We start from the raw sequence: 72,089 nt of genomic DNA, 5'->3' as shown, positions 1-72,089 counted from the left end.
TCACTTGGTGCAACGGCTTTCATGCCTGTGGTAAGGCAGGAACATCAGTACGAAGAGCATCGTGCTAATCTCATGACGAGATACCACTACTAACTTTGAGCTATTTTCTCTTAATTTTAACCAATAATGAACCTGTCAATGAATTAAGCCATTAGTGTATTAGCTTCATCATGCATTAACTGTTAAGTCCATCAGATGCAACCAAGCAGTTAAAACCTGAGACTTTGTTGGGACGGACACATGATACCCAATCTACAGCATTTTCTTTCTAAATAATAACAAGGGCAACCTAGATTGAACAGGAAACCATGAAATCAAGCTCCAAATTTCTGGTTTGCCCTGTTCAGAAAGTCTGTGAACATTGCAGAGGAAGATAGCTGGGATGCGGCCGATCGACCCCAGTAATTAGATCGTTCCACATCTGAAACCACTCTCACGGACTCATTTCCACATCTGGACAGTTGTCCAGGGATAGCACGTCCTCATAATCGCCCACAGGCACGTGAATTTTAAAAGCAGAGAAAACCGTGCCGAAGTTCTTCATCTTACAAATGAGATCCATGACACTCCAGAGGGGACTACCCCTTAATGAAATTAGAATCCCTGCTCCAGGACACTGTCTGGTGATTTTCCTATAGTACATTATTTCATCAAGGTACAAGATTGTTGAAAAAAAGACATCAAACTTGGCATTAAAACTTGGATTTGAGTCCTGGTTACTGTATTTTTCAATCCCTACCCTTTTATCACGTGTGAAATAATGCATGGAATATTTGTATGGAAGTACAAGTAAGTAAAACTTGCACATAGTGAACCCAATGATAAATGCGTTCAAATTTCACCCCTCAGGAGAGTGAATTCAATTTGTTTAAAATGACTCATGTGAATATACTATATAAATTGAGTGTTATGGAAATAGAATTCTTTTGTCTTTCCATATCAAAATAAAGACCTTTTCAGATAAGCTTGCAATGGATGAGAGACATTATCACTTTCCATCTTGTGGACAATTTGTGGCAATATTTATGTTCTTAAACTCCAAGTCACCTCCGCATCCAGAACGAAAGTCCTGGATATACACATTCATCGGGGCTTGAAAACAAATCTATTCTACCTAGACGATCAGCAAGTGCACTGTGTATATAGTAAATATACCAAAATGAATAGCCTACATGACAGCTATTACCTGGGAGTGTATTCAACTGAGCCAGCCTGGCTCCAGAAAATGTCCTAGAAATACGAAGGCTTCCTAAAATACTTCTAAATGTTTCACAGAAATCAAACTAAACTACATTGATTCTATGGTAAAGTCATACTCCCGTGATGTTTCTGAAAAACAATTATGAAAATATTTACTAACCTATCATGGGATATTGAATGAGGTAGAAAGAGTAAATAAACACTCTTGATGGCTGGCCCTGGTAGATATCTGATAGGCTTGACTTTGCTTAAATTTTTATTGAACCCTATTATTATTCCCATTTCAGAGAAGACATAAAATAGCCTCTCAGTCACTGCTTAAAGACTTTAGAGTCAAGTTCAAGTTTATCTTACTATTGCATATAGTCACCCCATTAGAAAACACACAATTTGGCAGACACTATAGGAAGATTCTTACTAATGAGTCCAGTCTTACACCCAATGTGCAGATACAAACCCTCAGAAGAGCTTCTAGGAATTCAGGAGTCAATTTGGGGTAATTAAATTGTTTTTCTTCTTCTACACTAAAAAGTTAATCACACCTGTATGTTTAAAGAACAGTTTTTAAAAATAAATTTACAAATACCATTTTAAAATACAATTTTTATGAGCCCTTTTGTATCACAACAAATTCTGTCCAAGACAATATAAACCAGAATTCAAATAACTAGAGAGTAACAATTGAGAATTTTTAGTATGTTATAACAAAACATCATAGACTGGATAGCTTACATATAACAAAAACATTTGTCAGATTGGGGGACAGAGAAGCCCAATACCAAGACACTGACAATATCCAATGAGAGTTGTCTTCTCTTTCCCGGATAGTATTACCCTCTCATCCCATGTGGTAGAAGAAGCTAGCTTGCCCTCTGGGGTTTCTTTCATGAGGATGCTGTATTACCTGTCTGTTGCTTTGACAGAATACCCTGACAAAAAGCAACTTTAAAAAAAAGTTATGTTTTATCTTCCAGTTCCAGAGGGGATACAGTCCATCATGGAGCAGAAGGTATGAGGACAGGTCACGAAGGACAGGAATCTGCTAGTCATACTTTTCTTCATCCATGTACACGACGCAGAGATAGAGCAAGAACAAGAAGAATAACCAGGCTATAAACTCTCAAAAGCTGAACCCAGTGACATACGTCCTCTATCAGGCTCCACCTTCTAAAGGTTCTATAACCTTCTGAGACAGCACCATCCACTGAGGACCAAGAGTACAACTACACGAGTTTATGTGAAACGTATTTCATTCAAATCAGCATAGACACTAATTAAATTCATGAGAGCTTTTCATGCACAGTCTAATTACCTCCCAAAAGTCCCAAAGCCTGATGCCAGCACCTTGGAATTAGGATTTCAATATATGAAATATATAAAAGTCTTACTTATTGAGCAAAACTAAAACATTTCAAATGCATCAAACCCATAATGGAACCCTCACAGAAGCCAATATCATGATGAGATAAGAAGAAAGAAACAGCTGGTCAGTGGTGGTGCACATTTTTAATCCCACCACTTGGGAGGCAGAGGCAGGCAGATCTCTGTAAGTTTAAGGCCAGCATGATCTACAAAGCTAGTTACAGGTCAGGACAGTTATGGCTACACAGAGAAACCCTGTCTCAAAATAAAGTGAAAATAGAATCAAAAAAGAAAACTAAGCAAATTTTGGAAATGAAAAATTTAGGAAATTGAACTGGAACCTTAGACACAAGCCTTACCTCCAGAATACAACAGATGGAAAAAAGAATCTCAGGCAAGGATGACAAGGTAGAAGAAATGGATACCTTGGTCAAACAAAATGTTAATTCTTAAAAAAAGAAAGGAAGGAAAGAAAAGAAAAGAAAAGAAGAAAAAAGAAAATCCAGGAAGTCAGGGACAATAATGAAAACAAAAATGTACAAACAATTAGAAGAGAAGAAGGAGAAGACACCCAGGTCAAAGGCATAGAAAATACTTTCAACAAAATCATAGAAGAAAAATTCCCTAACCTAAAAAAGGAGATGCCTATTGTCTTAATTAGGGTGTCTATTGCTGCAATAAAACACCATGACTAAAACAGAAGTCGGGGAAAATAGGGATTTGTTTGGCTCATATTTCCACATCACGGTTTAGCATCAAAGGTAATCTAGATAGGAACTCAAACATGGCAGGAACCCTCAGAACCACCAGCCCAGGGATGGCACCGCACACAATAGGCTACGCCCTCCCCATTCAGTCACTAATTTAAAAAAAAAAAATGCCTTATAGCCAGATCTTAAGGATGCATTTTCTCACATTTCTCATTCTCTCCTTTTCAGTGACTTTAGTTTAATTCAAGTTGACATTTAAAAAAAAAAATACCCAGAATACGTGCCAAGCCACAAGGAGTATACAGTATGCCAAACAGGCTAGAGAAGAAAAGAAAATGCCCTCGACATCTAATAACCCAAACACTAAAAAAGGAAAATAGAAAGAATATTTAAAGCTGCAAGGGAAAAAGGCAAGCAATGTATAAAAGTAGACCTATTAACACCTGACCCAGTGGAGACCCTAAAAGGTCTCCAGAAGGGCCAGGACATGTGTCCTGTAGACCACAGATGCCAACACAGAATACTACATCCAAAAAAACTTCAATCACAATAAATGGAGGCAATGAGACATTCCATTGTAAAACCAAATTTAAGCAGTATCTATCTACAAACCCAGCCCTACCAAAGATGCTAGAAGGAAAACTTCAACCTGAAGAAAGTAACCACACCCAGAAGACACAAGGAATAAATAATATCAGGCCAGCAAATAAAAATAAGGGGCGAAACACACCACAACCACAAAATAACATGAACCAGCAAACACTGCTCATTGAGACCTCAGCACCAGTGGTCTCAGTTCAGGACTATGCTTCTCCTGCAGCCAAGAAACACATCTCAACGTCCAGGATAGACGTCGCCTCAGAGAAAAAGGGTTGGAAAACATATTCCAAGCAAGCTGACCTAAGAAGCAAGCAGGTGTAACCATTTTAATATCTGACAATATAGAATTCAAACCAGGACTAATCAGAAGAGATAGGGAAGGAAACTGCATACCCATCAAAGGAAAATACACCAAGAGGACACTGAAATTTTTAAATCCTATGCACCAAACACAAGGGCACTCAAGTCCATAAAAGAAACATTGCTATGGCTTAAATCACATATTGCACCTTACAGAATCAATGATAACAGGAAACTTCAATGCCCCATCTCACCAAGAGACATCTCATCCAGACAAAAACTAAACAGAGAAATGTTGGAGCTAACAGATGCTTTAAACCCAATGACCCTAATAGACATTTATAGAACATTTCACCCAAACATAAAAGCATATCCCTTCTTCTCAGAACCCCATGGAACTTTTCTCCAAAATTATCTACATACTCAGACACAAACCAACTCTCCCAAGATACAAGAAAACTGAACTAAATGTCTGCATCCTATCAGCTCACCATGGAGTACAGCTGGACTTCAACAACAAAAACCATGGAAACTGAACAACTCTCTACCTACCCTGTGAAACATGCATCAAGAAAGAAGTTAAAGACTTTCTAGAATTCAATGAAAATGAAGACACAGTATACTCAAACTGATGGGCCACACTGATGGTGGTTCTAAGGAGGAAGTTCATTGCACTAAGTTCCTACATTTAAAAAATGGGAATATCTCATACTAGGAACTTAACAGCACACCTGAAATCTCTAGAACAAACAGAAGAAATCACACTCAAACGGAGTAGACAACAAGAAATACTAAGACTTGGGTCTAAAATCAATAAAATAGAAATAAAAATTACAAAGAATCAATGAAACAGAGTTGGTTCTTTGAGAAAAATCTGTAAAATTGACAAATTCGTGTCTAAATTAAATAAAAAGTAGAGAAAAATGATTCAAATTGGCAAAATTAGAAATGTAAAAGGGAGACATGGCAACAGACATGAAGGAAATCCAGAGTATCCTAAGGACATGCTCTAAAAACATGTACTCCAGAAAATTGGAAAATCTAGAAGAAATGGAGAGTATTCTCCAGACATACCATCTACCAAGGTTAAATTAAGATTAGATACGCGTTTCAACAGCCCTTTAACTCCTAGTGAAACAGAGCAGTAACTAAAACTCTTCCAGTTAAATAAAGCCTGAGGCTTCCATCTTTGCATGTTCTTTGTCTCAGACACAGCTTGTTATTCTTTAATTTTATCTTTGTTTATTTTTACACTACAGATTTATGTTATGGTTTTTGGTTTTATGTTTTTATGGGATTTCTGAGTGAGCAAACCAGTAATCTCTGTGTCCATATCTGTCTCTTGTGCCTTTTCTTGGATTCTTTTCCTTCTCTTTGTTCTGTGTTATGTGTTTGTTTTGTCTTACATTATTTTATTTGATTTTATCTTAATATTATCCCTTAGGTACCTGTTTTATTTTCCAATGAGAAACAGATAGGGGTTGGTTTAGATGGGAGGTGACATGAGGGGACCTGGGAGGAGTAGGGAGAAGGGGAACCATAATCAGGATACAGTGTATGCAAAAAATTCTTTTTCAATAAGAGAAAAAAATATATAAAAAGAAAAGAGCATTGAATTGCTCTAAACCGTATTTTTTTTTAATCCAAACAACAGAAAAGAAATTTACAATCTCCTTGGAGTACACATGATTCTTTTTAATCCACTGTGTGGAAGTTCTTACACTTGATCTTTGTCATTCAATTCAACATCCCCGCACTGACAGATCTGCTTTCCTCCATTGTAATGTAGATAAACGAGGCGAGAGTTAAACCATTGACACTATCTTGACACCCGTGCACATCAGCACTCTGGTGATTTGATTAACATGTGAGCTGGGTTTGAGAAAACTCAGAGCATGCTATTAAAAAAAAAAGTGATTGCCTCTTCTTTGTGATTTCTACAGAAATACAGAACACGGGGCTCAGAATTGAAAGGTCAAGAGTCTGTTCACCCCAAGTTCTATATCACACTAGCTATATGAATCATTTAGTCCCTGTGAACTTGGTTGCTCTCCACGGATGAAGTGGAAAGGTCAGACTCACATGCCTCATACAGCGAGGGCATGGAGTTTCTGAGAAGCAAGGATGTGCCTTGCAGTTTAGGCTGGGTACCGGAGCCGGGAATAGCTTATCAGGTTTTTAAAAATAATTTTAAAAAACTCTTACTTACTCAACATTGCCTATATACCAAGCACTGTACTTATATTTTACATGTATCAGTCAACTCCCTAAAAACTACATCTAGGGCACACACTGTTACAAATGCTGGGGCATGCTCAGTCTAGAGAATGCATAAGAGGCAAAATCATTATCTGACCTTGGGGGGGGGGGGTAATATTACTGAGGACCAAGAGAGACAAGAATCATAAATCATAAAATTTGCTGTTACATATTTTAATATGAAATAGAGATATTCTTTCCAGGCTCATGTTTTGACTATGTGTGGTATTATTTTGAGAGACTGTGAGACATTTAGTAGGTAAGGCCTCCGTGATGGATGGTCATAGGTTCCAGCCTCTGATTAAGGCCGAGAGAAGCATTTGTCCACGGGCATAAACAAAAATATTTGGAAGATAGTTTGTGTGTGTGTCAATTTAGCTGAACAAGAGCACTTGGCTCCCCTCACAGCTGATGATATCCCTCAGGGTAGATTTTTGACCAGGTTTATAATACCAGGCATAGATTTTTTCCTGTGGATTAGGCCGCAGATCTGATCCAGCCTGATACCAACGGCTAGCCTTCCACCAGAGCCATAATGGTCTTTGTCCTCTGTACTGCCACTAGGGTCATAGTGACATCCAGGTCTAAGCTGCTGCGGAGGGCCATTTCTGGGTCCATGATCCTACTGCAACTCAAGTCTGTGATGGTGTCTGTGGCCCGTGTTAGCACAGGGGTCATTGGGACCATGCTGTGCTAAGCCAGTCCTGCCCTTTGCCAATCCTGGGATAGCTGGCCCTGCCCCTGGCTCAACATTACAATGACGGGAGAGCTGGCCCCACCCCTCAAGGAAGACCTGACCCCTTTCACTAGGGAAAGATGGCCGACCCCTCCCCACAGGCACGTACCTCACCTGAGCAGCACACTTCTGCAGGCAAGCCCCAGGAATCTGGGAGTGTGAATACAGGAGAGCCAACACTGCCCCTCCTCATCTGCCATGTGCTGGCAAGGGTGAGAGAAAGATGCCCTCCCCCTCACCCACTGCTACCTGTAGCAAGTGAAAGAGCCGGCCCCCGGGGTCATGAGAGTTCGAGAACTAGCCCTGCCCCTCACCAGCTGCAGCACACAGGACAGCAGGCCCTGCGTCCCACCTGGACAGCACACTAGAGCCGACCCTGTTGTCGAGGGCACAGATGAGCCAGTCCAGAGAGCAGGAGAACAGGAGAACTGACCCCCTCCGCAGATCCCCCCATAGCAATCAGGAAAGAGGGCCTACCCCTCACCTGGGCAAAACAGTAGAGCTGGCCCTGGTGGTGTGAGTGTGGGTGAACCGGAATCAGAGCTTGAGAACAGGAGAGTTGGCCCCACTCCTTGCTGTAGGCGGCATTGTGAGCTAGCCTAGTCAGAGCTGGAGAGCTCGCCCAGGTAGTGAGGATCAGAGAGAGCGGACAAGCTGACCAACCCAGAACCAGGGCTATGAGTTGGCCCCCCACAACATCCACCTCACCTACAAACTGTTTGAGCTCGTGAAGAGGGAACCTACGATCCAAAACAGCGGGATCCCCATGACACGGGACAACAGGCTAACCAAGAGAAGTCCCAGTGAAAGCCTGTTATTAATAGCGTTGCAGAAGCCAGAAACCTGGACTCATAGCAATGAAACTTGCAACGAAAGATGAATGTACTAAGGGGTAAACTGTTACTCAACGGGCCACACTACAGCTTCCACGCCAAGATTCTTCTTGTTTACTTTTTTGTTTGCTTTGTTTCTCTGTTTTGCTTGGGGTTTGATTTTTCTTTTAAATTTGGTTTTGTTTTGGGGAGATGTTGTAAGATCAGAGATCGGATATGAGGCAATAGAGAGATAAGTGAGATCAGAATGCATGATGTGAAATCCACAAAGAATCAATAAAGTTCAAAAAGAGAGTGGTTTGGTGGTCTGTAATACATGGAACTGAAATATATTTGTGCTAATTGAAACGAGCTAGACAAAGACAAATATGGCATGTTCTGTCTCATACATAGAGTTATAAAATGTCAATTTGGGTGTAGACTAATAATCACTAGAAGCTGTGATGAAGAATGGGGAGAGGAGGGGACATTAGATTGGAAGTATCAAGATACAGATAGAAGGCCTGAGTTCTAGTGCCCTGCAGCACAGTGTGAGGACCACAGCTCACGATACTGCTTTTATATTCTTATGAATATCTGGAAATAAGGAGTTCAAAGGCTCCAAACACAAAATAATGCTATGTGGATGGAAATGTTAATTGACCTAATTCAATCAGTTTGTATCAATTGACCTATCACACTGAACCTCTTAAGTATGTACATTGTGCAGGGATAGGTTTGTTATGTTTAAAGAGAAACAAATGGTAACGGCTCACTCTGATTTGGTCATTATACAAAATATATCATATTACTGTGTTATGGTCTATAAACATCTACCATTACAATAATTTAAAAATCAACATTTAGAGGGTGAGAAAGACCAAAGCTTAAATCATAACTCATAAATGGCCTATTTTTACGAAGCATGATTGAAACCCAGCATTGTGTCTTCAAAGCACACGTTCACTCCAGTGTACTCTATTTGTCTAAGTGAAGAAAAAAATAAAAGGTTCAGACAAGTCTAGGAAACTCCATGCACAGTCAAGTGAAAGCCAGAGTCTGCTGTCCAGGAATGTCTGTAGAAGGATTCCGAACATGTCACTTGATCAGGCTTGCTCGTCCGAGCCTTAATCACATTAAGTACCCGCCGTTACATTTTTACAAGACAGCAGGCCTGGCTACTCTCTGTTGCACATGTCGTGTGGCATCTGGCATCTGCTGGCTCTTGAGATGATGAAGATTGCGTTCTACATGAGGTGGGAGGCACCCCATGCAATCTGCAGCAGTTACAGCCCTGTGGTAACAAACCTTTCCCTTAGAGCCAACAGTTCACCCAGATGAGGGAAACGGTACCAGAGCAGCCGGGGCGCATAAACCATTAGGAATCATGTCGGCACAATCAGGCTTCCTTGAACATTGCAAGTAGAAATAATCATCATAGTAAATTCTTGTAAATGGTCTTTTGGTCTGAAGAACACTGGTATTTGCGGCTGTATATGGTGCTCATAGAAGCTTCAAGAGTTAGAGTTTTTATTGATGAGAAAACCAAGGCCCACTGTTAGCAAATGACGAAGCATGTGCTCAAACCTACATCTGTTGCCTCATGATCCTTCTTTTTCCTCTAACCAAAGTAACCATGAGTAACCAAACTCATGCTTTTAAATGTTAAATCTTTTCTGAGAGTCCCAAAACAAAGAGTAAACTGTCTGAGTGGAGCCACAAAACTCCAAAGGATTTGTAACCCAACTGGAAGGAGGAGTTATTACTGCTACATCAGAATCTAGACATAATTATTTGGTGTTTTTAAATTAATTCTTTGAAATTTTTCATTTACTGTGTTTTGATCTTTTTCGTACCCTTCAATCAATCCCCCCAGGATCCACCTTACTCCCCAACCACCTGTAGTGTTGTGAATAAAAATTACCCCGATAGGCCCATAGGGAGTGGCACTATTAGGGGGTGTGGTCTTGTTGGAGTAGGTGTGGCCTTGTTGAAGGAAGTGATCACTGGGGGTAGGCTTTGAGATTTCAGATGCTCAAGCCAGGCTTAGTATCTCTGTCTATTCCTGCTGCCTGCAGGTCCAGATGTAGAACTCGCAGCTTCTTCTCTAACACCATGTCTGCCTGCATGCAGCCCTGTTTCCAACCATGATGATAATTGACTAAGCCTGTGCACTGTAAGCCAGCCCCGGACAAATGATTTCATTGTAAGAGTTGTTGTGGTCATGGTGTCTCTTCACAGCAATAGAACCCCTAACTAAGATACTGCCCAACTGTGGGGAATCTTTGAAAATAACTTGACTGGCAGATTAAAGCTGAATCGAGAGACCCTTCATACACTCGGCATAGACCCAGTCAGAGGCTTTCTTACCCTTCTTTAGCATCAGCTTTTCTTTCAAAGACCCACACCCTCTGAGTGCGTCCTTCTCACAGCTGCCTCACCACAATGGCTTACTTACTTGGAATATTGTCCTCTTTAATTCTCTCCAATCCTTCAATGTCTAGCTCAAGCCCATTTCCTTGCCCTGCTGATTAGGTTAGCACTGATTCTTCTCATTAGAAAAATCATTATTGTATTTATGGCCCAATTTTAAATAGTTAGTGTTTAGTCCAGCATGGTTAACTATCTCATATGTGTGTAGCCTGAATTTCCAAACTCTTTCTCTGTCTCCTGAAGGATTGGAGTCACATTCTTATACACAATCCGCCACATGGCCTGTGCTACATACATGTCACCAGAGATATGTGCCTATTGGAATTATAAGTCCTTTTATATTAATTTATATCCTATGGTCCTGGATCTCCCTGGAACTATACCCATTAGGAACCGGTATTGTGGACATTCTGAAGAAGTTATTTGTAGATCCCAACCAATATGAAGGACAAGGAACCATGGATTGACCTCACTGGAATTTAAACAAACCATGAAGTCTCCATATAAGTCATCAAGTTCATATTCTCCGCCCTGAATTAGTTTATCTTTTTATCATTACTAGCTACTGGGTACAATAACTCCATGGAGTCATACACGGAATATATTGTGACATGATTCAAAAGGCTTCAAGTGTAGCACACACGGTCTGTGTTCTACACATTATCTCCCTGGATGCCTCATTATTTACAAACCACGCCAACACTGTTTTCCTCTTAGAGATCTGCATGCAGGCGGACAGAACCTACATGGAATTTCATACACAGGCTAAAAGTGCCCTTGCACCAGGAGCATGGGAGAGAGAAAGAGAGAAAGAGCCCTTATTCTGTGACTACGCATACCTTAGGTCACTCTGCATTGACCAGAAAACAATACTGGAACATTTTTTCCACTGTTTTTCAGGACACTGATTGAACAACAGATGCCTACTGCGCCAGCTGCCTTCGAAATTTGAGTTAAGGACCTAACTGCTCTTCCTCATAATACTTTGCCCCTCCACGTTCTACCCATCTTTCAGTTATCTGCATTTGAACCCTTGACTAGAGATCTAGTCCTGGAGAACCCAAACCAAAGCATCATCATAAAACACCTGGAAATAGGTGTTAGCAGATACCGGTTTTTGTTGATATGAATGCTCAGGGAGATGTGGCCAAATAACACATGCTAACCTCCCTCCCTATAAAAGGTACATCAAGATGTCCTTAAAATCATTATCTCTGCCATCACAGAGCTAAATTCTGTGAAGACATAACATGTGTCTTCATCTCCCTCTCAGGAATGGCTTTGGAGTGGCTTATACCTGTCTATTACAGATAAGAAGAGCAAAGGTGCAGGATCACAGATCCTCAGTGCATCCTGTAGGAGTTCCAGGACATCTTTTCCATCCAACCCTTCTCCTGGTTGGTTTCTTGATGTGGGATGTCCTTCTGTGTGTGTGTGTGTGTGTGTGTGTGTGTGTGTGTGTGTGTGTGTAGCTTTTATTGGTTGATAAATAAAGCTGTTTTGGCCAGTGGCTTAGCAGAGTAAAGCCAGGTGGAAATATGAACAGAGATATACATAGAGTAGGTGGAGTCAGAGAGAGGCCAGACATTACTGATAAGCCACAGGCTCATGGTAATACATAGATTAATAGAAACATGCCTGAGTTGTTGGCCAAACAGTGTTGTAATTAATATAGTTTCTGTGTGACTATTTGGGTCTGGGCAGCCAGAAAACAAAGTACAGTCTCCCTTTCTTAGATGGAATAATAAAATCACTTCAACTATCTCAAAGACTGGCTTCCCTCCTTTTGCTGTTCACTGACCACCAACTACATGCCAGATATCCTGCAAAGGATACAGCTAGGCCTCAGACTATTTCTCCATGCAGCTTGTGTTAGTGAGATCTATTAAGACAAGGAATACATCTGACAAAGAAGGAAACCGGTTCTCAGTGATGCGATGTTTCCTGCTAAAGTCCACACAAGTAACAGGCTAAACCAGCCTCAAAACTGCCTTCCTACAGCCTCCTCTGGGGGTCACCTCTCTAACAGTCTGCCAAAAGGAGGCTAGTAGGCTTTTAAAGTAGAGTTGTATGATGGTGTATAATCTGCTTTTGGCAGCAGGCAAGGTGGTGTGGCCAGAGCTATGACAAAAGGGTAAGAATGGCGGGCACTCACCCTGTGCTGGGCGTATTGAATCAAATGGGTTTCAACAAATTTGATTTCAGAAGATTTGGAAAGCAAAGTCCAAAGGACTGCATCGCTTCAAGCAATCCAGCTGTATCCGATCAGTTCATTCTATCCCATCTAATAAGCTTCTATTGCCTGGCTATGATGGCTGGGTACCATTCTAGGACAGGTGCTTCTAAAACCAGCCTGATGACTAAAGAGTGTTTACATGCCGCCAATCTTAAGGAAAAGCAGAAGCTGTGAAAACTCTGGTGTTCGGAGAGTAGCTGGTCAGTGTTGCTGAGTGAGGGAATGCTCATGTTCCAGTAATTATTTATCTATTTATGTAAAGAACAAATGTCCCAAGTCACAGAGATTTTCATTTAAGTCCTGGCTGTGCTCATTACTGTTGGGTATGCCCTTGAATGGGTAGTATAACCCTCCTGAGTCTCAATTTTTGTATCTTCAACTACCCCCCCCTTTTTTATAAAGAGTCTCTTGAACATTTACATGTACCGAAGTCTTGTTTTTTTAAAGATGGATGTTGTTGGGTGGTGATGCACGCCTTTAATCCCAGCACTCAGGAGGCAGAGGCAGGCTGATCTCTGTGAGTTCGAGGCCAGCCTGGTCTACAAGAGCTAGTTCCAGGACAGGGTCCAAAGGTACAGAGAAACCCTGTCTCAAAAAATTAAAAAAAAAAAATGGATGTTGATGATGACCACGGTCATTACTAAATAACAGATGTTAAGCATATGCTTATTTCTTTTTCCAGGGTTCTGGGATTCTTGCCCTAGGAGTTCGAGCAGTACAAATTTTTGTCTTGTGACCTTGAATAGTCCCTTAATCTCTCCAAGGCTTAGTTTATTTATCTCTAAAATGGAGACAGCAATGGGAACTTACTCCAGAATTACTACTATGAAAGCTAAATAAAATAATTTGATCAAAAGTTCCTCTCTTAAAACCGGCTACAAGCTGGATACCCAGTAAAGGACACTTGATTTGTGGCAGTTCTTCTTGCGGTTCAACACTAGCAGTATCACCAGACTCACAGCTCACTAGGCCTTCTGATTCACATCTACTCACACGAGAGCAACCGCAGTGGAAAACAATCTCTCCAACCACTAGCATTAAGCCCACCCAATTGTAGAAAAAGCCCCCTGTGCTCAGCTCCAAACCCTGGAAAGAACGGAATCCCCTGGGGTCTTCCTTAACCAAAAGAGACTCAGCACAAAAGAGATTCTCCTGGCAGAACTCACAGAAAGTGTAAGGGGGACACGCCACCTACTGGAAGATTCTGAATCTGCATCCAGGCCTCCACAGCCATAGGTAGAAGGCAACCCAAAAGGGACGGCATTGCTAATCTTGCAGTGCCACCTGGTGGTAGGCACGTGCTATCACAGCCTCTTCAATCCCAGAGGCAATGCCATCTGGTTCTGCATTCCAGAAAATGAATCAATGACATCCTTCACATTTTGTACTACAACTGTCTACAGGAAAAATAAATTCATTACCTTCTTCTAACGTAATCATAAATATATTCAATGACCAATCTCTATCTCTAGGAAGCCTGGAATGTGGAGGAGTATAATGCAAAGTTTTTGTCTGGACTTCAAGTGAAACCCTACAATTTAAAATCCGCTGACATTTTGAGTGACTATTTACATCTTCACAGTGAAGATGATGTTGCTTATCTCAATGGTTTTTAGAACAATTGAGCTGAGTGCTGTGTTCAGAGAAACTGGAATTCCATACATGCTTCCTCACTTCTCCCTTGACTAGCATGAACTAGCGTCTAGCCACTGTGTAGAAAGCCTTCTTACCACAGCAACGAAGGCTGTGTTAATAAAGGGTCTGTCTACACATCCCAGTTTTCAGAAAGCTTCTCAAGTTCTTAAAGAGCATCTCCCTTTACAGTATAATAAGTGGTCCTTTGCTGAGGCAAACCGAAAGTATATTTCTCAGGGTTCTGCTGCCTTCTACATTTGATGGAAGATCTCTCATAGATTTGTTATAAACAGAAATAAACCACATCTCAGTGTTTTTTATCGTAAACTATGTTCTGAGTTACTGATGAAGACCTATAGGAAAAGCTGAACATAATTGGGTCCTATTGACCAATATGAGTATATCTCCTATGCATGGTTATGTTGAAATAAAGTTATAAAAAAGTATCTTCCACTGTTGCCTTCACTCACAATTCCTCATTCATTTTACACAGAGACCAGAGAAGCAAAGATCCGATTTTAAAAGTACCTATTAAGACCCTCTCGGTTCCTTCTATTCCGCTGCAACAAATCATACAATTTATATGAGCGAATGTTATACTTGGGATTTCTCAAAAAGGTTTCATGAACAAAAAGATCATGAAAAAGTTAAGTGATGCAGGTCTGAGAATATATATAGTGGGTACCAGGAGAGAGGAGATCTTGCCCCTATCATGGGCAGAAAACTCAATCACAAGGAGGACCTGGCAACACCATGAATCTGTGAAAAATATACTGCTTAGGGCTATAAGGAGATGAGGAATATATCTCACAGGCTCATGTGTGTTTGAACACTTGATTCCCATTGTGGGAAGCTGTGAAAGAATCGGAACATGGGGATTAGAGGGTTGTCAGAGGATGGGCTTTGAAGGTTATCCTGTCTCCAGTCTTAGGCTAGCTCTATACTTCCTGGTCAAGCTCCTACAACCAGAGACCTACCTACCCCAACCACTGTACCTTGTCCTGCATAGTGGGTGGAGTAAATCTTTGTTCCCTTAAGCTGCTTTTGCCAGGCAGTTCATCACAGTAAAGAGTAACACAATGCCTGATCCTGCAGCTGACGCAGAAGTAAACCACAGTCTGGTGTAGATACATTCTTCAAAGATCAAGTAGAGATTAGTGACAGGGGAGACAAGGTCAAGTTCCTGTAAACAGACAAAAGGCTTTGCTATATGGAAAAGCAGCCATTTCAAGCCAGCAGGAAAAGACAGCCTTAACAACAAATAGCACTGGAATTGCTGGGTGGCATCTTATAAAAGTGAATTCGGCTACATTCTTTTGTTGCTTCTTATGATGGGATCATTTTCAGGGGTAGTTTTAAGTACTTGGTTCTGTTTTTAATAACAATTCATCTTATTCTGAATGGAAGACAAAACAACAACATAGTACATACAGTTTCAAAAGATTTAGATGTCATAAGTTTACATTTTTCTTTTGTTCATTAGACAAATTCATTTCTACTTTACATTCACACAATTAAACACACTAATATGCCATTTGGAGAAAGTTTCAGATTAAGGAACATTAAACTAAACATCATTAACACTCATTAAACATTGTGGTACACTTATAAATAGTAATGAGAATAAAACTCTGACTTAATTGAAGACAAGTGGTTAAACACAGAGTCGAGACATCCTGTGCCAACTCAGTGTTTGAGAATTTTACCTTCTCTTTCCTTTCCATATTCTGTAATTCCACTTCTGTCTGACAGGACAGAAGGAATTGGAGACAGGCAAACTTCTTGGGAGGAGCACACTGAGGGATTTCTTAGTTCATGAGAAAGATGGGTGCTTCATAGTTAAATTCTTTCCTATTAATTTTATAAAATCTCATCAAGTTTGTAATTTTTTTAACTTCGGTAATTGTTAACACTGACTGTCTGTCTGGGTGTCGGGATAAAGGCTGGCAATTTTTTGTTTCTTTTATTGTATTTGTTCTAAACAAAAAAATCAGAAAAAAAAATTCAGTTTTAAAATTAAAAGAAAGTTGGCTGGACATGTTGACACAAGCCTGTTATCCCAGAATTCAGCTGTAAGGGCAGAAAGATGAGGAGTCCAAGACCAGCTTTGGCTACAGGGCATATTTAAGACCAGCCTGGGTTGCATGAGACCCTCAAAACACCAAAGAGAAAATAGAATAATACATATGATAGCCAAGTACGGGCTAACAAACAGTTCCTGGTTTGTGATAATTCAAGATGATTTTTCTCTTTTATAACAGAGTGAAATTGATACATATTCAGTAGAAACGAAACTGAAGCTCCTTCTTTCCCTGGTGAGTGATAAGGCGTATGATGTTGTCCTTAGTGCTGGGCGGTGACTTCAACCCTCTGGTCCCCCTCAAGCGTGTGAACACGAAGGCATACAATAATGCACAGGGTACAGCATTGCTACAATGTTTGATGGGCCAGGTGTATTAAACACATTTACAACCTAAGTTGATATGTTCAACTCATGAGGGCCTTATAAGAGCATAATCCTGCAGTCAATCGAGGGGTATCTGTAGTTTTATAATATGCAGTGGACAACATTTTTCAAACATGACATAAAACCCATAACCTCAGGCAGGAGAGATGGTTCAGCAGTTAAGAACACTGGCTGCTTTTCCAAAGAACCCGGGTTCAATTCCTAGCATGTATGTGGTTGCTAACAACCACCTGTAACTCCTACTTCAGTGGAGCTAAATGAATGGTGCACAGATATATACATAGGCAAAATGCCTATTTATTTAAAATAAAAGTAAATAAGTTTCAAAATCGATCTAATCCCAGAACCTTTAAAGTAAAACCATTAATCCGAATCCATAAAAACAAAGTTAAATGAATACAAAATAATATGTAGAAGTATATTGGCTCTAGAAAGCAAGAATCCAGGCTGTTTGATGCCTTCCCCCCCCCTCCTTCCTTCCACTGTGGAATAAACAAAACTGCCTTCATCACATGCTTCTTCCCATGATGCCTCGCTGTGGCTCAGAAGCAGCATAGCTAAGTGACTACAGACAGAAGCCCTTGGAACTGTGAGCCAGAATTAACCCTTCCTGCTTTCAGTTGTTGGTGCCAGGTGTTTGGAAACAGTGATGGGAAACCCAGCCAACACAGATGCACACAAGAAGTAAAGGAGACAGTCCAGAGTATCTCACCGAGGCACACTTCTGTGCAAATTAAGTTTTGTAAAGTAACCCATGGCTGAAACTTGAAAACAAGCCTCACTGAACTCACAGAGTCACTTCCTAGCGAGCTAATTATTATTCTTGCCTTGAGCATTTGTTTTCTCTCCTCTTCCAGGTACACAAGTCATTGTGATGATGGCCCATTCGCCATCTGTCTCTGTGACTAGCAGCTGCCAAAAACCAAGGGTTGAAGCTCTCAGCAGAGTGAGGACACTTTAGTATCTATCAGCAGTTGGCTTCAGTACCCTTGTGTACAACACACCAATCAAAAGGACTAATTAGACTTCAGTTGGAGCCCAGTGGGATTTATTAAAGGAAAACCTTGTAAAACAGTTCATCCCACACCATGTATTTGGATAATCCAGAAGAACTGTTTAATTAGGGGATTAGGGGCTCATTGAAGTATATTCCAGAACAAAACAGTTTCCAGCAAAACTACATAAGGATCACAGGCTGGGGGGTAGGAGGAACATTCTCCTTTTTAATGGGCACATGGCAGCAGCAATTTACTTCTAAATTACACCTAAATCTAAACATGTAGAATAACTTTTATTGGATCTTTCTTGCCTTATCATTGATTGAGCCATACCAATAATTATAAATCTCACTTTTCCCTCTAAGCATCGAAAGCTGTGTCATTAGGAACCTCAGTTTCCTCACAAACCCCCATGGCCTGGGTCACTCTTGAAGTGGAGGTGCATGTGGCCCCTTCCAGATTGTGAATAAGACACCAAATGAATTACAGCATTAGTACCCCCCCCAGTGGAGCAGCTCAGTGTCTACACCCGCAGTGAAAGAATACATTTGAAAGGGTTTCCGTTTCTTTGTATGGGCCATATGTCCAAAGCTTCAAAACTGTATCTGTGAATGACACTGGAGGCACAGTGACCTTCAACCCCCAAATTCTAGCTGGTGCAGTGGCACATACCTGTAATCCCAGAACTCTTAAGAGTTAGTGCCAGGAAGTTCATAAATTTAAGTCCATCCTAGACTGTATAGTAAAACTCTTTACCTCCTCTCCCCCAAAAATAAATTCAAATTCTATTCTTCCTTGCCTCTGCTTTTGTATGCAAACTAAGCTGCAGAACAGTGTGTCTAATAACACACAGAACACGTCTTATCCCGTGCTTACAAGCAACCCCAGCACACGATTCTCACAACCTCTCTACTCTTCATATTCATCTCTACTCTTCCCAGGGAACACAGAGCCAGTGGGGACTGGACGAGAGCGCAAAACTGTCCTAGCAGAGACCTCCCTGCTGGCTCACATTTCTCTATCCATTCATTTCTTTCCCTTAAGGTAGAGAATCCTCAGGTCCCTGAGCAAGTAAACTTCAGTTGAACCGGCCTTCCAGGTGAGCAGACAGCTACGGTTCTCAAGCGAGAGAAGGGGTTTCTCAGGCTAGAAATTTATCACAAGTAATGGTTTACAAAGTTAGAGTTGGAAGCCCTCTGGATGTCCATCAGGTAAAATGTGATGGAGGCCCACCTTGGAGAGAGCAGTAAGAAGCAACAGCCAGTAGCAGCACAAAACGACACACATCAGTCTTTGAACTGTAAGTTCAGGAGTAGGGGAACAGACACAAAATAGTTCCCTTACGATGAGAGAAAAAAAAATACTAGTTTGGCTATTTGGAATGAAGAAAATAAATTTTAAAAAGAGGCATCAGCCCAGGAAAAGACAAATGTCAATGTTAAAATAAGATCGTCAGTGTACAGATCACCCAAGTGAGTGGAGAGTCACAGAACAACATCATCATTCTGTGTGTTTCAATTTGGCTGTGGACTTGATCTTTAGGTACCAGTAAAAGCAGTTTGAGAGCATCTCAAGACAGGTAATGGAATCAGAGCAGGAGCACACAGACTCTTGAAATATAAACTAGTACATGTCTCTAATTTGAAACTATCCTTCCAAAGCTGAGCAAAAATGCATTACCTCCCATCAGTTTAAGGTGATCACAGATTCTCCCACAATGCAGTTCAGTGAATGTCATCCTCTGTGAAAAGCCAGAGGATGCAAAGGTTAAGAGAAGTAACCATTTTTGGAGAAAAATTAATAATAATGAGGCACCTGAAGAAACTGGTAATGTCGTCAATGAAAGGACTTGAACTGAGTTTTCAAAAATGGTTGTCTAAAGAAACAGACAGCAATGCACTGCATGACAGAGACTTCGAAGCAACTGTATTAAAGAAACACAGCATAGAATGCCAGAAAGACAACTGAGTAGCATCAGGAAAATCTTATATAAACAAAATGAGGGAATCAACAAAGGAACAGATATTTAAAGAAATCGAGATATTCTGGAGCTGAAGAATATAATAACCAAACAGAAAAAAATTACATTGAAAACTCTTAGTTTAAAATATCAAGAAATATCAGGAAGAATGGATAAAAATTCACAAAGACTTATTTGATACAAAGACATCAAAGAGTTTTGATTAATACTCACGTTATTTGGGTCAGAAAAGAAGACAGAAACATCAAGGCACGAAACATATCTGAAGATACAGCAGCCGAAAGCCTCTCAACTCTGATTTCTTCCAAGTTTTAAAGCAAATAAAACAAACGAAGATGCTGACAACTAAAGAGTAGCTACCAAAACTCTTTGCAGAAATGAAGAATAAAGACATATATATATATATAAATAAAAACAGAAATGAAGAAAGACATATCTATAAATAAAAGCAGAAGGTTCACCTTTCAGCAAACACAAAGAAACCAGACAAGAGAATAGTAGAGTAACAAAAAAATCTAAGGCTATAAAAAATAAGAAAACGGGCAGTGTTAAGTCTTTCCATATAAGGAATTGCTTTCAATATAAATGCAGATTAAACCTGTTGGTTCTCGAATATGGGTACCATTTTCTTTAGGGTTGTAGCTACTGCTAAGTCTCTCAAGTTCCAGCTAGTAGCCTCCCACCCATGATCATGGTGAAAGAAACCACAATTGAACTCAGTTGATTGTACAAGCAAACAAAATAAATAAAGCACATTCAGATACTAAGGAGCTTGCAGCGAAAATGATTTCGGTGACTAGGCAGGTATCAGTCAGTAAGGAAAATGGGGGCAGCGTGAAAATGCTGAAATGTCAATCTAAACCTGGAAAACATGGCCTTGCATAATTATTTACATACCCGGATGCTCATCACAGCTTCCAAGACGTGGATAGAATAAAAGCTCATCAAGAGACGAATGGAAAAGAAAATACTGTACTTGAAATGGAATGTTACTTATCCGTAAAAGAAATCCTACCAGGGTTTGGAACACGGAGAAACCCTAAAGACAGTAATAAGACAAATAAACACAACAAAACTTCAAAAAGCGGCATAATTGATTTCACTTGGAACTTGACTTCAAATGTTCACACTTAGAACAGAGTGGTGGTTCCCACAGGGCTAAGACGAGGCCAGATGGGAGCTGTTGTTCAATAGAAAATGTTTCACCTACAAGACAGCAACATTCCCAGGCTCACTTGGACAACAGTGAGAATAAATGCACACCGAAAGTGGTCAAAAGGCTGTATTTTATGCCATGTTTTGAGAAAAACATAATCTATAAAAATTACTGTTTTGCTAGGTAGTAATAATATTTTCTGCACTGTGGACACTGAAATTGGGGATAACAGAAAAAGGAGGAAACTATAGTTCTGTGAATTTCACCATGGAGAATTCTTCAAGGCTTTCCTGAATGTTTAATTATGGTCGATCACTATGTGTTGCAAAAAAATAAATAAATAAAATTGGAGAGCTTTGAGAAAACTGGTGAATTAGTTGGAACATGCGGTCTAAATAGGTTTGGGATCAGGTTGAGATTAAACCTGACAGATTTGATAATCAAACAACTCAAATGAAACGCAAATGAAAAAAATCAAAACAAATGGACAGGAGCAGAAGCAATCTCTAACAGTGACTGAAAAAAAATAAGCAATAGAGTTTTGGAGCGGACAGCCGGCCATTGCGCACACTCAAGTGCGGGCGGAGGTCGGCGTCCTCGTCTGCGCGCGCACCCAAGGCACGACCGCCCGCTGGACTTGACCAAGGGGCGGCGGCCGGCGCCACGGCCCCTCCTCCGGTGCTGAGAGTGGGGCGCAGCTGGGGAAGATGGGGCGCCCTCCCGGTGTGAGCTCGCCTGGCGCATGGGGCTAGCGCAGCGCTTCCCGCTTCCCGCGGCCGCTGGCGGCGGTGGGCGGGGCGCGCAGTGGACCCGAGGTCACCGGCTCCACCACGGAGAAAAAGACCTTATTCTTTAGCCTACAGCTGTCTCACCTGTGAAATGTGTATAGCGGTTTCTTTATGGCCTCACGGACTTTTGCCGAATTCATGAGATCATGAATTTTTTGTTTTATGAACTGTGAAGAACAGCACATATTGAGAAAATGTGCTTGAAAAAGCATGGGATAAAACCGGACTCTCTGATCATGGCGAACAATGAGGACTGATGAGAAGCCAAGGTCAATGGCAAGGGGTTCTGATCCTACTTCATGTTCCGGCTTGGTGGGAGCCTAGCCAGTTTGGATGTTCACCTTCCTAGACATGGACGGAGGGGGGAGGACCTTGGAGTTTCCACAGGGCAGGGAACCATGACTGCGCTTTGGATTAGAGAGGGAGGGGGAGAGGAGTGGGGGGAGGGGGAGGAGAGTGGGGGGGGAGGAGGAGAAGAGTGGGGGGAGGGGGAGGGAAATGGGAGGCTGGGAGGAGGCGGAAACTTTTTTTTTCTTATTCTCAATAAAAAAAAAGAGTATAAAAAAATAAAAAATAAAAAATAAAAAAAGCTCGTGGAAGAAGGCGAGCAGAAGTGCCGTGGCACCCAAGTGGCCGTCAGAAGCAGCCCTACGAAGTCAGTTCTCTCCTTCCACCTTTCCTGAATTCGGTGAATCCAAGTGAGGTCGTCAGACTTGCATAGCACGCCTTTTCACTCACGGAGCCATCTCGTTAGCCCCAGACACAATCAAAACAAAACTTTCCATAGATTCATATTAGTCATCCCTATCCGTGTGATTTAGTGTGCTATCTCCATGCTGGCATTGGTTAAACGTAGCCTTCCTTGATCTTCCCTTCCTCTTTCCATCCTCCACTCACTACCACGGAGGCTCACTGTTTATCTCCCAAGTGTAAGAAAGAACATGGATTACGTGTCTCTCTTTGTTGAGTTTATTTCATTTGATACAACGTCTTTCGGTTCTGCCCATTTGGCTGTGAATGACAGGGTTCCATATTCTTCATGACTGAATAAAATTCTATCTATCTATCATATGTCTATCACTTATGAAAGAATGTTTGCTTTATCATTCATTTATGGTGGCTATCTGTGTTATTTCCTTGTCTTAGCTACTGTGAATAAAAGCTCCATTTTACAGTCATCTATGGTACTGCCCTTGGTCCAGTGGTGAGGCAGAACATCACTGCAGGGTGAGCATCTTGTTCTGAAGCTGCCTACTTCACAACAGTCGGGAAGCCGTAACATGGAGGAAGAAGCTGAGGGGCCGTAATTAAAGCGCAAGCATCTCCAACCCCTTCCCTCCAGACCTCACCTCCTAAAGGCTTCAACACTTCCCAATCACGCAGGTCTCTGTGGTAGTAGATCACTTTATGTATCTGTGCACGCATGCAATGCGTGTGCATGCACGTGGGTGTTTTTTGTGTGGGTAGACATGTATGTATGTGTATGCATGTGGGGGGGGTAGAAATCAGCCTCGGGTGTTTCTCAGGAGATTTCAGGCTTTTTTTTTTAAGGCAGATTTTAATAAAAGCACACTTTCCGATTTAAAAACTTTAAATAAAGCCGTTTTGAGTTCTGAATACTTCTTGGTGCTCTTTAATAAGCCAATGAACAGTTGCAGTTTTGCTTGTTGAAAGTTTTAGGTTAGTAATGTTTGTTGTATCGAGTTTCCTTGTCCAGATGTCTAGGACCCAACATTCAGCACAGAGCCAGCTATGACACTGACCAGGCCTCTCCCTCGTTTTCTTCAGGAGCTCAAAGGTTTCCCAAACCATTCAGACGAAGCTCAAGTGGTTGGGTGTGGACAAGTCACAGCTCCAACTACCCAGATGGAGCCGAGAAGTCTGGAACCAAGTGAAGCCCCCAGAGTGCTGACTTGTTTAAATTACGGATGAGAGCATGGGAACCCCCCAGCTGTATTCAGCAGAGCTAACTGGCATTTTCAAAGTGCGACACAGCGTATAAGTCATCCTTGCGCCCCTCGATTACCTGGCAGGACTCCAACAGAATGTTGACAGAGAAAAACGAACGCCAGGCCAAGTGAAAAACATCTCTCGGGGATAAACCAGAAGGGTAACTTCCACAAAGGATCTCACGGAGTTCGATAGAATGCACTGATTGTCCCAAAGGGTGGACGCCACTTTGCACATTGCTTTCTTTCCTTTCAGGAGTGTTTGGATGTCTCCTTTGTAAACAGGGAGGAGGTGTGGGAAGGACAAAGTTAAAACTAAGTCCTTAGAGCCACCAGAAAACCTGGTCTAGGTTCCGAGATGTGGTCATAAGTTAAGTACAACACTAGGGGGCAATCCAAGAATGGGCAAAAATAAAAATCACTGACGGTCAAGAAAAAAAAACGGCATTTTATAACCCCCAAAGAAAACGGAAATCATTTAGTAAGCAGAACAAGGTGATATCTCAAAGTGTCGCTTTTTACCCAAGGTTGTTCTTCACTTGGAAAAATTCCTTGTCAGTGATCGGAAACATTTGGCGATAACACTCTGAACAGAATTGTGCCATCATGAAAACCCACAGAGCTAGGACAGTGTGTATGAATCTAGATCCCTTCTCCAGGCAGTGGGAAACTTCTCAGTGTTGGGAAGTTGAAACAATTTTTAGCTAATGGTACACATAATATGACCAGCGAGCAAAGAAAGTCTGAGCGTGCTTGGCTAGTGTTTGTACTCGGGGAGACTCTCGCATAGTTGGCCTTGGGTCTCGCTACCCAGCTCAGCCTATTACCTATACCAAGGCAAAATTGGATTGTGTGTGCTGATGTCCAGATTTATAGATTCAAGTGTGATCACAATGTTTTATTCTTTCCCACAAGTCTCATAAAAAAATTAGATTTTTCAAGTCAAACTCCCTTTTCAACTCAATGAATCTTTACGTCATTTTACTCTATTTAAGAACCCCAAACGAAGAGAGCATGGGAGAGTAGAGAAAGGAGAACTTACCATGTCTACTCACCCATAAGTGACTCGAAGTGACTCTTAGACATAAAGCTAAGAAAAACCAGCCTACAATTCAATACCCCAGAAAACCTAGACAACAAAGGGAGTCCTAAGAGAGATATAAATGGATCTAATCTACATGGGAAGTAGTAAAAGACAAGGTCTCCTGAGTAAACTGGGAGTATGGGGATCTTGGGAGAGGGGAGAAGGGGAGAGAAGAGGGGAGGGGAGAAGGGGAGCAGAGAAAAATATATAGCTCAATAAAAACAGTTAAAACGTTTTTTAAAAAAGAAAGGAAAAGTTACAATGAAGCTAGTCAATATAGAACAACTCTTCCTGATATTACACTGTTGTTGACCAATGAATATCTTTCGTCCAGTGGGAAACAAACTGCTGTTTCTGTGGAACTTCCTAAGCTTGCATTTGACTGCCCTGGCAACTATCAAGGGGCAGTCAGGCATGCCGTTTATAAAGGACAGTGTTCTGTGTCCCAGAATGACTTATCCGCAGAGGACATTAGTTATGCTTGGGTCACACTGGTTTACCAAGCATGGAATTTTTTTTTCCATTAGGGAACAGGATATAGAATCAGTGCTAATAAATCCAAGAAAGGAAATTCACCAGTGAGGGTGGACACCACCGTGGAGATTTATTAAAGTATATGGGAAATATTTAACTAGCTTAACTCACAAAGCCATGATTCCATTTCACTGATGCCAAGATAGTTTTGTGCAGAGGGTGATGACCAAGCCTCTGGGAAGTGGGGCAAGTGTCTTCATTGCAGGGATGCAGAATCATCTTGAACAACATCCTCTCTGAAGCTCTGGGATGAGCAATGGGTGTGTGGGGCCACGGTCACCACTGTCGAATATTTGCCGAATAAGTAATTCAATAACCGGAGAGATGGGAAAGGACAGGCTAAGGGGAGGAGGGCGTGGCCAGGGACAGAAGCTAAAAAATCACATGTGTGCTCAGGGAGCTTGGCTAAAAGCAAAACAGTATGAGTCTACAGAGCAATGGAGAAGAAACTTGCTCAGTATATTGGATATAAGCACATATTAGACTGAAAGGTAAGAAAATGAAATTTGGGTTTCTAGTGACCCAATTTGGGTCAAGGGGAAACAGGTTATCAAGTCTTTCCTTCGGACATGTCTGAGAAAGCCGTGGCCATTGGGAGGCTCCCGTTCTAGTCTAGAGGCTGTGGTCGCCATCTAAAGAAGACGCAGAGGGAAAGAAGCTAGCGCTGAGGAGCGGCAGAGCAGGCAGACACCTCGGGCCTGACCGCATGTGCGATGTCATGGAGGGAGCAGACACTGCATCACTGCATACGTCGTGGTAAAGATCCATTCTCTCACTGGGCATTTCCTACGCTGGACCACATGGGAGACAGAATGGAAGTCAACTCCTGCTCTCACAAGGCTCACACCTGAGCAGGGAAGACAAACATCAATGACAGCAACTGCGTAATGTCTACCAGGACAGCAGGGGTGGACAAGATGGGTGGACAGGATAGGGAGGGTCAGGTATGCTGGGGAAGGATAAGAAAGGGTTGGATAGGGCAAATAAGTGAAATAAGATGGGCACAGGACACCACAAGAGTCTTGTTCAGGAGCATGTTTGGGTTCAAGAGCTATCTAAACCTAAGCAATCACAACCATGGTGTTAGAGATTACCTAAACCTAACAAAATTATGTATCCAAGTATTCCCTTGGAACATATTTTTTTAGGAATCTGGGCACTGCTAAGGGGATACAAAGATAAAATCCCTGACTCATGAAACTGTAGTCTGGCAGCAAAGATGCAGAACACAAGTCGGGAGCAGAGAAAACAAGCAGAGATGGTCAATAAGATTTGTCCCAGGCAGGGGCAGGGAAGGTTGAACTTAGGGGTACAATGGGAAAGATGTGTTTTCATCCTATTGGTGGCCTGACCTCCAGATGTCACCGTACTGAGGAGCCCAAGCCAGCCACTTGCTTTTCCCATTTTCACCAATGCAAACACTCCAGTCTTGTTTCCTTGGATCAGGACTATTGCTTCTCAGAACTGTCCTTTTCTTTATGAAAAAAAAAAAAAAAAAAAGGACACCTGAAGTCCTTTTAAAAGTCTGAAGACAGGGAAAGTGTTCAATCAATCACACAATCACACACTTAACACACAGAGAGAGAAAGCACACTGCAGGGCCAGTCTGTACTGTTCCTTCTGCCCCTCAGAAGCTATCGGGCTCGGCAGGGCAGATGGCAGTGAGTATTTTAGTTTCTTTTCTGTTGTTGATAAAACAAAACCCTGACAGAAAGCAGCTTATGGGAGGAAAAAAGGTTTATCATCTGACAGTTCCAGATCACAGTCCACCATAACACAGAAGTCGCAGGGGCAGGAGCTCTAAGCAGCTAGTCACATCCTACAGTCAAGAGCAAAGAAGAATAGCGCAAGCAGGCATGCTTGCTTGCATCTGCTTTCTACAGTTCAGGGCTCGCTGTGTAGGGACTGGTGCCGCCATTGGAGGTCTAGGTTTGCCTACATCAATTTACACTTACGACAATCCCCCACAGTTGGACCATCAGATCAACTTAACCTAGATAATTCCTCACTAGACTCTCTCCCCAAGAGACTCTTGGTTGGTGGGCATGCAGGAACCCACAATTTTCACAGCTCTTGTATCCTGTGCTTCACCAGGAAATTTTGGCTCTGGGATTTTATGTTTCTTGTGGGAAAAGCTGTCTCAACTCTCCATAAAAGGATTTGGGGAAGCCAGGCAGTTATGGCACATGCCTTCAATCCCAGCACTTAGGAGGCAGAGGTAGGCGATTTCAGAGTTTGAAGCTAGCCTGGACTACAAAGCAAGTTCCAGGACAGCTAGGATTGTTACACAGAGAAATACTATTTCAGAAAAAGAAGAAAAGAAGGAGGAAGAGAAAGAGGAAGAAGAAGAAAGGAGGAGGAGAAGGAGAAAGTTAAAGAGGAGGAGGAGGAGGAGGAGGAGGAGGAGGAGGAGGAGGAGAAGGAGAAGGAGAAGGAGAAGGAGAAGGAGAAGGAGAAGGAGAAGGAGAAGGAGAAGGAGAAGGAGAAGGAGAAGGAGAAGGAGAAGGAGAAGGAGAAGGAGAAGGAGAAGGAGAAGGAGAAGGAGAAGGAGAAGGAGAAGGAGAAGGAGAAGGAGAAGGAGAAGGAGAAGGAGAAGGAGAAGGAGAAGGAGAAGGAGAAGGAGAAGGAGAAGGAGAAGGAGAAGGAGAAGGAGAAGGAGAAGGAGAAGGAGAAGGAGAAGGAGAAGGAGAAGGAGAAGGAGAAGGAGAAGGAGAAGGAGAAGGAGAAGGAGAAGGAGAAGGAGAAGGAGAAGGAGAAGGAGAAGGAGAAGGAGAAGGAGAAGGAGAAGGAGAAGGAGAAGGAGAAGGAGAAGGAGAAGGAGAAGGAGAAGGAGAAGGAGAAGGAGAAGGAGAAGGAGAAGGAGAAGGAGAAGGAGAAGGAGAAGGAGAAGGAGAAGGAGAAGGAGAAGGAGAAGGAGAAGGAGAAGGAGAAGGAGAAGGAGAAGGAGAAGGAGAAGGAGAAGGAGAAGGAGAAGGAGAAGGAGAAGGAGAAGGAGAAGGAGAAGGAGAAGGAGAAGGAGAAGGAGAAGGAGAAGGAGAAGGAGAAGGAGAAGGAGAAGAAGAAGAAGAAGAAGAAGAAGAAGAAGAAGAAGAAGAAGAAGAAGAAGAAGAAGAAGAAGAAGAAGAAGAAGAAGAAGAAGAAGAAGAAGAAGAAGAAGAAAGGAAATGGTGGCTGGCTATAACTGGAGCTCAGATGGGGAGTTCAAAGCTAACCTAGGGGGTTGGCTCTGTGGCAAGAAACAGGGAGAGTCACAAGAGAGGTTTAGTTGGTTCAGCTAGAAAGACCTGGAGACTGGGCAACAAGGTAGCCTCCCTTCCCTTCAGTCCCCTGCCATCCAGACATACCTTGGTCCTGGGTAGATCCTATCAGCACCCTTGCCAGAAGCTCTTTGATCATGTCTCCTGGGAAGTAGAACGAATTCTAAATCCTTGCTGTAACTTCTTTTCTCTTTAAGCTGGTCAGAATTGTTCTCTTCCAACACGCTCTTCTGTCTTTAATCTACTCTGGCACAGTGGCCTCTGCCTATCTCTTTAATTACCCAGATTTGATTCTGCCAGGGACACTTGTCCTCCAATTCACTGGTCCTGGCATACCATCCTTCTCCAGACTTGATCTGAGCGGCTCTAGGGTGTTGGGAGCAGTGAGACCCCAGATCCTGAATTTCTTGGAATCCCCTGACCTGAGTGCCTACAGCTGCTCTGAGCACGAGACCTTCGGGAGTTCCTGATGGCAGGAGAGTGGTTTCTGGTGGGTTTGTCTGGAGCATGGCTATCTCTGTATAATCTGTCCCTGAACACAATAAAGCGGGCATTCTCGGGGAATTCAAGGATGACCCGTGTCACTGTCTCTCTGTCTGTGTGTGTCTGTGTATTTTAACCTCCAGCCCCCTTGCCTGAAGCTCGGTAACTGGGGTACAGCGTACAGAGTGCAGACACGGGGACGCGGTGCGCGGCACTCGGGTATAGCAAGCCTGTTGGTCATAGATGATTTAGGTTCAGAAGGTGGCGATGGGGCTTGGAGCCTAGCGCTGGCTCACTGCTGAAGTGTTCTAAGAGGTCGGTGACCCATTAGCAAGAGGGCAACAATAACATTGCAGAGGTAGGAGCCACCATTGAGGAGTCACTCACGGTGAACTAGGTAGAAATAATTTTTCTTTTCCCTTCTCATCTGCTTCATCCCAGGCCTCTGGAGGAGCTGGAGAATGGAGAGCGGAAGTTTTGAACCACATAGAAACATTTCAGATTAAAGTGCACTGAGATTTATGTTAAATAAACCAGGTGACTCTGAAGCCAATCTGCCAGACTGAAGACTGTCCTGTCCCCAGACCTGTTTTCAGTCCCAGTCCTTCGCCTTGTTTACACTTAACTTAGAGTTAATTTCTTCCTCTAGAGCAATGTCAGAGTTTAAAAAAAAAAAAAAGTTGCAAATTTTCTAGAACTAGGTCCATGTTACCACCAACATATTCTAGCTCCATCAGAAGTGTGTGTGTGTGTGTGTGTTCATTTTGATGGACCTGCCTGTGCACATACTTGTGGAGATCAGAGATCAGCTTTGGGTGTCCGCCATTTCTAAAGATGGTATTATACACCTTGCTCTTTGAGACAGTGTCTCAGCTAGGCTGGCTGGTCAGTGAGCCCCAGGAACCTAACTATCTCTGCTTCCCCGACACTGGGATTACACGCATGCACTACCAAACCACTTGGGATTGACCCTTAGTGCCCATGCTTGGTCTTTGTTTACTGACTTACCTCCCCAGCACCTAAGCACCTATCAAGAGGTCTTTGGAAGGCTCCTCCCTAATGGGAGAAGCTTGTAATTCTGAAACACAGAAAAGCCTGAGCCGATAACTGCAGGGAACTTCAGCCCCAGGTTGCTCTGGGTTAGCAATGCTCCTTGTTCAGATTCTACAAAACGCCTCGGTAGAGGAGTTAGCAGCCAGATTGGCTGCCCTGGTGAGTCTGGAATCATCTGAGAGGAGAAGCCTCGGTAATTGCCTTCATCAGATAAGCCTGTGGTTATCTCTGCAGGAATCTCCTTGATTGTTAATGAATGGAGGAGGGCCCAGCCCACTAGGGGCAGCACCCTGCCCAGGCAGGTGATCTTGAGTTGTCTAAGAAAGTCAGCTAAATGCGAACCTTTGAGCAAACAGGAAGGCACTGTTCCTCCACCTTTGCTGCAGCACCTTCTTGGCTCTATGTTCCTGTTAGATAGTGCTGTGTGGAATAGCAAGCAGGCCTTGAGTTCCTTCCTCAGTGATGGACCGAGACCTTGACATGTAAGCCAAATAAGCCCTTTCTTCCCCTAAGCTGCTCTTGGACAGAGTATTTGGGCATAGGAATTCAGCTGGAGCAGAGAGCAAACATGCTAGCTTGCCTCATTATCACCCTTTCCCCTTTTGGTCAGCCTCGGAACAACCCCATTCTGGATGATAAAGAAAGGCTATCTTGTGAACATCCATAGAGTTCAACTGACGGAGACGACTCAAAGCTTCACTGCGATGGTTCACGACAAGCGAGAAGAAGAGCAGACATGAGCAGTAGCATATGCCAGGTAAAGAAGTCTAGTTCAGGGATTGCCCACTGGCATCCTTATCCAGGGTCCTCCCTAGTCCTGGATGAGGAGGAACTGAGAACAGCTATCAGAACTCTGCGTGCCTGTATGGCCATCGTTAGCGGTCAGTTAACCAGGAGTAGACCGTCAAGTCAGCCCTCCCAAGTACTCCATCTTTCTCACAAGGGCTAGGTTGAAAACCCTGAAACATTCAGAAAGATCTCAATAGAAGCAGTGGCTCGGGTGGCCCTGGAGCTTTTCCAGGGAGCAGGGAGCCCCAACTTCACAAAGGTCTCAGCATTCTAGCCCCTTTCTCATCCAAAACAAGGAAAGCAGGAACTCCAGCCCAGCTCTCCCGGTCACTGGTCCCACGCCATATGTTCCGAGTGTTGTTCCAACAGCTTGACACTCGTTTCCTCCTGAGGGGTGTAATCATGCTACCAAGTCGGCCCTAAATTCTGCCCCAACCTTCTGATCCTCAAGAGACCACGGTTTTCAGGGTTACTCTCCCGCTTTGAACATTTCCAAATCCTAGTTGCATGACCTCAGTGAGCCCCAAAGGCACAGATACCTAACCCAGTTTGTGGCTTCACCACGCTTTCTCCTCCATCCCCTGGGTCAAGATACAGCCATACCTAAAATACACATCTGATTTGATGTGCTGAGAACCTAGACCATTCCAGCAAAAGACCCCCCTTGTGAGCTGGGGAAAACAGGGCTATACTAATTTTCCTTATAGTAACTTCCAAGCATTTTTTTTAACTATAAAATAAGTACAGTGAGAAAGAAAAAGTTTTAAACAAACACACCTCTCTGTAAACACATTGAAAATTATGCAAAATAACTTTGGCTTAGGCTGTATGACTATGCTCAGCTTCAAGCAAGCAGCTATTCTGCTGCGACGCCCACAGAGCAGTGCATCTATGGTCCTTAGGGATTTAATTCATTTTAAATTACCCATCCAAATAGTAAACAGTGAGGTGTGACGCACTCTGGGGGCTAAAATGCAATGATATGTTTTTTATCGTGACCACAACTGTTAGCTGGGAAGCAACTCGGCCTGTTCTAATTGGGCTCCACTTATTGTCTTTCGAGAAACCGTTAGCCCCAGACATGCGAGCGGAATCTTGCTAAGTGGAGGGATGACGATAATGGAGCTTGCCTACTCTGCTGTAGTGACAAGGTTGGCAGAGGCATATACAGACGTCCCACAAAGCGGAACAACGTTTTCTGGAAGAGGAAGTTTTATTTTCAAGACTAAAAAGCAGCATGAGAACTCTGTTCACTGTAAGATACCGTTTTATAGGTGTATCAATATAGCCAATAAATTATTGCTTCTCTTCAAGGACTACTATGTAAATGTTGAATCCAGATATTACAATTGCCTACTGAAGTGCTATGATTTTGCCATCCAGATGCAGTGTAACCACACATTACAAAAATATCAATATATGACTCTCAGAAGAAAACACATTCATATACAAACAAAAGAATTGATATCCTCCATATGTCGCATATTTAATATAAACCTTTTTATGCAAGTTTGGATAAGACAAAAATCAAGTTGTCAAAAAAAAAAAAAACCTGAAAGTTTAACTTAATTGCCAAATATCCCCTACTGCCACAAACATCAGTATTGTGAAATCTCTATACAAAAGTATGCCTTCAGACTGTTTAATCACTATACACACACACACACCACAGTTTTCAAATAATAAAGCCAATCATTTTGCCATTTGAAGAATGCTGGGTAAAGGCATTATATGACTCTCTTTCTCTCTCTCTCTCTCTCTCTCTCTCTCTCTCTCTCTCTCTCTCACACACACACACACACACACACACACACACACACACGAGTCCATGATAAAAAGCTGGCATCTCCTACAATGAGTGCCGAAAGCCCCCCGAGTGCTGGCAGGAAGAATCAGCTTCAGCCCTCCCTGCAATCCAAATAGTTTCCTTTAATCCAGTAGCAAATCTGGGCATATTTAAGAGGAGTGATTCTGACTGCCACGTTGAAATCCTGTGGAGAGCCGTTCATGTCCACCCACTGGTGGCCCGAAAAGATGCCAATAATTTTCCTTTCCCACTTCTGCTGTGGCCTCTTCCACATCCTCACATAGACTCCCGAACCGCTGGCCCCAGGCTGGGCATCACACTGCTGATAGAGAAGGTCGTAGGTCTCATCCTTGATATCGCAGAAGCGGTACACCAAATTGCCTGGCCGGTCATTGTCATAACCGGAGAAGTGGATCCTGCCTCCTGGGAGCTGCTTAGCTGGTGGGCTCACCCCAATCTTCATGAACTTCCTTTTGTGGGGTTTCTTGAGTTCCAGAAGGGCGTAGTCATAATCCATGCCGATGTCATTGGCATTGCCCTTGATCCACCCCTTGGGCACGTGGGTGCGTTTCACCCGAATCCACTGAAATTTCATCTTATCAGGCATGGCTGAGCTCGAGCTGTTGCCCGCTCCGCTGCCATCTTTATACTTGGGCTTCAGGAAGCCCACCCGGAGTTTCTGCGTCCCTTTCACGTAGGTTTTCCCATCGTGAATGCAGTGCGCGGCCGTAAGGACATGCTTCTCGGCCACCAGGGTGCCGGTGCAGCCCGTAGACAGCTTCACCGATGTTGAGAAGGGGTAGTTTAGCAGGAAGTCCTTCCCGAAGATGCTAAACCTGCCGTCATAGCCATAAATCTGCCTTTTCTTGCGGGATTTGCCCGTGGCCTCGGAGTCTCTACCTTGCGCCCTGCCTTGGCCATGGCTGAGGACGTAGATGCCCACCTGAGTCTCGGTGCGGCTGCCGTTGGCGTAGAGGGTTTCATAGGAAAGGTACTGTTTGGCCTCTTCGTAGGTGGGCAGTGGTGTTCCCTTGTGACACTGGGGTCCGCATGAGGAGGACACTTCCAATTTGGCTTTGGCATCAAAGTCTGGCTTGGCTAAGCTGAAGGTGGACTGAGGCAAGACCACAGGGAGGCGGTAAGCCGGCCAAGTGGGTTTCCACGGACTGGCGTAGGGACTCCCCTGCCTGAACACACAGTGCAGGAGGAGGAGAAGCGTGAAGAGCCCTGGGATCCCCGCCATGCTGAGTGCTGCTGCAGAAACAAAGACAAGAAGTCAGGGTTATAGCTCCTTTACCACAGCCTGGTAAAGCGCAGCCGCAGGCTGGCCACGTTTCTAAGACTGTGAGTCTTCCTCGGGCTTCCAGGGAGAGAACTCCTGGAGCCGTGGTCTCACTTACATGCAAGCACTTGACTTTGGAATCATCCCCACACCTAAGCCCCAAATGAAACTGCCTGTCCCTTCCCTTCATGCTTAAGAAGAAATAATAACAATGGATCAATACGGGGCTACATCTACACGGTTACCCTTACTCTGTGAACAGATGCCAGCTCCCAGTTTTATATGATTTCGAACTTTCTTTCTACTTAATTATACACCTTGTCCCCTCCTATTCAGCCACCCACCCACCCATGGCCTTTTCCTCTTCCCTCTTGCTTTCACTTCTATAACAATTATCTAAATAGTAACCCTAAATCACACACCCTACTGGGCAGCAAAGGCATCTGGGAAAGGTGGAGTCGTACTTACTAGGACTCTTATCTTTCGTATATGATGCACACATTTGGAAGATGGTATGAGAACTTGGCAGATTTTTGCTTTGAATTTGTGTGGGGGGGGGGATGTTAGGTATTGCCTATGATCCATTCCTTGGGAACGTGGGTACATTTCATCCTGATCCGCTGAAGTTTCATTTTCTAGGTCAGCTGCCGGCTCCTAAACTATCATCTTTACACTTGCATACAAATAACTAACTGTAGACCTTTGGATTATGCTGCAGCCTAAAGAAATCGTTGTTAAAGATATGAAGCTTTAACACTGTATTAAGTCTGATAACTTTATGGCTACACATAACTTTATAAATAAATAACTGCTGTTTTCTTACCCAGGCGTCTGCCTCTGTTTCGCGTGTCTAATGCTTAGCGTCTGAAAGGACCCTGGGTGAACGCCTCTATTACTGAAAGAATAAATGAATGTTGTAGAGCAGGAAACACATAATTTTTTGAATGACTCAGTGACTTCGAGTGACAGATAACCATAGCCCATGTGACAGCTCCGACGGGGGGGGGGGGGGGATGAAGTTAGCTGTAGGGAAAAAGAGGAAGAGGAGAGGTTTCCCACTGAAAAGGGGGGGGGGAGTTGAAAAGGCATTCGATAAATTAAGAGACACAGGAAGGGACACTTAGAAGGAACAACAGTCTACGCAAGAGCATGGAGGGGTGCAACCGTGTGCGTCATTTGGGGAATTGTATCCCACTCAGCAGGGGTGGACAGGGAAGACAACAAAGGCTGCAGGGAAGAGCCCCACTGTAGAATGCTGTGTGCGCTAAATGCAAGAGTACAAATTTTATCCTGAAAGATGTCTTTAAAGCCTTGATCAATCACCCCTGGAGAAAAGCAATTAACCCAGAGGGCTGGAAGTGCTTTCATCACTGCTCAAGCATCAGTGGGCTCTGACCGGTTCCCAATCTGCTGGTTCAGCTGACTCAGTGGGCAGGGTAATTCATTCACAACCAGGCACCCCAGAATGGCATGGGAGGGGCATTTCTCAAGAGGCCAGCTAAGGGAACAAAGCGGGAACAAGAGGAAACAGTGATTTCCTTATTTTCAATCCCTTCTTCCTCTTGCAGGGTGCAGACATACTGTCAACTTCTGGGTGCCTTGAGCTTGCTTTACACAAGACTGAGAACTCCATTGATCTGACCTAGCCTACCTGGGCAAGCCAAGCCACACCCCCAATATCCAGGCACTAAAACGTGTGTTCCGCCATCTCTGTTATCTCTTTTGTACCACTCCCTTGAATTCTACTTCTGTAAGGGACAATAGGAGTGGAGAGAAATGAAGGAACAGGATCCTTAGAAAATCAAATTCCTCAGGATTTCCTAACTCCTTAAAATTCTTCCCTGTCTTTTTGCCTTTTTTAAATAGGAAAAATCTTGAGTACTTTGGGAGTCCTTCGGTACTTGGGGAGGAAATACATTAAGCTATTTTCTTATGTTCTTGAAATCATGGGGTGCATGGATATGAGCACGTGTACATTTGTATGTACTTGTTGGGGATACTAATGTTAGGACTCATGCTTCAACGTGGACCAGGGAAGGTGTGTTGATGCTGACCCAGTCCACCCTGCAATGGAGAGCTGAGAGACATTGGCAGTAACACTTCGAGAACTCTGCGGGCCATCTCTGTCTATTGACGCGACTACTCCCACTTACTGGCTGAGGACCCAGTTCTTGCACTCATGTTGTGTTTGAACAGCTTTTGATCTGTGGTAACTCCTGCCTTGACTAGCCACTTCACTTGCATGAGAATCCCTGTCAAATGTGAGCTGCTCTCTCTGGCTGTAACGTCATGATCCCTTCTTTCTTTGACTAGTGTAGAGAGCATTAACTCCACTAAGCCCAAAGCACCAAGTTTTATTTCCTTTTATCTTAAAGAGACACAGAATCCGGAGGTGCAAGCGGTGAAGTGTCCTTATTTTTAAAGTGTGGCTGTCGGAGAGAGTAGGAAATGAGACAGCACTCTGCTCCACGTATCATAGGATCCGTGTAACACTTTCTCTGGACAAGAACGTGAGAGTTAAGATATGCTAACATCAGTACACGAAACTTTGAATTCCACATCTGAAACACGTACATAATTGCTTAGAATCCAAATTATCAACGGAACCAAAGTAGTGTTGCCAAGTGTCTTTAGTTTTATCCATCTACTGAAAAATAAAATGGTTTAATGACAAGTGTATCAGGGAAGAGAAAAGCAGAAAAACTCTGAAACTATTGCAAACACATTTTTTTTAAAATTCCACCTAGGAACTTTGATTTAATGAATTAATCCTCCTCTCAGGCAAAATTAAATCTCCTTTTCAAGTGCTCTGCCTGTACAGCAAATCCTATTTATTTAAAGAATACTTTCTAAGGTCCCAAAGTAAGCTCTGTTTCACAAGTGCCAACACGACATCCCTCCCCCCTTAGCCTGTGTTTGCAAAAGGAGCGATGTCTTTAGAAACCAGTCATGTGAGTGGTCCTACATGGAGGGATACCCAGTTTTCCTTGGCGTGTGGGTGCTGGGCAGTCCGTCAGCTTGGCTCTTATCCTGATAGCTCTCAGTATGGAGGGTCAAATTTACTCCTTGGCAAAATGGTAGATGACTACATGCCAAGAACTCTGGAGATCACTTACAAATGAAAGAATGCTGAGGGGTCTACTAAATGATAGGCTATTACCAATTCAGATTCCTAACAACTAAGTTCTCATCATGTAGCTGGGAGTCAGGGAGAAGTCGGCCATCTATGGAAAAGATTGCTACTCACTTAGGGCAGAGCACAGCATTCTTTGTAAAATATCAGATGGGGGGGGGAGTACTTTGGAAGCACTGTTTTCTCTTAGCTTGAAACAAGGCTTATAAATTTCCAGTATTATTGTGGAACTGTATTAATGGATGTGATAAGACTTCATCCTCACAGTCCACAGACAACATTTTCCCTAAGATTTGTTGGTGCCTCTGATAGTTAAAACTTTAATCCAAACATAGAAAGGGATACAGAAGTCAAGAAACTAGCTCAGGTCTTTATTGCAAATTGCTTTGGAATATCTGCTGGAAAACTGAGAGGTAAAGCTGCGGGGAGAGCCCTCCTCGATTTTAACTGGCATCCGGTTATTCAGGTTACAAGCATCCAAAGCCACTTGCGCCATCAAATCTTCCTTCACATGGGTTAGAAAACTCTTCTGAATGCCAGCCCAAGTCAGGAAATCACTTTCTCGGGTTCTTGCAAGTACAGGATTCTCTACTTGCATAATCTTTTCAGGATCAAAAAATGTCCAGGCAGGTCAGGACCTATGTTATTTATGGATGCTGAAGGTAAGGGGGTGGGGAGAGGAAAATGTATCCCATTAATCTGCAATTTCACTGGGGGTTAAAAACTCCATGCTCAATTTGCCGAAACGCAAACAAACAAACAAATAAGCAAAACTACAAAGGAATCTATCAAGGATGGCTTTTGGGAGCCCAGTGGGAGGATGACTGGGTTTGGAAGATGTTTTTAGGGAAGTCCTGAAGAAAAAGCAAGGGAGAAACAACCCTACTGCCATTGAGGGTCACTCCTGGCACATGTACACCCCTCCCTGACTTACTTCTGTCTCTAAGACAACCATAACAACTGGGATGCTTTAGAATGAAGTAAGCAGCCTTGCATTAATTTCTCAACTCACTTGACAAAAAAGATACCCCCATCGAGATAAATATTGTTTCTGACATCACAAACTCAAAGTAAGCATTGCTACGCCCATCTCAATTGATTTATACATAGACATTCAGGGATGTAAACAGATTTTACACACACAATTCTGATCCCAGAGCCGGGGACATGATACATGTGGTGCTTAGCTTTAAATCCTCTAATGTTCAAAAGTGAATCCCCTTGTTGTTGCAGAGTTGTTTGGAAAACCAACATCTTTTTAAAGGAATGAAGATTTTTTTCCAAACCTTATCTTCCATATAGCTAAATCTGAACCAAAAAAAAAAAAAATGTTGGGTCTATCACATTCCATTTCTAAGAATGAACCTTTACAGGACACACAGCCTCCTCATACACATAAATTATCGTCTAAGCTTTCCAACTAAGTGTTTTTATTCATTCCTTCACCTAATGACAAAGCAGAATGGAAAAGCAAGGTGAACAACTGTTTCCCGGCCCTGTTTAGTAATACAGAAACTGCATTTCTCTTCTGGCTCTGGGTATCAGATGCACAAGAGGGCTACACATTCGCGGTCCCCAGGTTGCAATATTAGCCACTGTCTAGTGGTCTGGAGTCTCAAAACGCTTACACTTTATAAACATAGTTCATAAGCCTGACAGTAATTTTATGGCAGAGGGACTTCGCACATTATCAGATGTGCCAATGGCAATAATCTTTCTGGGGACTGGTGACTGGGACTGCCTTTTCTTCTCTCTCTCCACAGTAGTCTTAAAAACTGCAACAACTCAGTTCTCCTCAAGGGGAGCAGTGTTTGAGAGAATGCTCTAACTCCTATAAGCAAGCAAGTGCTTCCAGGGAAAACCTGATTTTTTTTTTTTCTCAGACGTCCCTTCTCTATTAGACAAGCTTTGAATTCCCGTGACCACAACCAAAGGTAAGAAAGCACATGAAGGTGTCACTCTGGACACCATTTGGGATGCTGGCAACGGGTCTTCCATGAGATCTGTAGCCAGGGAGCCTCGACAATGTAGCTCTGCTAATTCCCAAGGCGAATGCCTAAAGCTGAACCAAGCTCTGTGAATACCCTGAAGCCAGGCTCACTCTCCACTCCAGAGCCACGGACCCATCAAAGCAAAACCAACCTAATCACATGGTAGCTTAAGGATAATAGACTTGTAGGGGAAACTGGAGGGGACTTAAGAAGCCCAGCAACTCAAACACCATGTCAAGGTCACAGGGAGTTTAACTTCTTCCTATCAGGTTTTAGGCAAAACAAAGCACCCTAGAGATCCCAAGACAGCCTTGTAGCAGAGAAAGAACAGAGTGCATAAAGCTGTCGATGCGGAGACTTGAGGAACAAACTCCCTGGAGTCATTTGGAATTGCACATGAATAATGCCTGGTGCACTGGCTTCCAAAGCATCCATGGGAGGGATGCGCAGGAGAATGGGAGACTATTAAACACTGCAGACCTGGGCCAATAATGTTCTCAGACACACTAATGGGCACTTTGGCACTTAGTGCTAGCGTCAGAAAAACACACCTATATTCACTGTCTACCTGAATCGTCGTCAAGTGAGACAGAAATGAGATCCATATTAATTCCTTTCGGAAAGTTGCTTCCTCCCCAGTCCAGAGACAGCATGACAGGTTACTTACTGTTTATCATAATGGAAAAGTACAGGTGACGGATTTATTTGTATGTAAATGATGTGGCTCTCAGAAGGAAAGGAATGTGGTGCCTCTGTAGGATCTTCACCCCACCTTTCACCCCACCTCCAATCCAGCCCTAAGAGACGCTTAGAAACAAAAAAACGGTTCCCTGTGTACCTCAGGCTAGCCGCAAATTCACCGTCCTCCTTGCTCAGCCTCCTAAGTGCTGGAATTCCCGGCATGCACTTCTGTGCCTTGCTCCAAAGAGATTCCTTGAGAAACAGTTTATAGTTCTTTTAAATGCTCTCTTACCCAGGTCGACTCTTGAAACAATGTCTAATAACACCCTGATACTACCTTGTGATAGGGATTTTGGCCACAGCTAAGTTTATAAATTCAACTCTTCCCACAGGACCTGATGAGCCTATTCTAGTATTGGCCTACCTGTCCCCAAGGAGTCCACTAGGACCCCTCAAGTTCACGTTCAAGAACTGGGAATAACATTTCCTATTCTAACTGAGCTACTGAATAGCCTGGAGCTTTCCACCAGCCGCGGGCTGTTTCTGAATTCTCATGGGTGTCACCCAATGGGCAATAAAATAAACAGGATTTTTATCGGAGGCTTTCTCAAGAGATGCTTTGACGGAAATGGGAGGGAGAGCCAGCCCCACTTCAGGAGGGGGATGGCGTGGCTCCACCTAAACAAGTCTTCCTCTTACAAAAGTTCTAGAGGGAAAAAAAGCTTTTTTATTTCAAAGTTAACAATTTGTGGTACATGGCTACAGGCTGGAGCAATATTTGCTTCCAACAACTGTTGATAGCCCAGGCAGCATTTTCTGGGTTTAGCACACTGCGCTAAGCCATCACTCAGAGCCGAGCCTGTTCCCAACCCGTGTTTGCTGACTTTTCCTTGCTTGTTAAGGTGTGTTCATAATCACGTGTCCGGTTAAAAATTAATGGTCAGGGCATGATGGCATCAGATACAGTATAGGCAAAACTCAAGGAAAACAAACGGTAGAGGTGGCAATGTGTGTTCGTGGGGGAAAGTCTGCTCTGACCAGCCCGAGGACAACTTGCCAGACAAGGCTCCACTGGACTCCCTCACAGTACCCCGCACCCAAGACCGCAGTTTTTAAGCATGCTTTCCCCATCCACTTTACAAGTGACAGTGCGTTAATACAAATGTCCTACAGCGCGCGTGTCCCGGAGGACTCTTCCAGGCTCTCGTCCCAGCCTGGAGCCGGTGCGGAGGCCGGGACCAGGTCTCCGATGCCCCTCCCTTCCCACCGCAGCCCGCAGCCACCCCACCCCGCGCGCACCCAGCCCTTTGTCCCTCTTCGGCACACGCCTGGCCCTCCGCACCCAGGCGGCGACTCCGGGTCCCCGCCCTGCACTCACCCTTCGGGCTGCAGCCCAGTGCGGCTCAGACAGGTGTGGGCGCCCGGAGGACGCGCGCGGCTCCCATGCCTGCTCGGCAGCGCGACCAAGTGTGAGCCAGCGGGCGAGCGGCGTCTGCAACCCCGGGTCCGCCCCCCACTCCCCACCCCTAACCCCCGCGCGCTCCTCCCGGGCTCTCCCGCCCCGCCCCCGGCCGCCAGCCGTGCAGCTCGCCCGCCGACGCCGCCCCACCCCCCTTCTCCACCCCCACGCCCCTCCAGCCTTCATCCTCAGCCTGCCATTCAGAGATCCCGGACCCTGCGGCCCTGCGCAGGTGGGTCCCCGCTGCACCTCACCATCAACGGATTGCCGTCTCTCGATGCCCAGACAGCTCCGATGGACCGGTCCTGCCAGGGACACCCTCTTGCTCTCGACAAACGCACACCGAGTTCTAGGGGGTTCGCACAGCCTGAGGTCTGCAAAGGCGAGGTGCTTCCGCAAGGGCGGTCCCCTCCAGCACACCGGGTGCATGGGGTGCATGCTCCTGGGCAGGTTTGCGAAGTTCACTAAAAACTTGTGAGCTCCTTGCCCACGCGCAATCTGTGCGCCTTATATTGTGATGACTGAGCCTCCTTCCCAACTTACACTGCCTCAAGAGTCTCCAGAGAGCAGCAGTTTGTAACCCAGAGGAAGGACTACCAAGTTTGCAGGCCCTGCGCTTCAGTCACTTGAGTGATGGGTGCAGAACACAGCAGGGGGATTGCCGGCTTGGCAGCTTCCCAGGGGATAGCTGATGACGCCCCTGCCTTGGTCTTTACTGGGGCACCGGGGCACCAGCTGGTGGAGCCACCTCCTAGCCTGTGGTGCCGGCTTCCCTAAATCATTCCAAGAAGTCCACAGCGGGGGGTCTTCTCCAAGCCTGCCTGGTGACCTCACTATTCAAGTATCCAGTGCCAGAGCCTGGGTCGTCTCCCCCCACACTCCCTCCTGTGAGCCAACCTTTCGTGCAGCTCCTGATGATGGAAAAGGCGAGGGTGTTGTGGGTATCCCCTAAGGACTGGAGCACTGAAGAGACGCAGTCTTGCTCACAACTACTCAACGGAAGGCCAAGATTTTGAGCAGAGGTCATTGTTTTTCCATGTCAATCCCAGAGTATGTTTCCTTTTTCCTGTCAGAGCCTGCCCTCAGAAAGGGAGGGCCTAACATCCTACTCTACACCAGGATGTTAACGACATGCCCAGTGAGCTCGTGTTTGTCTTTGCCTTTAAATAGGAAAGCCCTGCACACATTGTTGATCAGTGTGCCTCAAATATAAAGAAAACTAGCCTTGTCCGCCACACTAAAGGCAAGGCTTTCTTAGGTCTCTCGGTCCTAGCTTAAATTTTCTTCAAAAAAATAATCCATTAATGTGATTATATACATGAAACTAGATAAAGCTTAAACATTTGAACAACTGAAGAATAAAACCCAAACCGATTTTTAAGTTGAATACAAAAATTATCTTCCAGAACAGTACGATTAGGTTAGTGCTGCTTCCTCAACTGTTGAAGGGTTCCTTTAGCTCTACCATCCTTGGTGTGTGAGGCACCCTTAAGATTTTTTCCTCTCAAGTCTGTTTTCCCTTCTGCCTACCACATAGCCTTTGTTCCTACTAGGTCTCTTTCTTATTAGCATCACAATAACAGTGGTAACCCCCTAAGGCCAAAGAAGAGCACACACAGGCACAGGAAGCCAGTTTAATTCTTGGGAGAGTCCATGTGGTGGTTTGGCTGCCTCGTTTCCCACAGTCTCTAGCATAAAACCCTTGGTTTCCCCATGGTAGGCTTAGGAGGTGTGGCCTTACCTAAAGAAGAGTGTCACTGAGGGTGGGCTTTGAGGTTTCAAAGTCTGGCGCCATTTCCAGCTCACCTTCTCTGCCTTGTGTCTGGGACCCAAGATGTGAGCTCTCAGCTTCGGGCACCTGCTGCCATGCCTTGCCATGATCATGGACTCTCACCCTCTTGAACCCTAAGCCCAAATGAACTCTGCCTTCTGTAAGTTGCCTTGGCCCCATGTAGTGTTGAGACAGATCTCAATGATCCAGGGTATACTTATATTAACTTTTTAAATCATACAGACAAATTAAACAAATTAAATTATGGGTCTCCAAGGGTTTATAGCTCCCAATGGAAATATTTATGGACTTGTACTTCCTTATGACTAAACCAAGTGAAACCTAATGGGGTTCAAGATGGCCACACAAATGACAGAGTCAAGAGAATTGCTAAGAGAGAAAACCCCAGATAAACCCTGCAGCGTCATTTGCTCTCAGCTAACTGAACAACTGCTAACTTTAGAGGCCACACAGCCACAAGACAACAGCTACCTACCTGCTTCAGTGACAAAGCTCTTCTGAGGTTTGGGCGAACAAAGCGATTGGTTCTTTTACCTTACAGAAACATGAAGGCACTGAGCCTGAACTGATGGATGGCTAAACTGCGATGAAAGACTTGACCTTTCTGTTTTCAGACCATGTCGACCCCTTCTTGGAGTTGTAGGCTACTCAATTCTACTCACTGAGCATTTAAGAACTGCTTTGTTCAAGACTATAATACAGGTTCACTTGGCCCCATTGCCTCTGAGCTGATGTGAGTCCCTTGTGTCTTTTCATACATTCAAGTCCTCCAGTCTCTTAGCCTTATCATGAGTCTCAGATTAAACCATGGAAGTAGTGTTCAAGCAAGATGATACCAGCAACAGAAGGAACTCAGTGGTTCTTGATGTAAAAGTCCTAAGCCTTGTGTTGGTGGTGCACACCTTTAAACCCAGTACTAGGGAGGCAGAGGCTGGAGGATCTTTGAGTTCAAGGTCAGCGTGGTCTACAGAGTGAGTTCCGGACAGCCAGGGATACATAGAGAGACTCTGTCTCAAAAAAATTTAAAAATAGAAAAAGTCCTTTGACTTCACTAATGATGCTACACACGGGAGAAACTCAGCAGTTCACTTCCCATTTGCACAGCTACAAGGCCAGAACACTTGTGCACAAGGAGGAAAACATCCTTTGAAGCTGTGCCCAGGACTAATGAACAACTTTTAAACTTCAGCCCATTCTTTCCCAAAGTTAAAGCAAGCTTGTTGCTGCCTCTGTTGAGCAGAGCGGGAGAGGCCTAATCAACTCCTTTGTTCTCCCAGTAAAGCAGCTTTGCCTGCTTACGTCTATGTGACATGGTCTCATTGCCACTGCTTCTATGTCACAAGATCCCATAGCTATGTCCCATGAACTATGCCAGGACCTGCTACTTATAAGCTACATAGCTTTTATTCTAACCTTTCTCTGCTTACGCAGCCTCTTTTATACAGTCAGGGCTTCTGGGGTTTGTTTAAAGGTTAGAGAGATGAGCGCACAGAAAGTGATTTGGAACAGTTCTTTACAGGCAGAGAGCGGCTGATATACACTAGCTATGGTTAATCCACTGTGCAAAAAGGTCGTGTTTGGAAGCATTTTCCTCCAGCACTGCCTCGGCCCACTTTGACATCCCATTGCTCATTTTTCCCAATAGCTGTAATTTCCAAAGTAGAACCTCAGAGAACAAATATTCCTCCCATAAAGAGAAACTGAGGCACGAAGGGCCTAAGAATCCATCCCTCTCTCGGCTAGCTCCGATGATGTTGTCATCTACGCACAGAGCTAACAGACAATAGTTGTCAATACAAAGGGCCCAGGGTTTAAATATGACTTGGTTTAGATGCTTCCCAGGTTTGTTGGAGAGAAGAAACTTGGCTCTCGGGTCGTCTGTGTGATGCCTGTATGGACAGCAGCATGATGGATTTGTAGAGAACTTTGGCCTTTGAGAGCAAGGTGCAGTGTGCGCAGCAGGTGTCCCCACACTGAGCATACATGTTTACTCTTTTCTTCTGCTGTACTTGTCCACCCCCCCCCCCGGGGGACCCAGCCCCCTCCTCGCTGCCTTTTCAACATTTTTATGGGCACTGCAATTGAGTTAAAAGTGTACTAAAAAAAAAAAAAGTGTACTGGGGTGAGGCCTGAAAGCTTACTGTCCATCCACTCTGTAGAAAATTTCGGGGGCTGTGGGACTCAGCAAACAAATGACCCCCACCCTCATGGTGCCATGCATTCAATGTCATGGACATAAAACAAAAACCCAACTTGAGGAAAACTGAAATATAGCATAGGTCAGGGAACAAACATGAGCTAGAAAAACGTGGAAGAGAGAATCACTGATTGTTGTGTCAGGTCTGAAAGCTTCCCTGAGGATTTGAACCGAAACTCAACTCAAATGGTAGAGACCTGGGAGCTTCATTTTATTGCCCGCCCCCCCTTTGAAGTGCTGGAGGTTAGATAGAGCACTCTGCTCAAACCGAGCAGGCCTAAAGCTTTACCCTTGCTATACATCCCCAGATGTACTCCGGGCAAGGCTTTAACTATACAGCATCTTACTGGGTCTGTAGACTCGCGCTGCAATAGGAATGGAAGAGAATTGCCACCGTATGAATGAGAAAACCGCAAGAGTAAAGGAGCAGAGCTAGTATTGAGCTGTAAAGATTACGGGCGTATTCCTTAACTGTATACATCATGCTCGGCGGTGTGGAGTATATTTTACAGCATATAATCTTCAAGATAAATAGAGGAAGAGCGACATGTTAGTCTGTCACACGAGCACCACAGACTGCATAATTCATAATGGAAAGAAACTTATTTTGCTCGTAAGTCATAAGTCTAGTGACCGAGAAATCTAAGATGGAGTCTGTGCTACTCTAGTGGAGATTTCGTGGGGATGCCAGAACAAACCTAGCAGGCTCCCTTTCATACCACACACAACCTCACAGTAAAAGTCCCATGCCTCCATAAAGTTAATTTACTTCCTGACGTGCCTACCTCATAATGGTCCTACTTATTCCAATGAGAATTCAGGGACTTGGGGATAAGCATTCAACCTGTAGCGAGGGGCTAGGACTTTCTCCATTTTGCACGTTGTGCACTGGGGAGGTTAAATTGTTCACTCGGGATTCTGAGCTCTACTCTAGTAGATAGCATGGTTGAGACTTCTGCTGCCTCGTAGCATGGGATGGCCTGCCTCACAGCTGAGAGTGTCTGTACTGTCCCCACGCCCTCCTTTGCTGGTCTTCCAATGAGGAGCTGAGTAAGCTCTCACCGTCCTCCTGTGGGCACCTGCTATCTTTTCCCAGTTGCGCAGGCGCTCCTAAGGACTTGTTAAACGGCCTTGCAGTAGAAGGTGAAATGAGAACGAGTGACAATTGGAAACCATAGCCACAGAACCACGAAAGACTGAATGCTACCTCTGAACTGTGAAACTCGATTTAGGGCTTATTTTATATGAGGCCAAGATCCCTACTCTGCTTCAGCGAGTTAGTCTGTGAGGAAGTTATCCAACAGAATGGTTCTGAAGAGATCTAGTTATTGTTCAAATAAAACACTGTACCGTCTACACACATATTGAAATCCCACAGTTCCCATGAACATGCACAATGTTTATGTTTTAATGTAACATTTAAGCATAACTTAAATAGAAGTCATTTCCACATCCTTCCTTACTCCTTGGGTGATTTCGACAGTGTTACGTAGAGCTTAGTAGTGTGCTTCGTAAGTGGGCATGTCAGATCCACACAGTAAATGAGGAGGCTAGAAGGAGAGATGAAGAAGTGAATGGGGGTCTTTGAAAACCACCTGAGACAGAAAGGAGGCGTGCCCTCAAGTAAAACACCTGGCTCGGACTTCCTTAGCTCACTGTCCTTGGTTTCAGAGGATCAGAGCACCGAGTGACATCCTCTTTGAGTCTGTGTCTGTGACATGGAGGGTGGGGGAAAGCATGCCATGTTTTAAAGATCTTTAGACATCCACAGGGTTTGCCGTAAGGACCCAAACTCTAGAAGGACTTGGAGCTCTAGACTCAAAGTGACTTGGAAACAATTTAGAATGTATTTGCTTGTAGGGTGACATTGGTAAAGGATGTGACTCTCTGGGCCTCACTCTTCTCACCTGCACTTGGGGCTAACCAAGGGCTGTTTCAGGGAGTCATCAAGATAAATCACTCAGCACAGTACTCAGGATTAAATAAGTTCTACATTTGTATCAGCTATGGTTGTTAGTAATCATCATTATAGCTATTATGGGTGCTCATTAAGTGTTTCAAAAGTTATTGAGTGAATGACTCAAATTGTTATGAGTTTGGGAAAAACTGCACATTTAAATTTTACAATCATGTCTCCTCCTCTAATCTTCATGTCATCACCAACTTATTTACCCAACAATATATATTTAACAATATATATATTAAACCACTAATGCTGACAGCTCTCCATATTTATATTCATTAGTGTCTGAAGGGCAGAAGCTGATTTCTTTCTTACAATGCTATATTTAAAACCTTATGTAGTTTTTTAAAAAAGAGCACAACAGATTCTATAGTTAAATAAAAAAGGAACAGGATGACCCGCTAGGACTATAAACTCTTTCAAACGTGTAATAAAAGCAAATAAATACATTAAAACTTTGAGAAATCCCTAGTTTTATTAGAGATTTCTCATTCTAAATGTTTAAAAATATATGCCAGCATCTCACCAAACACAAATATACGAAGCTGTAAGATATAAATGTAACGCATGCACGATAGTAAATACTCGGCTTCACAGTGGCTCTTGTGGGACTCAGAGACAAGCAGAAGCTGCAGAGCAAGAAAGAGACAGAGCTTCCTTCTAACCCTACTGAAGACCAGATCCAGCTAAAACTGCCACTGTCGGGAAGGAAAGCAGGCTCTGGCGTTGCCAGTTTCCCGTATACTGTGGGCAGTCCTCTAAACTGAAAAATTAGAAACATGTCTAAATAACTGCGTGTTTCTCATTTTCTTTGGTCAAATTTGAAAAGTCTCCAGAGGCCAACACTGGGCTCCTCTGGAGTACCCTAACTTCATAAAGAGCCTTGTGATCAGGAACAAAAGAGACATCCAAGATTTCACATTACAAAAATTTCTCTCAAATTAGAAAGCATTTTCTTGAAAATTGTTTTGTTTTCAATTTATGGTTATATTTACCCACAAATACTGGAGCCTCTCTTTTTTATAAGAATCAAGCTTTTATGTGGTTAAGTATGGAGTCTGGATGCTTGAATTCCGTGCTGTTCATGCCTTGCTGTCTGGAAAGTTCTTCTACTCACCCTTCAGACACCAACCCTCCCCTGCAGGCTTCCTGCCCCTCGGGTGCTGGACGTTTGAGATCACTCTTTGCTCTCAGGAAACTGCATAAAAATAGCATCTTCTGATTGTGTGTATTTGCATGTTGAAGTTCAAGTGGCTCAGAGCACCTCGGGAGCAGAAATTCTGCCTTGTTTTCCTTTGTTGTCTGTAACCTCTTCCTTCAGAGTGCAGCCAAGAGATCTGGAGTCAAGGATCCTAGATCCTGAGACTCGGATGATTTGAATATAATCTATGATCAAACGAATTAATAGATAACATTTTAATTACTTAAAAATATTAGATCTAAATTAATTTGAATGGCTAGCAATGAAGACCAGGATATAACTTATGTGAAAGTTTACTACTGGGATTCTAATATTGTCCAGGACATAAATAAATCCAAACCTCTGTTTAAACTGTCCTCACCATTGTTTCTTTTTCAAGTCATATCGAGATTATAAATTCAACTTGGCTTAACATATGGCTGCATTCTAAATTGCTTTTGTTCACGACTTGAGACATTCCTATGAACTCTGAATTTGGGTGCCCCATTATGTTCTGAATTGCTCTACCAGGAAAATCCCCTGGTATCATAGAATCTTATTGGATAATATGTATTTTCTAAATATTACCCCCCCTGTATTCCTTATAGGCATTAACAGGCCATCTTTGAAATTAAAGTTTAGTTCAATGTACTTATTAGCATCCTAAATGCTCTGTGAAGTTCTGAATAGATCTATCTAGTTCAGTTCATTTATTCAAAGGTACCCAATCTTACTTGATGGGGAAATTTTAATTTTTTTTCAGTATGATAGTAATGTTTCACAGGCCAATAAGGTTCTAAAGAAGCAATTTGGGAAACATCGCCCATAAGTATACTCCACCCCAGAGACTGAACCCCTGCTGCCCCTAGATGTGGTCTGCATCTCTGTCCTCACTGTTCCTGCTCCTGCTCATATTTGAAACATGACTTCAAATTCTTGAATCTATGTTCTAACCATTTTTTGAAGGCCTAACATAACGTCCATTTCCTGGAAAATGTTTTTATCAGCCTGTGAGTCCCTGTGAGGATTTTCTACATCTTTCTTGTGCCTTTTAAATTTTATTTTCTTTACTATCATTTTCCAGACCCAGGATCCCGCTGAGCACTGTTTGTGTCTAAGATTTGCATCTCTGATACGTATTATCGTACACTGGACCCATCAGTCAGGGACTTGGAGGGGTTCCAGTGAGGAGACTCTGGTGGAGGTCAGGAGAGGCCTGAGGAGTGAAATGAGAGCCACCCAGAATGCAGCAGTCATGCTGGCCAATCACTGGGCTGGGAGTGGGGAAGGGGACAAAATGCCAGGTGAGCAAGCTTGCCAGGGAGGGAAGGCTGGCCTGGAATTATTGCCAAATCCACAAAGAGATGCAGCTGCTGGAAGAATTGGTCCCCAAGGAAGAGGGAAGGAGAGACGTGGAATAAATGCCCCCATAATGCTCCTTCATCCTCTGACATCCTGGATCTACCAACATGAGCTTGCAAGGCGGACAGGCCAGCCGTCTCTAAGGCTCCTGGGCATGGAGCAGCGAGAGTGAAATGTGGATCACGCCTGGGAGAGACACCAACTGAGTAGCCAGCACACTGAGAGTGAAACCAGGTATGACCTGCGCTTACCTCAGAGGGCCATATTGATTAAATTAGCAAACACATAAAAATTAACATATTGCACAACAATGGATTCTCAATTTTAGCTACTCATTGCTCTTATTACAACAAAAACATGTGATAAATTATTATCTAAACGCTAGCAGAGGAAAACATCTTGTCTTACTATTGAGTCACCCTTGTACATCCAGCATGGGGACAAATACCTGTCACCACTGGCGATGGAGGTCACAGGAAAAGGGACAGGGAGACATTTGGAGCAGTCGTTAGTCAATATGACCTTGGCATGGACAGCAGCACACTGAATTGGAGACAGCTCCTGTCTTGACAACTGTCCCTGCACCTTTTAGATAATCTGAGGCCTCTGGGTTTTACTTGGTGTCTGTGGAGGTGACAATTCTGAAAAACCGACTTGCTTTGCGCACACCGAGCCATGGCAGGAAGTGGCAGCCACTGGCTACACTTTTAGTCTTCCGTACCAGTTCTGTGGATGTCACTAGCTCGTTTTACTTTGAACCTGTGTGAACCTGTGTTGACCTTTGTGGGGACATTCACACACACACTGTTGGCCTCCGCTATGGCATTTTGGAGCACTGGTGTTGACTGTTGATCTTCTTCCCCCTTCTCGGTGTTTCCCTGCCCCACCCCAACACCCTCAGCTGCCTTTAGGCTTCCATGTCACACATGTCTCACGTCACATGTGTCTCACGTCACATGTGTTTCATGTCACACATGTTTCGGGTCACATGTGTTCTTTTACCACCCACGCCCTTCAAAACCTCATTTACCCCCTTTGCAGTCCTCTTTCTCGTTTCATGACCAATAACCACAGCTACTCCTAAATATATTCACATATTTATATATTATGTAATATACAATGGCAGACATACATAGAAGCACTAAAATCTGTGGTCCTCATATGAGAGATAATATGCATCATCTTTCTGAGTCCGAGTCACCTCCCTTAATATAACCATTCCCAGATCCATCCATTTTCCTGCAAATTTTTCAATCTCATTTTTCTTCGCAGCTGCATAAAATGTCATCGTTTGTATGTGCCTCATTTTCATCATGCATCCCTCTGCTGACGCACTTCTGAACTGGCTCCATTTCTTTACCACGGTGAACAGAGAAGCCACAAATATGATCTTGCCAGTATCTTTGTACTTAACCGTCTTTTTGGTGCAAGCCCACGAGTGGTGTAGCTGGTTTTGCATCTCCAGAAGCACCATGCTTTATTACAGTGCCCCAGCACCTGGTTCCTGCTGCCCTAGGCTCATGGATTAGGGAAATTGCCCAAATAATCAGGAGGGTTATTTTCCTGTCAAAGCAGTGAAGCACCCTGGGAAGAGTTGTTCTGACATGACAGAGGCCTTTCTGAGGCTGCTGCCCCGATACAGCAGGAACCACCTTCTTGGGAGCCTGGACTTACCACAGGAAGGCAGGTGGGATGTGGGATTTCCCTCTGTATGCTGTGAATATCACTGGTTAATAAAGGAACTGCTTTGGGCCTATAGCAGAGCTATAGGGGAACAGGGCTAGTCGGGAAAAACTAAACTGAATGCTGGAAGAAAGAAGAGTGGAGTCAGAGAGAAGCCGTGGAGCAGCCACCAGAGACAGTCGCGCTGAAACTTTGCTGGGAGGCCACAACTTCATGGTGATGCTCAGATTCATAGAGATGGGCTAAATTAAGATGTAAGAGTTAGCCAATAAGAAGTTAGAGCTAATGGGCCAAGTAGTGTCTTAAATAATACAGTTCCTGTGTGATTATTTCAGGGCTGAGCAGCTGGGAACCAACAGGCGGCCTCCCTCCAACAGTGGGACACTCTGCAGCTCTGTCCCTGGGCTCAGGGAGGGTGACAGTTCTGAGAACCCTGTCATAAGGCAAAGGCACTGAAGGTCACCCTGCCAGGAGATTCCAGTACTGACACCAGCAGCTGCAGGTAGGAACTTCCTTCAAGGAGCGGTGACTTTCTTATCCGGGATTCAGTGAACTAAATTTAGTGAGGACATTTATCCCCTAGATTCTGTGAGCTCTCTAAGCGGTTACTCAGATTACTGTCTTTGCCTGCTGGGAAATCACGGTGTAATCCTCAACTGTTAAAATGGAAGTCCCAGGTAACTGTGGGCATGAGCTCATGTTCTCCTGTGCGCCGGGTTCTCATTCTTTTCCTGCACTAAACAAGCATTTATTTTGTTTCTTTAGGAGGCTGGCTGGAGCACACTGAGCAACTGCGCATGCCCAGAGCCAGGCAGCCTCTACAGCTGAGCAGTGGTCTCCTCTGCCAAAGGGCAGGGAAAGCACACAGCAGGGTGTTTTGCGCTTATGCTGCTGATAAAAATGGAAAAATGGGTTCTTTCTATCCAAGTGGTACCATGCATGGTGATAAGATATTTTTTTGTTATGTGTAAAAATGAAATTCATTTGGTTCCAAAACAGGAAAACTGGGAAGTCTAAACTACCTAAGTCACTCTGACAACATCACAATACCCAGTGGCCTCTCTTGAACTATGCTATCATTCTCTGGGGCTTTAGGTACTCGTGATTACCAAAGTCTGAAAATATTAAATGGAAAGTCATAGAAATAAGCAATGTACACATTTTAATTTATAATTGCTTACTATTTTTGAGTCATCTGATGAAATCCTGTGCGGGACCCCCTCGCCCCTGTCTGGGACGTGGATTCTGTCCTTGCATCCATGCCACAGACGCTACCAATCTTCTAAGTCACTTAGTGTCCATCTCAGTTACCGGGGCAACCACTGCAGGATCCTAGTACTTGTAGTCAAGTAACCCTTATTTAATTCAATAATGGTTATCAACAAATATGCAAACAAAGAATAATGATCTGGTCCCAAAATGCAAGTAGTAGGCTGGCAATTTAGATATGACAAAGAGAGGCTGTAAAACAGTCCCTTTAAATGAAAAGGAGAGCATAGAAAAAGCTATTCAGAGAGAATGTGAGAGCCCTGCTCATATAAATTATCGTTATGATTGTACTGTGTGATTATTGTTACTTTTCTCCTACTGTGTCTAATTTATAAAATAAACTTTATTATAAGCGTGTACATAGAGGAAAAAAAAGAGGAGAGTATACAAGGGTTTTGGTAGTATCTGGGTTTTCCGGGCATTTACTAAGTGACTTGGAACTCATCCCGAAGGGCAAGAGGCTTTGGCTCCTGTCAACAGCTTATTGGTGAAGTCAGTTTACCGAAGCTAAACTGTCCTTTAAGACAAGAGGTGGCAGCTCTTTGCCCCTTTTCTGTATTCTTGATAATGCAGTAAAATTGTGCTGCTAAATCCTTAAGAACCTTTGTGCAGGAAAATTAAAAACAAACAAATGACAAGTCTTTGATTTGCTAGACTATTCTTTGAAGAATTGATTGCTGACTTCAAGGCAAATTCTCATCTTAGTTGCAGCCCTCCAAACCCACTTCCAGTCCGGAGTTTTATTATCAAGCCTTTTATCCCCTGCCCAGCCCTGCTCAGTGATCTCAGAGCTTTAGGGAAATGAAGTTCACTCAGCGGTTGCTATTTTTAATCTAAGAATTTACCTTTGATATGCCTCAATTCCTCTCTGACAAGAAAAGAAAGGGAACCAATAAAACAAATGTTTTGTCTAAAGAATACTTTGCGACTGTGTTTGTAGCATTGACATAGGTAGAATACCAATGGTGGGCCTTTGGAATCTGCCATGCGCCAAGTGATTGCAACTCCTCGCTGCATTTTCCAGACACACTAAGTGTGATCAGACTCCTGGGCTTCTTTATACTGGGAAGAATCCCAAATGCCAAACGATCATATTCCCAGGTTGGGGTGTTAGAAAGAGGACTGAGCCTCAAGTGTCTCTACCCCACATACACACATCACACTACTCCACACACACATCACACTACTCCACACACACATATCACATTACTCCACACACACACATCACAGTTTCCTGCTGTTTCCCTGAAGATGCCTCCACACACAAGAGACCTGAAGGCCAAACAGGAGGGTGGGGGATAAAGGATCCTTCACAGCAAGAAATCCAAGAGCAGAGTGACTCCAGGCGAGGGCGACTAAAGTCTCCCTCCCAATTTGCTTTGCTGGACTTGCTTCTCATCTCTCAGGGCTCTACCCACAGGCTTGGGGCAAGATGGGACAAAGACTTTATACAATTACATCCAGGACAGATGGCAAGAGAAGTTAGTTAGGAGTAAGAAAATTCTACTAGTCTCTGTTCCACTCCTTAAACTGCAATGGCTGGAACCCAACAGTCATGTGTCCCTTGGTAAATTAACAACTAGTGAGGAAATGAAGTCACCTGTGTTAGCCCCAAGGTGGCAAGAGTCGGAGGCTCCTGAAAGAGCTTGGGGTAGGGCTAGAAATACTGAGATTTAGTTCTAGTCTTGTCCAATACTTAGGTATGGAAACTTGCTAACTGCTGTGGGAGCGTTCGGAGGGTACAGATCTGGTTTCCTGTAATGAGTTAGGGAAGACTTCACATTCAAATGGACAAGATGCTGCTTGGCCTGGGAACTCTGGAAGATCTGGGCTGGGTGATGGCACGTTCACTTGAGATTTACATCAAACTTGCTCCAAGGATGTGAATGCCTGATGAGAATCCATCATCCTCATGTGCAAACTGCATAAGGTGGCAGAAACTAGATGTGGGAAAGGGAGAGACAACAGCTAGACGGTAGAGGGGATGGAAGGCCAGACCAAGGAACTTGAACTTAATTCTGCAGGGAACAGTGAGTCTGTGAACCACGGGGGATGTTACAGTAGTATCTACAGTATTGTACTCTCTGGGAATTATTTGGGCAGCTTCTGAGAAGGGAGACGGGGTGGGACAGGGAGAAGAGGAAGCCAAGAGACTAAGACTTCAATCACTCAAACAAGTGTTTTACAGAACCTTAACTATATTGAAATAAAGACAACATGTAGGATTTGAGGTCTTGGAAGAAGAAACGAGAGCTTCTGGTAACTGCTGAAGCAGCCACTTGGTAAAGAGAGGGAGTCAGGGATCTTGATATAATAAAAACTCAATCCAAAAATGCCTATAAAAGAGTTAACTATTCTTTCATATAATTTTAAAATAACCTCAGGACTGTTAGGCACCAGGATTCAAGTAGCATATTAAAGACGTGGAATTCCCAGGGCTGGGGACCTAGTCCAGGCAGTAAAGCACTCACCCTCACAGAGCATAAGGACCTGAATTCAGAGTCACAGCACCCGTGTGAAAAGGCCTGCAGTCCCAGCAAAGGACAGACTGGAGGCAGAGACAGGAAGAACCCTGGAAGCTAACAGGTCAACTAGCCTGACTCTTGATTGGATTGGATGTGCATTCATTTACACAGGTCTAGCCAGGTCTGGGTGTCTCACGACAATAAACGGGTCCTGTGGTCACATCTCCTGAGAGGTTTGCTGCGTGCGATACGTCAGCTGGATCTGCCAATCCTGGAAGCCTCAGGACCCTCGTTGCTTTCAGAAGAGTCTACAAGAATCATGGGTGTCAACAATGAGCCTGACGCACAGTAGAGAGGGAACCAATTTTCCCTCAGTTATGCCGCTTCCTAATTAGGCACTGGGAAGCCTGGGGACAAGGGCAAGAGAAAGATGACTTTGAGATCTGTGCTGCACTCCTTTATTGCAGCGTTTGTGTCGAGTGGTTAAAGCAAGAGACCAAGAAGGGACTTGTATTTGAGACCCACAGTCGCTATCATGCCCGACAGAGGGAGAGAAATAATTTACATTTTTAGCAAGAGACAGCATAAATAAATGAGTAAGTGACGGTGTGAGTAAGGGATGGAGGGAGGGAGGGACAGTGTGAGAAGGTCCCTTAGTGTGACTTTCCTGGGAGTGGGCTATGCAGGAACACTCTGTGGCACCGCAGATGGAGACCATCCATTTCATTACTCATGGGAGGGGAGGCAAGGAACTATGCAAAGAACTTACTCATTTTACCCACCCCGATCTCTAGAGAGCTTAGACAATTCCTGCAAAACTTGCTTTGAAGTGTTTCCAATTCTCTTTCTCCAGGAAAAAAAAAAAATGGGCAGAGAATTTAGGAGCCAAACCCAGAAAATAAAGAATTCCAATCCTCTGTTGAATATGTAGCACTCAAAAATTAAAAAATAGGTGGATAGATAATGGTTAACATAAAAAAAAATCAGAGAACCCATTTAAGCTCCAGTGCCAAAAAGGCTCTTCCCTTTCCCTATCTGTCTGTGTGTGCTAGAAGCTTCAGTTCTAGAGGAGTTCTAATGGGCATGAGGAGACAGCTATGGAGGTGGTTTGGGACACCTAGGATGACACTCTAGTGCTTGGAGGGTCACACGGACTGAGAGATAATCAGGATAACACAGTCTCCTCTTTCCCACCACTCAATAGTTTAATTTCCATATAGGCTCAAGTTTATAACTTCTAGTTTTTTTCCCCCTAAATCTGAATACCAAGACTCAATAAAAAAGAAAATAGGAGGAAAAGGCAAAGGTATTCCAAGAATCAAAGCAAGTTTGACCCACAGACCTTTATCAGAGTGCGAGAAAGAACATTCCAAAGGAAGTCTTGGGTGGGGAGTGTGTGAAAGTTGGGGGAGGAGATAGAGAGAAGAAAGGAGGGAAGGGGAGAGAGAGGGAGGGATCTCTGAAGGCTTTGACCCAGTCTAGGTCAGATGGTATCTGTAGAATTATCCTTTAGGAAACAGACTCGGTGACCAAGACCATGGTCCCCTGTCTTGGCTCTGACAGCTCATTTATTTAGTAGTTTAATAACACACAGACCTGTCCAGACTGCCACTGTCCTTCTCCCACTGTGCTGAAAGATGATAAACTCTGCTTCTCTGCCACCCGAGAGACGTCTCTGCCCCCACCAACTCAGTGCCACCTATGCCACCTGGCAGATGCTGCAGGCTGAGAAATGAGTCCCCCGGTTCTTGAGTTTTTCCAAAGGCACACAGGGCATCCCGGAAGCCACTTCTGAGGTGTTTCTCTGTGTCCAGAGACTTGTAGGAGAATTATTAGGATTATTTTTTTTAACTCCCAAAATGGAGAAACTGGGATTGGTATGTAAAAACAAACAAATAAATAAGAGAAAAAGAGACAAGGTAGTTAGCTGCCGTTGATGTTGGGAGGGAGGGAGAGACAGGTTGACGCCTGCAGTTGAGAAATGGAGCAACTTTCTCGCCTCTTCGGGAAAGCCAGTTCAATGGTGAGAGCAGAGCATTTTATGACACACTTAAAGTTGCTTCAAGCTTTGCAGACATGACCACATTTAATTATTGCCCAGACATTATTATCCTCCTTAAATCACCTGTCAGAAGACAGGCACAGAATGATTTGAGCTCTTTGCCTAAATGCCACAGGGCTGGCAAGTGCCAGTGGTAGGATTTGAAGCCAAGAGAATCCAAAGACTGTCCTCTGACTAACCAAAGTGACTAGCATAAGCTTTTATGCCCATTCTCTAAGGGTGCTGAGCCCATGACATCATCAATAAGTACAGCCTGTTCTGGAAGAGGAGCAGTCACAGGCCACAGCACTGAGGCTCTCTCGTCAACAGCAAGCAGCACCTAGCACTTGAGCAACACCATTTGGAACATTCTAAATTCAGTCAAGTCCTGCCTGCAGCTACCCCTGAGAGCCCAGGTGAGACAAGTCAAAGCTCCAGTCATCCCTCAGTCAGAAAAGAAATTGCTGTCGTGAGGTGATTCCACCAGAGAACACACGTGGACAGTCTTAAAGCCGAATCGCAAGTCAGTATTACCAGCCAATGACTGCACAGTGAACTTGCCCAAATCATGTAGCCCTGAGCTTCACTGCCCTTGCCTTGTATGCACAAAAACCACATCCTGGTCGCCACACTTCAGTTAGGAAGAACAGTTAGTGAGAAACTATAGGAACCTAACAGCAGAGTTAGAACACTGAAGAACTTTCCTGGATCCTGGAACTATGGACTAGGTCTTGGACGGGTTAAGTTCCTGTTTTGCCAGTTGTTGGGGGCTGCCTGCTGAGTTCTAATGTCAGAATGGTGCCTCCTTAATGGAGTCACCTATGCTAAGGCCACAGAGCCTGCTATATAGCCATGACTCTTGTAGGTCACCACATTCTGGAATGTTTTTAATCCATCATCTGTAACAAACTACCCACTTTTTTCTTTTTCTTTCCTTTTCTTTCTTTTTTTCTTTTATTTTTTTATTTTTTTCCAAGACAGGGTTTCCTGGCACTAGCTCTGTAGACCAGTTTGGCCTCAAACTCACAGCAATCTGCCTGTCTCTGCCTCCTGGTTGCTGAGATTAAAGACATAAATCCCAACATCCAGCTTCTTTCTTTTGTTAAAAGTTCTGTAGAATAAAGGATTAGAATCTGGAGGGACTGAAAGTACCACTTGATTAGACTCTTATTTTATAGGGGTAAAAACAAATAAGAAATAAAAACAGTTTGTCTCAAGCCATGGTTTCTTGCAGACTAAGGCAAACCTAAACTCAGGTCTTTGGAGTACCACTTCTAGGATTCTCATTGCCTTACTGCTGTTCCAACCTCATAGGCAATAATAAGATAGAATACTTCCAGATCATCTCAAGGATAGATTCTGAAAGCTGTTTATGGTCTTAAATTCTGATGATATCCATGCAAAGGGATCCACGTGACAAAGATCCGTGAAATGCCAGGAAGCAGGCCCTGAGCTGTTGACTGAGCTTGCTTTGTAGATGGGCCGTCTCCTCAGAAGATCAGCTGATAATATCTTAGCATCTCAGCGAATAGTCTGGAGAGTCTTCAAGAACATCTGAAGTTTGGCCCAGGCACCAAGAATGTCTAGATCCAACTTAGTGAGACTAATGAGCACCCGACGGTGAGAACTCGACTATGGATCAGGAGTTTCTGGAGGAAAATGTTATTTCTGTTCCCTCTGTAGCACCTTGTGTAACCGTACCCCCTGACTGAAACTGAAGCACGCTGTTGAAATCAGCCTTAACGTGGTGGAAAGCACTTGCGTGTTGATTTAAAACAAAAACAAAAAATTGAATGCGCACAATAAATAAATGGGGGGGGGTACCCGTCCAGGGACTATGGAGATAGCTCAGTTGGGAAAGTACCTGCTGTATAAGCATGGTGAGCCTGCACCCACAGGAGAAGGCAGGAATTGTTTTCTGTGTGTGGTGTGTCCTGGGATCCCAGTGCTGGAAATGTGGAGACAGTCCAATCCCTGAAGCTCATTGGTCAGTCAGGGGATCAATGAGCTTCAGGCTTACTGAGGGATCCTGTCTCTTAGAAGTCACGTGAACTTAAAAACCTCAGTGTCAACATCTGAGCTTTATGTGCGTGCGTGCACGCATGCACAAATCCACACTAACAACTATACCTCCAACACATACACGCACTCCGCGTCTCTATACTGCCATTTATTAACAGTCAATGTACGCTTCTGCACCGCAGTCTCACTGAACCATCAGAGAACCGTGAGAGAGAAATAGTGCCGTGCACTGCGCCCCCGTGTCTGCGCTCAGTGTGCTAGACCCCAGTTCGCGAGCTTCGGGCAAGGGAGCTGGAGGTTAAAATACACAAACACACACAGACAGAGAACAGCGACACGGGTCATCCTTGAATTCCCCAAAAATCCCCCCTTTATTGTGTTCAGGGGCAGATTATATAGAGATGGCCACGCCCCAGCCAAACCCACCAGAAACCACTCTCCTGCCGTCAGGAACTCCTGAAGGTCTCATGCTCAGAGCAGCTGTAGGCACTCAGATCAGGGGATTACAAGAAATTCAGGATCTGGGGTCTCACTGCTCCCAACAAAATACAAAGAAAAGATAAAACCCAAATCCCGGAGATGTGAGGAAGTTCAACGAAGATTATAATTGTAAAGGATCCTTGCTCACAGTAAAGAACTTGCCAATCATTCCTATTTCTTTTCAAAATATAAATATGGTAGCTTATAAATAAGAGCTTGAGCAACAGGATAATAAAGAGACGTCAAGTACAAGTTACTCACTCCTCAAATACATGTGTTTGAGCACTGTGCTGTCCCCGCATGGAGAACTTGGTCTTGTTGGATCTAATTGTATCTGTCCATGCGTAAATACCCATGTGGAAAAAAAACCCACAATATTAGGAAAGACAAATAGAGGATTGTTTTGTGCTCAGTTTCCATGTTAATCTGATCTGAAATTCATAAACATGGGTTGTGGTCACTCTGATGTTTTTCTAGCCCGGTGACACGATGTGAAGTCACAGAAAGTAGTCTGACGGATGGATGGAACAGAAACAAGGGCAGAGCCAGCCACAATCTTCATAAGTATTAAACGTTTCTGAAATGCTTGCGTCTTACCCATCGCCTCTCCAGAGAAGTCGAATATTTCCCACAAGAGCCGAAGAGACACGAATGAAATGAGACCTGCAGTTTTCCCCTTTATGGAGAACCTGCTTTCTCTACGATGGCCTTCTGCCTGCTTCTCTCTGGCCAGAAGTATTTATTTGTTCATGGTTTCAAAGCTAGGTTGGAAGAGAATGGAACAGACCTAAAAAAAAAAAAAAAAAAATGCTTGCTTATGTGAGTTAACTATTAATTTGGAGAAAACATCTGCAGACTAAAATCAATCTAGAGTTGATCCAAAAGCTAACAGCTGAAAGAGCCAGAGCAAACACTCAGGCCAGTCTCTGAGGCTAATGTCTGGCAGGGAGCTCAGCACTAGGAAGGTGTAAAAGCAAGCAAGGCTTTCTCAGATCAGGTGTGCCCCTTCCTGGACTTAACTCCTAACCGCCTGGGCTTCAGTTCACCGGCTGGTGGGGAGCCTTGGCCATAGGAGCAAGCTTTTGCAGAACTAATGGGAAACAGATGAGGGTGCCCTCTGAACGAGGACGTGCCCAGCGTGGGCATGCCGAGTGACTGTGGTTCCATCACAACATAAAAGTCTTTATCAGGCAAGGCTGCTCAGAACAGCCTTGGATCCTTCTGTGTAACCCGTCTTCAGAGCCCCACAGTGAACCTCCAGGTTAGCGCAGTGTAATGCTCACTGATATATTTTCCCACACGGATCTCATGGAAGGGGAAAGAACTAAACGTCGAGTAGGAGAAGCTGTGTGAATCTTGTTTATTCCACTTAAGAGCCGCGTGACTTGTGTCCAGGCAGGCACCCTTCACATCTTTCCATTTCCTCCTCTGTAAAGATTGAGCTCAGGATGTCTACCTGTCTTCATCTGTCACGTGTGAACATGCTTTGATACAAGGGGGGGGGGGGTCAGCCAAGGTCACCCCCAGACAATTAGTAATTCCTACCAAAATCCATTAAACAACAGCAACAAGACCTCACGAGCCAAAGTAAAGTGTTCAAGTCATATGGGTTATTATTATTTTATGTAGTCTGTCCTGGCCTCAACTCCTGGATACTTAGCCAAGGATGGCCTAAAGCTCGTGATCCTCCTGCCTCTACTTCTCAACATGGGCTGGCCAGTGGGAAGTGCTGAAGGGGAGTGTAGGAAGGAAGGTGAGGGACTTCCTTTCCTGTCCTGCACCTAGCAGGTGCCTCTTCTCCCTGGTGGGGTTGGTGCCTACAGCCATGTTGTTCACTGTGAATGAGCCTAGCACCTCAGGTGGCGGTATCGCCTCCTTTCTTTCTCCTCTGAGCCTCTTGCTGAGGATAATTCTGAGGCATTTTCATCACTTTCTGTTTGGTTTCTTCTATCTTCCATCTTTTCTTGGGGTGTTTTTCTAGTAATGGGTTCTCTCTGTTTTAAATACTTAGAGATGCTTTTGCTGTCTTACCCTGCGCGTCAGTGAGTGAAGCGGACTTGAGTTATGCAGTAGATCATCTCTGTGAATACTGAAGCAAAAGAAGAGGACTAGAGATCAGGAGCTTACCGGGTTTCTCAGCTTCATAACTGGTGTCCCTGACACAGGGGATTGTTCCTCTTCTACCTACAGATAAATTCTGTAATAGGAAACATGCTTTTGGCTAAAAGAGAAGGGCAGAAAGTACTAAAAGCTGGTACTGACAATTCGTCCTCCCGGTCTCTGGAGCCTGGTTCTGGATGCTGGCAAGAGCTGGCCTCAGCTTGTTAGCACCCAGGCTGCGAACACTGTGCTGCACACAATACCCCGCTAATGAAGAGCAGATTTCCCCACCCCCACAGTCTGGGGTGAATGCTCTTCCTCTTCACCCCAAGAGCCGAGGACGAATGTTCAGAGAATATTTGCCAGAGCTACTCAGCCAACACTGCATTTTCAAATCCCCACTGACACGTTTCTGCTCCTTCTGTTCCCATCATCTGGGTGGGAACATCCAGAATGGGCCCTCTGCACCGAGGCAGTAAGAAATCCGGACGGCCTGGGACGCTGAGAAGGAAGCCAGGTGGTCCCTAGGCTGAGCGCTTGGCGTGGTAGCAGGAGCCAAAGTGTTTTGACCATCGTTATAATCAAGTGACCAAGCCAGGGCCTGGCAGGCTGGGATTGGATGGGTACGGACGGACCTGTAAAGCAGGCTTTGAAAGCCACTTCCCATGGTGTAGCAGCCCTGGCTCCCCAGAGCAGTGACTTCCAGGCACCTTATATGCCCTAATGCTAATCCATCAGCAACCCCAGGATGTTTCAAGTCTACTTTACACGTGAGAAAGGTGGAGCTAAGAGAGGTGAAGTGATTAATGTAGGCTGCACAGCTGCCTACAGAGTTAGGCTGCAAACCCACTATTTGTGTGCTCCATAACTCGCATCCGCGGGTTCTGCGCTGCTACCGCGACACCCTTGCGGCAGGAGTTTTAGTGCAACAGGAGTGTTAGAACACTCCGAGGCCGTGCTGCCCACTTTGCAGCTGCCCTCTCCACAGCCTGCTTGGCAGAGTCACAGAGGAATGCCTCTGAGGAATTCCCTGCAGTAAACCCCAGGTCTTTCCTCCAATTCTGTAGCTAAACATCAACTGTCACCCAGGAAACGAGAAGACATCTGTAGAGGGCAGGGACTCCAGGGAAGGGAGGTTCCCAGTGATACACTCCACTGCCCAGAGATGAGACTGGGTGATACAAAGAGATGGCAGTTGCGAGTGTTTGATTGTTCTTGTTTTCAGATCAATTAGCACGAGAGTAAACAGTTGTGAACCCAATGAATCCCCCAAAGCACAAAGGAGCGACCAATAATTAGCAGTCCGATTATCTTTGTCCTCTGACTTACTTACGTTCTACTCTTTGAACATCAGAGGCTTTGCAAGGGCAAGCATGTTAACATGTAGAGCCCATGTTATGGTAAGGAGCCTGCTCTGACTGGGAGGTAGGAGAACAAGTCCATTCGAACTCCATCACACATGAGACATCTCAGGAATGCGTACCCACAATCCACACCCAAGAATCAATATGGCGGCTTTCTTCCCAGATACTGTACCTGCTGCTGAAGGCTGGATGATTCCATATGCCAGTGGACAGAGAGCAAGCTCTTGCCTGTCACCCTCAGTCACACACAGCCCCGTAGTTATTTAAGTTCACACACACAAGTTCCCCTTCCAGCTGTGTATTACAGCTGGCACAAGCTATGGCCTTAACGAAGTAGAGCTGGACATGTGACCTGACCTAAAGGTGCCTGGCAGCTGGTGGATCCTTCGCCACTGATGTGTGATTCAGTCATAGAAGAATACAGCTTCTTTTCACGAAGTTGCCTCTTGACGAACTGTGTATAGTATATTTAAACTCTACTAGTAAACAGCTTCAACCTCTTTTCCCCTCTTAACAGATTCTCCAGCCTTCTCCCAAATCAGTGGCTGCAGTGTCCCCTTTGGGACCAGAAGCAGGGCCAGGATTTCCTGGAGCCCTGGTTCCTGCACAGCCAAGATTCTTTTTTAAGACTTAAAGTACAAGCAAAGGACCAGTGTCTAGCCAACTGGCCAAAAGGTCTCCAATGCGAACGATGACAAATGATTAGTCATGAGGTAGGAATTTACAGGGGACTTGTGAGCCACATGCCCAGGAGCAATGGACTATCATACATCAGTGCAAAGGATGTCAAATACTGACTAGATTATTAATAAATAGTATGGCTTCCTACCTGTATATAACACTGTTTCTCAAATTTCCACGCTGTCCTGAAATTAGTAGCCCATAGCTTTGCTCATAGAATGTTTCGTACTGTGGATTGTAAAAGTGATAGACTGTAAGTGAATTTCAAAAGTTTACCACATTCATAGGTAGTTTGCGGTTTTATTTCTTGAACTAAAAGCATAAAATGCATTTATATTCATGAAGAAGTATCTTATAATTAATTGACATAAAATGTACCATCATATTCATAGTTTGCAAAGCCGTAACTCTAACCTTGCATTTCAGGGAAGGTTGTAAAATGCACCCAGACTCGGGCTCTCTACCTGACAGAGGGGCCCCAGGATCTGAATTTCAAGTTCATGCCCCACACTGCTCATTTGCACACTGAGATGTAGCAGCTGAGCTCACATCAATCCACTTAGGACATCGGTGAGGAACCTCAAACTCAGGAAGCAGATGAGCTTGAACCAAGATCATAAAATACATTATCAGTAGGGCCTCTGATACCTCTTACCTCATGTTTTTCAAGCCCAGAAGGAGACAAAGTCAAATACGCCTCTTCAGTCAGGCTATAGTTGATGAAAACCCAGGACCCTCAGCCTGTCTCTAGTGGGTGAATGTTCTCTCTGCAAGCACCACGCACGTTTGTAAAGAATAATATATGTGTTTAATGATGATAAAACATAGCCTACATTCCATATTATTTACAAATAGCATCTCACTTATTCTCCATGCAACCTTTTAAATGCACTGTTGTTTCTGTTGTTATTTTATCCTAATGGTGTAAATGATTTTCTCAAGATCCCACCAAATGCAGCTCTGCTAACCAAGGCTGTGTCCTGTGCTTGCTGTGGAGTCTCTACTGTACCCTGAGACTGGCCGTGCTTGGGGTTTCAGAAGCACTGAAGCATGAGCAGCTGGCGAATGGCAATGCACAGGGCTCAGTCAGCAGGGGCCACCAGTGCATTTAAGGGAATAATGATCTGCTATCAGTAACCAGGGTCAAAGACTGCAAAGCACCATTAGAATCAATTGCAGGAACCACTAAGATTTCAGATGTCAGGGATGGATGTTTTGACAAGTCTTCCCACTCATCTACCATGGAGCTGTCTCTCCTTCAAGGGTGGTTCTCTAAGAGACAGTCAGGACAACTTGATTTTTTATAAAGAGTATCCCTGGGACTTTCTTGTCTGACTCATTGTGTGGTCTCAAGCTAGTGAGTCACCACCATGTGACTCAGATTTTACATCCCACGCAGGGCTCGGAGCTTGACTGCTGAGACCCTGGACATGGCTTTATATGGTGGCAGCCAAAGACCAATGACCTTCTGGAGGGCCAGGAGTCCTGTGTCACACCTTTCTCCTTTGACTTATGAAAAGAAAATAAGAACAACCTACATTAGACTCACCAACATTCTCATTGTTTCCTGTGATGCAGCAAGAAGCCAGTGTGTATATCACCTCCGTGCTAGTGGGGTACCATCTTGTATGCAGATGGGAAAAAACCCTGTGTGAAGAAACATGGGTCCTCCCTGAACCTGTCTTTCCTCAACTATCCTGAGAAAATGAATACAGCTTCGCATTCCTAGTTTAAGTGTTGACCACATTACTGTAAACTCTGAGATTAAAAAAAAAATTCACTGGGAATGTGAGCAATAAGCTCAGATGCTTACTTTGAAAGTATTGTAGACTGGATCTAAAGAATCATTTGGCTTTTAAGGCATTCCCAGTTTCTGCTTGCTTGCAGGGCATAGTTCATTTCACCATCTCTTGGGACACCCTGTTCTCAATCTGAGGTCGTACCACAAGAGTGAATATTAAGATGTTTGAAATGGGATTCTTTTAGTCTCTGGTTTATCTCAAACTCTAATGTAATAAATATTGATTCAAAAATAGGTATAAAAGATTACCCTAAGATGCTAGGATGGGGCCTTTTATAGCTCCAGTCTTGGCCTTCAGCCAGATCAAGAAGAGAAAATAAGGACGGGAGCTGTTACTGCTCTCTCTGAGAGGAGCGGTGAAGGCACCGAGACATTCCTTCCAGGTGGGAGGGCAGAGAAGCCAGCCGCATACTTGTGAAAGTAGACCAGGACTAGTTCTGGCTCCTGCTCGTAAGGGACAATGAGAAGATGGAAGAGCCAGGGCAGTGTGCTGGGTGGGTTTGGACCGCACATAGAGAATTGTTTCACTGTCAAAGATACAGTCCTCTGCCACGCACCGGAAGTAGAGAACAGCGGGCACGGCAGGCTTATCTTCAATCTGGTCTGAAAGTGCCTGCTCAAGGAGTGGGAGGAGGGGGGATCTGACAAGAAGACTGGAGATAATCTGCTTCTCAGGGCGACAAGTGACACCAGGAATAGGAACACATCTGCCAGGGTCAAGGGAACTATGAGACAGAAGTCCTTAAAAGGGATGTTTGACGTACCCCAGGCATGGCCCCAAGAGAAGAGTCCTGCTCTGGGCCGCTATAGACCTCCCCAGATGGTTTCTAGGCTAAAGAAATGTTAAAATGTTCAATCCCCTTACCCCCTGGTCCCCCGTGGATGTAATCATTATGACTCGGAAATAGCAGAATGAGAGAGTGGAATGGAGGAGGGGTCAGTTATAAACTGGATTTCTGCCATGGTGTGAATTATACTTTTTCAGTACACTATTTACAGAATTCAGAATAGATCTTGCTTAATTTTCCTAATTACTAATGAATACTTCTACCTTTCTTCTGGTGCCTGACCACACCCCTGCTTTTCCATGCCTTCTTGCTGGGTCTCATACCTGGCCTTTGATTTTACTAGCACATATAAATGGTGGTCTGCCAGTATTCCCAAATAAAAAGCTGAAGTCTCAGGACCATGTCTAAGAATCATATTAATATTCTGTGTACCCAGCACGGTAAGGCATTTGGTTTGCATGTGATCAACTCTCACTACATGAGTAACAATAAATGTAGCCATACTGACAGGAAGGCATCAAGGGCTATGTCAGTCTCTGGGGGCATCTTGCGTCTCACCGACTGGGCACTCACAATCTCACTGAAAGCTTCAATCCCAGGGTCCTAGATAACCCATTTAGATTTGTTCAAGGCAATCCCAATTATACCCAAGACACAGCGTGTCCCTATGGAGAAGGAATGGAGACGCTGAAGACAACAAGTTTTCCATCAGAGCAAATAAAAAAGGAGGGACTGAGCCATGACTGCAGATTTTAACAGACCCCTCTGTTGTGCAGAGAACAGTAGCAAAATTGTTCATCTACATAAAATCTCCTCCTGATGGAAATGTTCTGACTGCAAAGCCAGTGTCAGCTTTGATTTCCTGTCCCAGAGGAGGCTTGGTCAAAAGGCACAGAGTGGGCCTGGGCAGTCAGAGAACTAAGTTGGTCACACTCAATCTTTGTCTAGTGGTCAGCCCAGCCCAGTGCTCCCCTAGCCTGCTTAGAGTACTCTGTCTTCTCTTGGAATCTCAAGGAGAACTGTGGAAGAAGCAGGCCTGAGGGCGAGCGGCCCAATCTTGTATTGCTTCCCTGCAAGTTCAGAGAGGCTCTGGATTTGAGGAAGTCTGGGGGCCCAGTGGCCAGAGGACAAGCAGAAGTCAGCCATTGCAAGTCTTCTTAAAGGCGAGTCAAACTGAAATAACCTCAAGAAGGTGCTGGCAGGGCAGGGGCAGAGCCAGTTGTTGTCTCCAAGCTAATTTTAAGAATGTCCTCGTCTCTTGAAATTTCATCAGCATGACTCATGGAACTGCAGGCCAACATTCTGAAGCTCTGAATAATACAGGGCCCCGGGAGCCAGAGCTCAATGGGAGTTTTACCTAAATAAAGCCTACAAGCCCAGCCTGCTGTGAGACATGCATTAGAATTTGCTAATTCAGCAGAGCCCACACCCTTGCTCCTCTGCTGTTCACACCATTACCCACAAGTTCTTGGGACTGTGGGACAAGTCTTCCTGTAAACGGATTTTTCTTTGGGCCTCCAGCTCACAAAAGAAAAAAAGAAAAAGTAAAGGGATATTCCACAACATTCTCTCTCAGATGTGAGATCCCTGCCTGTCTTTTCAAACCTTCAGTTAGTTTCTTGCCATCATTTTCTTATGTTTTATGTCTTTTATGCTCTGAGACTTTCATATAGATCTCCGATTTCTCATTCCTTCCATCCAACTTCCCCATATCCTTCCCAACATCTCTTGAACATGACTTCATGTTTTTAAAAATGAATGCGCTGAGCCCAATTAGAGCTGTCCATATGTGCATGCGTCCGGGACACCTACTGGAGTACTGGGTACCCACCAGCAGTCATCCTCCACGAAGAATGATTCCCCCTTCCGGGTAGCTACCACTGCCAACACCCTCAGTAGGGGGTGAGGCTGGAGGTCTTCTCCTGTATCTCTCTGGGAATTTTGGCAGGCTCAGTCTTGTACAGGTAGGTCTCGTGCAGGTAGGCACAGCTGGTATGAGCTCATGAGCACAGTGCGTCATGGCATGTCCAGAAGACCACATCTCACAGCACTTGTCTCCGTTGTTCCACTCACAATCTTCCCACCTTCTCTTCTGTGATGCTCTCTGGGCCTCGGCATGGCGCTCAGCACATTGCCCGGTTACGAGTCTCTCGTTCACTGCTGTCCACCACAGCTTCTCTGATGAAGGTGGAGAGAAGCCTGGGTCTAAGGGGATATTTAAAAGGCAATTTTGTTGCCATATTCTTTCTGTTGTTTAGTTCCTTTTCCATGCAGTATGCACTCTTAGAGAGCCATTCATTTGGTAGCTTGTCAGTTATATGAGACACATAGCGGATGCTATCATTATTACCAATAGAGGGGTCTCACATGATCAGGAGGCAAGATGAATTTGGCGTTTGACGGTCAGAATTTAAGAGGTTGCATGGGGACCCAATCCCTTCTGAGTGGAAAGGCCTGTTGTGAGGTAACAAAGACGTCCCCTAAGCGTGTGTGCCACAGAGTATCCAGGATCCTGTTAGGAGCTGCAGTGGTGGCTCTGGGTGCCATTCTCAAGAGCTCTGTGTCTCTGTCACTGGTCCCAACCTCCCTCTTCATCTGCCATGCTTTCCTGTGTCTCTCTACCTCCTCACTCACTCTCTTGCTCTCTCCATGTTCTAGCTTCCTGAATTGCAACCTTTATTCTTCCTTGTCTTCATTTGCACACAACCCACTCCGTGGTCCCTCTTGTCCTGAGTCTACCTCTCACCCCCTTTAGTTCAGCTTCTGAGGCTAAAAGATCACAATGTTTCCCAATAGATTAGCTATGAGAAAGAACCAAAGTCAGCTCAAATCACATTTCAGAACCTTTCCACATGAATTAGTCTGGTATCCTCCCAATAGGTTAGCCTCTCTGTAACACGTGTCTAGAACTTATCTAGTCCTCTGTGACCACAGGCACGGGGAGTCCAGACCACAGCCCCTCTGAAGGGAATAGACACAGATTCGAGCTTTGACTTACAAGACATAGATTTGATTTGAGTTTCTTATACCTCTGAGTATTACATTCCTGGTCTATAAAATGAGGGCAGTGATGCCAACCCTCACAAAACTGTTGAGACGATGTGGTAGATACATCATGAATTGATGGCAAAGGCCTAACACATTTTTACTATTACCCAATTAGTCTCATTTCAGGAGACTCCAAATGTCAAGCATCTGTAACCTCTTCTGACCTACGACCCTTTGAACTTCTCTCTGCGGTCTTTCTCCATTGGGAAAATTTCTCCTCTCCTCTTGATAGTTCTTAATTCTTTTCTTGCTATCAGCACTGCGACCCCATGCCCATGCCCCAGGATTTCACAATGGGAGGAGTCGCTGGTTTTCATTTGGGAGTGGCGTGCATACTTTGCCCTGCTGTTATCAATTACACTAGAAGAGGGGAGGGGAGGGGAGGGTGTGGTTTACTGCACAGAGCGGGGTTGTGATGTGTGCTGTGTAAACTTGCTCCAGCAAAGGAAGTGGGCTGTGGAGACACGGCTAGCTTCTCTAGCATCCATATGAAGATCTCTAGTATGACTTGGCAAGAAAAACCCTGAGATTTCCCTCAAGAAGCCCAGGACAAGTGGAAACTCAAATAAAGAATGCAAATATATATTTAATAAAAAGCAAAAATCATTCCAGATGCCAGAGATTGTTATAAACAAATGCTTTGCCAAACACACACATCCGGGTGCATCGTGAGGTCTCTGACTGGAGAGCTGAGTGGGTGGGATGTCTGAGAGTCAAGCACCGATCTGGGAAAAGCAGTCTGCTGCAGCCTTGGGGTATTAGAGAAAGGACTGCAGAAAGGGTGGGAGTTGAAAGACAGGGGCCAAGTCCTCACAGAGCTGCCATGAAGGCTAGCCTGCTCAGGGTAGGGCAGGGAGGCGCTGCTTGAAACAGAAAAATACCAGCAGTAAAAAGATGCCCATTCCAAAATTTTAGCCAAAATAATGCCAGCTCCCAGCCTGGTTCCAGGGGTATGTGACCTGTGCGGATATACAGGATCACACAGTCAGAAGAGCCCCATGCTCGCTGTCAGGCTTCGCAGTGGTCATTTTGGAATTCTTAATCATTATTTCAGGAAGAAGCATTTTAATGTTTCACCGGGCCTCAGAAATCATATTACTGGTATTAGCTGGAGAGAATTTAACCAAGGACTTCATTAAAGCCAGAAGGAAGACTGAAGAGAAGATGATGGGCAGATTCCTTCTGGTTAAGAAAGAAGAAAGCAAGAGTAGCCATCCGGTGCCTTTAGAACCAAATAGAATCAAACAAAGACCAGTGGTCCACTGCCAACGGCCAAACACTGGGGCATCCACTTGCCATGATGGCTGTGCACTGAAGGGTATTCAGAGTAATGTGCTCCACACAGTAGGGTGATGTGGGATGTCCCTCTGTATGCTGTGATTACCATTGACAAATAAAGGAACTGCTTTGGGCATATAGCAAGAGCTAGGCGGGGAAAATTAAAGTGAATGCTGGGAGAAAGGAGGCGGCATCAGAGAGAAGCCATGGAGCCGCCACAGTCAGACATGTCGAAACTTTGCTGGTCAGTCTCTGCCATATGGCGATACACAGATGAACAGAAATGGGTTAAATTAATATGTAAGAGCCAATAAGAAACTAGAACTAATGGGCCAAGCAGTTATTTAATTAATACAGTTTCTGTGTGATTATTTCAGGGCTAAGCGGCCAGGAACAAACAAGCAGCCCCCTCCTTCCAACAGTAGGGCCCTTTGGAGAGATGCTCTTGTAACAGGTGTCAATAATTGAAATGTCTGGGATGTCAAGGAGAGGGAGAGTCTCTTAGATATAGCCAAACAGCGCTGGGCAAAGGACAGTCGCAGTGCCGTGAAGATGGAGAACTGGTCCTAGCCAGAACTAAGTACAGCCTTCAGCTCTGCTGCATGCAGATGCTAGGAATTAAGTATCCTGACTTCTCTGAGCCTTATCTCCATCTGTGAAAGGGGGAACATCTATTCACAAGACTGACGTTTAAATGAGGTATAGGTAACACAGTGTCTGTCGCTTGGCATGTTGCCTGCGAATACTTAGTTTCTCTTGTAACTTAACATTGATTTAAGAGAACTAGAAAGAAGAAAAGTATGTGTCAGGGCTGGGTGCTACCTCACTGTTTGTCATAAAAGCATGAGGACCCGAGTCTGAAGCCCAGAGCCCACATATAAAAAGCCAAGCATTGAGGCAGAGCTCGTGATCTTAGTCCTGGAAAGGTGGGACGGACGGAGCTCTGGGTCTCTCTGGCAAGTCAGCCTAGCCTACATGGAGAGCTTCAGGCTGATAAAAGAAAAAAAAAAAGGATGCTGTCTAAACTACAACACCTAATGGGTTGCCCTCTGACCTAAACACATGCTTAAACACACACACACACATGTATACACATACACAGACGCACATACACATGTGTGCACACAATACACATATACATACGTACATACACATACATACATGTACACATATACGTATGTGTGCACGCATACCCACATGCATGTACACATATTCATGCACACACACATACACAAGCACACACACATATGTCCCAACCTCACCACACTTGACTATAAGCAAGCTATGTGTCTCAGCCTCAAATTCTTCATGAGCAACAGATATAAACACACTGTCTAAGAAAGTGCCTTGTTCGCATTACATGAGTTCAGGAAGCTGTGTCCTGCCATGTGGTAGCAGAA

The 72,089-nt window shown here is 44.3% G+C and overlaps 1 protein-coding gene across 6 annotated transcripts; it reads right to left on the bottom strand.

The window, feature by feature from the left end:
* Positions 1–32,016: 32,016 nt before the first annotated feature.
* Positions 32,017–42,201, bottom strand: Prss23 (serine protease 23). 6 transcript variants are annotated; one of them, XM_050154550.1, is made up of 4 exons: positions 41,095–41,216; positions 39,874–39,968; positions 34,735–34,806; positions 32,017–33,883 (listed from the first exon to the last, which is right to left on the bottom strand). In XM_050154550.1, exon 4 carries the CDS (start codon positions 33,870–33,872, stop codon positions 32,721–32,723), a length of 1,152 nt encoding a protein of 383 aa, XP_050010507.1. In that variant the 5' UTR covers positions 33,873–33,883; positions 34,735–34,806; positions 39,874–39,968; positions 41,095–41,216; the 3' UTR covers positions 32,017–32,720. The 6 variants fall into 6 exon arrangements, with proteins under 6 accessions (XP_050010507.1, XP_050010509.1, XP_050010506.1 ...); XM_050154552.1 differs by lacking the exon at positions 34,735–34,806; XM_050154549.1 differs by lacking the exon at positions 39,874–39,968 and having other exon boundaries at positions 41,095–41,207.
* Between the last annotated feature and the right edge of the window lie 29,888 nt (positions 42,202–72,089).

Source organism: Alexandromys fortis, unplaced genomic scaffold (genome assembly GCF_014885135.2).
Source record: "Alexandromys fortis isolate MF-2015 unplaced genomic scaffold, M_Fortis_MF-2015_v1.1 scaffold_77, whole genome shotgun sequence".
In the NCBI taxonomy this organism is placed as follows: Eukaryota; Metazoa; Chordata; class Mammalia; order Rodentia; family Cricetidae; genus Alexandromys; species Alexandromys fortis.
This window is presented reverse-complemented; position numbering and strand designations above follow the sequence as displayed.

Coding starts and splice junctions, on each gene's coding strand:
- Prss23 (XM_050154553.1), bottom strand. CDS start 33,872: ATGGCGGGGATCCCAGGGCTCTTCACGCTTCTCCTCCTCCTGCACTGT.